The sequence below is a fragment of the Epinephelus lanceolatus genome, chromosome 2, assembly GCF_041903045.1.
Source record: "Epinephelus lanceolatus isolate andai-2023 chromosome 2, ASM4190304v1, whole genome shotgun sequence".
In the NCBI taxonomy this organism is placed as follows: Eukaryota; Metazoa; Chordata; class Actinopteri; order Perciformes; family Serranidae; genus Epinephelus; species Epinephelus lanceolatus.
Genome location: NC_135735.1, coordinates 14178746 through 14241639, shown reverse-complemented (window position 1 = coordinate 14241639; position 62894 = coordinate 14178746). Strand labels below are relative to the sequence as shown.

Genomic DNA, 62894 nt, shown 5'->3' with positions numbered 1-62894 from the left:
GACCACTGTTTGAGACAAAAAAAGCAACAAAAATGGATCACTGCTGTGTATCAAGCTGCTTTTTGGGCATAAAACTTTTTTTTTTTTTTTTTGGTAGGGACCTGTTGTTTTTCCAGCAGGGATAAAGCCACATAAAGCAGTTGTTCTTTACTGAAACATCTCTGCATTTCCTGCAGGGACAGTGGCACGTAAAGCAGTTGTTTTTTGCCATCACCATGTGTCCTGATGGGATAGGGACGTGTAAAGTAGTTGTATTATACCGAGACATTTCTGCATTTCCTGCCTGGAAAGTGGCCAAAAAATCAGTTGTCTTTTGCCAAAATATTGCAACTTTTTCTGCGGTGTAGTGGCATAAAAATTTTTTGTTTTTTTCCTGAGACAGCTGATTTTCTAGCAATAATAGCGACACCAACACTGGTTATTTTAAGCCAAACCATGATCTTTTAGTGGCTTTTGTGCCTGCCCCAAACCACACCTTAACCACAGCGTTGTTGAAACATAAAGTTTCATCTGCTTACAAATGTAACGTATTGGCTGTTTGCAGAAACCGACAATGCCAACTTTTTTTCTGGCAATTGTGTTGCCAGAGGAGAAAGAGGAGAGAGGTGTGACATGGAGGGAATATTGCTCATGTTAACGGCACCCTGTCTCATGTTATCCACCACTTGGTTAGACTTTAGTGGCTTTTGATGCCATTGCTGCTGGTATTATTACATAGTTTATGCTTTTTGTTTAACCACAAGACAATGTGACGAATAGATTAAGAAGTTAAATTTTTTTAACTTAATTTTTTCCTTGCTTGCCTTGTGTGAGTGTGAGTTTTTGAGAAGACTCACTGTGTTGTTAAGCACTAAATAGGAGGTTATCATCAGTATTATCGCATATCAGATATTTATCAGATAGTTTTTTTTCCTTCTGTGTTAATTTACAAAAAACTATGAAAATTAGAAATCAATGCTCGCAAGCCTGAGATCTGTTTGTAAAAAGATACTGTATATGGTCATATAGTGTTTTAAAGATCAATAAATCATGTTTCCCGAGGCCGTGAGTCTCAGTGGTGTTTATGTAGCCACTGAAACATTCAACTGGAGACGAAGCTCTTCCAAAACACTTCCCTCTCTGCATCTCTGCATCTGATTGAGTTACACAGGGGAACACATTTTGAACAGGTGCCCAGTGAACCCCTCTGAAGCCACACACACATATGCACACACACCACACACACACACACACACACACACACACACTGCTCTCCTCTTCTTCCTCGACTCTGTCTTTCTGTCATTGTAACTTGAGTCCGACATCTTCAGCCAGCCCTGTCGTCCCTCACATACCCCAGCAGAGTTTGGGCACACTGGTCCTGATATACACACACACACACACTGTAACTGGACATGCCACTGATATGCAGGGTGAACTCTTCTGATATGAGGTGTGAATGGTCACCCACCAGGAACACTGTGCTAATCCTACAGTCGTAACATCCACTTGAACCAACGCTTGTAAAGTTGTTAAAATGTCAGTGTCGAGCAGTGGTGGAGGCGGTCATGTTGGCACAGTGACGGGTGGTGGGAGGACTGGCACCGTGCCACCGAGGGATACCCTAACCCCCTGTTTACCCCAGTTTACCCCCAGTGCTCTTTGCTACTGGTGTTCCATACTAAACTGTGTGTACAGATTATATTTTGGAGGTTTGTTTGTATTTAACCCTTATCTGTAAATGGCTCCATTTATGTATCCCAAGTGCTTTATAAGTTGCCTCTCATTTACCCATTCACCCGCACACACCATGCAAGGTGTTGTCCTGACCACTAGGAGCACTTCAGTCAGTATGTTTACTTGGACAGTTAGGTCGAGCTACAGTTATCGCTCAACTAGGTCATTTAATTGGACTACTGTCCTTGTTCCAGTATACAAGCACGGGAGAGGAATCGATTTATTGACCAAAGTCGGTCCGACTCAACTGCGATAGATAGATAGATAGATAGATAGATAGATAGATGGCAATATCCCCCCTTTCAACTTGTTAGTATTGGACCTTTTTCCAGTTGACCTATTACATCACAGACCAAACAATAGCCAAACAAGTTAGCAATGGTTAGCTAGCAGCAAACTGGTACCATGTTGGACAACTTCACAATTCTGTACATTTCATCAGTCCAAAAATGCATGGCTCTGGGTGCAGATTTCGCCATGTTGTTACCGGCTTCTTCTTCTGTTACGCATTTAATGCTTTCAGCTTCCGTGGTGAACACTGTGGAGCATGCGCCAAATGCCTTGGCCAGTTTGGGTCCGATCGACTGTGTACACGCAACAGTAATTCGACTCCCAATCTCATTATCTGGGTGTGTTAGTCCAACTTTGAGAAACTCGTCTTAGTACAATTTCAGTTGGACTAACATGTTTACATGTATTTTAAAAGTCCGACTTGATTTGGACTAACACAATAAATTTTTTGTCTCTTCGGTGTCTTGCCCAAGGACACTTAGACATGTGGACAGGAGGAGCCAGGGATCGAACCTCCAGCTCTGTGGTCAAGGCCACAACCTCTGAAGATGATGTATACAGTACATTTAGCAATGCATGGAACTAGTGTTCCAGAAAAATACCTTTATTTGTGTTTTCTCACACTTCCACTATTAGAAATGATCTTCAAATTCCTGATTAAGACACTAATATCATAGTAATGGTGTAATTTATTAATACACCTTTAGTGCCAAAGTCTTTCACAATTCTCTTGTATAAAAGTAAAGATTTGCAATAAAACATCAAACAAAATGTGACTTTGTTGAATCCGAACTAACCCTTTCAAACACCAAAGTCACACAATGACATAAACTAACTGACTGGGGCAGTGGTGGACCAGCAGCTCCTGTGTTCATCTCTGCAACATTACTGTTTTTGTCAATGGAGTCTGAGTTTCACTTTTAGTTTAGTTCCCCATTGGAAGGGACTGTCTGTTCGAAAAGTACTGAGCATATGGCAGGAGTTGTTTGAGAGTTTGTACACGGATGTTCTGATGTAGTGTGGCTGTTGTTAAACACAGCCCCCTTTTATTTCAATTTATCAAAAATTTCATCTGGTTTCAGACTGTTCTTTCACCAGAGGCATGCGAGAAAAACAGAAAAACTGGGGGTGAAGTATTCCTTTATCAATGAAAATTAGAAGCACTTATTGTGATCAATGATAACATTAAAAATGTCATGTTTTAACTTCTGTTAAATATTGTAAAGTACAGTTAAGATATAAATACTCTATATTTATGCAACACTTTATACTTGGCAAAGGAGCTAATAACTCCATTCAGTGGAGTAAATAGTGTGATATTGTAAAGTAAAATTGTCTTACAAAGTTTGAGTAAATGTACAGTACTTAGTTACTTCACACCTATTTTATTTTACAGCTGTACTTGGTAGTTATTCTACTTAAAATCAAGATTTTACATATCAAAAACAACATCAGACTATAAAATATGATAGTTTAAACTATTCAGTAGTATATAAATTAGTTAAAATTTGCTTCAACAGCTAAAACAAGTTAACGGCATCACATCATCAAATACTATAACAACAACATATTTATTCATATCAATTTAAATGGCTCACATTGCATGATTAATACATTTTTGATAGGTTAACTTAAGTATTTTTCTTCCACTTATGAAAATGGAAGAAGGAGACCATACACCCACTTTTAATGACGGTAGGGCAATACAGTGAATGAAAGTATTAACAGGGATTTCATTATCTAGCAATCCTGCACAGCTCAGAATAATAATAATCCAAGAGATTTTATATATAAATATCGTTATTAATATTTAGTTTTGGGGAGATTTACTACATACTTTGTGTTGCATTGCATGTGTACATTTTTTATTTATGTATCTATAATCATCTATTCAGTCGTGATCAGTGTGATTTTGAGTGTGATCACCTCTGAGCTGCAAGACGTCTGCAGTTTGAGCAGAGCAAAGCAGGATGTTGCGTCTTTAAGAGTTAAGAAACTTGAAACCGAACCGTGTTTGCGCAACAATCAGTGCGGCTCCCAGCAGCCGCCAAAGTGTCTAGACTGGCACATGATGGCGGGAATCAACCAATGGCTCCAGAGCTTTCCTCTGGGGCCCCGAGAGAGAGCGAGAGAGACAGAGACAGAGAGACAGAGGGAGAAACGGAGAGGGAGACTTTATACAGACTTACAGAGGAAGCCCAGCATTAGGGGTTTCAAAATAAAAGCATTATGTTTGGAAAAAGTTAACTTTGCTGTCAGTAGTCTCTGTGCAGTTAAACAGATCCATATGTCCCCAGAAAAACTCTGTGAAATTTCAATTATGCAACTAAATAAAGAGAAATAGGCCAATTCATTGCCATCTTATTCTACCAAGTCTTTTAGTCGTTACCGTAGGTCAGTTAAACATGAAAAAAGAATAGGAAATTGTCCACATGCAGGGAAACAAACATATTTGATGATGAAAGTTTCCAGTACTGAATGATTAATTAAGCTGATCTTATCAGACTTTTTGTTACAATCCCATAGAATAATCAGCACTTGCCTGGTGTCTTGAGTGGGAGAGGGCTGATCACTTCCACTGGGGTCATCAGGTGAGCACCCTCTTTCATTGGTGTTTCACTGATAGGCCGATGACACCTCCAGAGGGCTCAACGGCGATACCTGGCATCCCAGGTGTGCCTCCGTCTGCTTTTACCTCTCATGTTGGACATCTTGCATACCAGTTGGTGTCCTTCCTCCTCAACCAAAGCCATAGCAACTTCATGGCTCATCGGAAGGCCTGTCGTTTAACCCCCATACTCTTCAGAAGCCTAACCCTAACCTAACCTTTACAAAGAGCTAACCTTTACAAAGAGCACATGAGTACACCAGCCACGTCGTTCTGCCTCAGCTGCTAGGTCTGTGTACTTCAGGCCTTTGTGATAGTAAGCTTCCCCAACTGCAGCCTCCCATGGTGCTGTTAGTTCCACGATGTACAAGGACTTCTGTGAGGTTGACCTCAAGATCAGTCCCAGTTTGAGATTAGTTGTAGTAATCAATATTTACTTGGGTTTAAGTTAGCTTATTATTCTATATATGGACGGCAGTAGCTCAGTCCATAGGGGCTTGGGTTGGGAATCGAAGGGTTGCCAGTTGAAGTCCCCATCCGGACCAAGTATGGAGTGTGGACTGGTGGCTGGAGAGGAGCTGGTTTGCCTCCTGGGCACTGCTGAGGTGCCCTTGAGCAAGGCACTGAACAGCCAATTGCTTGGAGCGCCCAATGGTAGCCCCCTTACTCTGATATCTCTCCATTTAATGCATGTACAGGTCCTGTTTGTGCATGTGTGTATATTTTGGGCTTGTGTGTGTATATGACAACCGACTGAAAAAAAATTTAATTTCCTCTTGGAGATTAATAATGTTTATCTTCTTCTTCTTCTTCTTCTTCTTCTTCTTCTTCTTCTTCTTCTTCAGTTACTTGCTATCGTATCCTATTGAGTCTTTCAGTCTGTTTAAAAATACTTTTTTTTAGGATAACAGTATTATAAAGCTCCTTTCAGAATCACTGCAGTTGTATTTTGCAGTTTCATATCTGCATCTTTTTATGCAATGAAGGCTTATTAGTATAGGCTTTTAGGATCACAGAAGAAAAGCGCCTTTTTTCATTCAGGTCTACCTTCGCCTAATAAACTATTCCTTATTTTAATGCCACACGTTTTTATCAACAAACAGCTGCAGATCATGTTCACCGTGTGGATTTTATTTTGAAAATCCCAGCCGAATAAGCCTGGTTTGATTCTTTCCGGCTTGACTCAGTGTGTGTGCAGGAGCGTGTGTGCGTGTGGCTGTGTGTGTTTCTGTGTGTGCGTCCGAAAGAGACTTGCAGGGGAGTGGAGAGTGGAGTAATTCCAGCTCTCTTTAAAACAACTTCTCAGCACGGAATCCGTCCTGGAGTTTGGCACCGGAGTCACCGACCATCTCTGCTCAGCCCCGGGACTCTGCAGCGGGATCACCGCTTCCACCACAGCGACACAAATCACCGGGATTTCAGTGTTGTGAGGATTTATTTCGGGGTGAAAGAAGGATTTTACGGTTCAGGGGTTTCACGAAGCTGAAGGAGAAAGTCTGGAAAAGTTTTGGATTAATGTTTCTGATGCTGTTTTTGTTGATGTAAACTGATCCCGCTCCTGGACTGGACTAACTATGGTCTGTGGATTGTGTGTGGGATCTCCAGAGTGTTGTGGAGTTGAAGGCTTTGTGAGAGGGCTGGCAAAAGTTGTGGCTTAATTGAGTTGGCGACAGCAGGTCACTGAGCAGTGACTGTGTGGAGCCTTCTCCTTCTTCAGACGTTTGGTGATGTTTAACGCAACGCATGACTGAATATCGCTTTCTAATGCTGCGGGTGAGCCTGGAAACGGTGACCACCGGCTGCGCATGTTGTGCGCACCGTGCACAAACCCCCGGTCTTGCGCGACGAGTGTAAATCGATGTGGCATCTCCCGAGTCCCGGACGGGACCGACAGGACACATCCAAAACTGTCTAGGTTGTCGTATGTTCAAGTCGAAACGCTCAGGTCTTGTACGGCGACTCTGGAGAAGCCGTCTGGTCACCGAGAGCGATGGAGGCAGGCGAGGTGAGGGAGGACGGAACGGTCCGTGTGGCAGACACTCGGGAAAGCTTCACAGACATGAGCAGCGGTCGGTGACACACACTGACCCGGCTCTGGGACTCACGGGGGAGGCTGGAGACCTGACGGAGAGCGCGGAGAGGGAGGAAGAGGAGCAGACTGACGATGACCGGGGTGCCATGTGCGCCCGGGAGCACAGAGGCTCTCGGCGAGGACAGGAGAGCGACAGTAGGACGGTGACGTGTTGTTTGTTTGGGGAATGGGATCTGAGACCTCAGAGCCCCTATTGGGCCCCGAGAAAAGACGGAGGGGGCTCTTGTCAGTGCGCACCGAGGCATGCGGGGCTGGAGGAGGAACTCGCGAGCACTGCTCATGCTTTTCTGAAAAGACTCAAGGAGAGATCTCTGGATGCCTTGGTGAAGGCTGTGGAGACCAAAGGAGGGATACCCAGCGAGTGCGTCATGGTGCCGAGCACTGAGCTGCGGCTCGGTGCTCATCACATCTCTCCACAGTATCTACTGTGTAAGGTGTACCGCTGGAGCGACCTGCCGCTCTCAGCCCGATTCAAAGTGCTGTCACACTGCCACAGCTTCGGCGCAGTGGACGGTGCAAAGGTCTGCTGCAACCCGTATCACTACAGCCGCTTATGTGGGCCAGGTAAGGACATCAGCATTGGAGGGGCGGGGTGTGGGGTTTAAACCAGAGGGCCCGGGCCCACCAGGAAAAACCTTTAATCTTGCAAATGATCAAACGTATAAGGAGATAGCAGTTAATATTCCTGTCATCCTGCCCTGTTAACACCACATTAATCTTGTGATTGTTGATCTTGAAAAGAGCCTGAGGGCCAAAAAAGAGAGGAACACGCGCGCATATGGATCCAGAGTGGGCGACACTTGTTTCCTTCCTTAAACTCTACTGTGCCTCACTACAACCCTCAGTGTGCGTTACTTCCCTACATTAAACACCACATTAAGCATCATCCTCATGGGGGCCCCTGGGACTCACCCAAGAACCCTCTGGTTGCCCAAACCCAGGTGATGGTGGGCCCTGCAGAAACTCATCTCAGTCTCATAAAAGTGAAGTGCGTCATTAATGTAATTAGATTTTACGCAGCCTAAAGATTGATGGTCCATATGCAGAGATAGCGTGAAATTAAAGAGAGCCGTCAGTCAGTCAGAGTTGTTTGCCTGCAGCTGAAGAAGAATGTTGTTATTGTTGATTAAAGTGTCCAACAACGCACTCATATATGTATTTTTCTCTCCAGATGAAGCCATTTTGAAGTTGTAATTATATTAAAGCACAAAATGCAACACTTAAACCTCAGAGAATAAATGCCTCTTATGCTCCTCTCATGATTTACTGTCTGCTCCGCAGTCTTATAGCATTTCCATAACTGCAGCTTTTACTCTTGTCAGCCTTTACTTTGATTTCCTCTCGACATTCCAAACACATTACACATTTATTTAAATTAGCGCAAAAAACTTTGCAGCTTCCCACATCATCCAACTGAAGGTCTCTCTCAAGTTGCACTTAGGCTCTTTTTTCTCTGACAAGGAGGTCCTCCTCTTGTTATTTAGGTGAAGGAGTGCCGATAATATACAGTTTGCATAGTGCTGGCGCCAGACTGACTCGCTGGGTATCTGACTGACTGAGGACTCCGGCAATTACTGGCTCTGCTCTTAAAGGGGCCGCAGCCACAAACCCATGTCCACTTTGGACTGAAGGGACTATCCCAGCAGCAGCAGGAGCATTGCTTATAGTTCACAGAGCTGTTTCCACACAAAAGTCATCAACTAAAAAAGCTAAAGATGTAAATCAGAATCAGAAATATAACCAAGTAGGTTTTCTCTTATCCTGCAAGGGATTTGCCTTGGTGTTTGGTGCATATATTAAACATCTGGGGAAATAAAGATAAAGGCAAAGTACCACAAAAGCCAAGAACACAAATATCGAATTGAAATTTGCTATAATACATGGAATATAAAGTAAAATACAATAAATATGTGTAGTATAGTTGTTTTAAGCTTGAAAAACACAGTGCACAGTGTCAAATTTTCCCCATGGTATAAAAAATTATGTTGAATATCGATATTTTTCAAGGCATAGTATTGAAGTTATAAATTCCAGTATCATGATAACCCTAGCTAACACTATATATGAATAATATACTTCTTCTCAGTTGATAATTTAGCATTAAAACCACACTGCCTTTAAATTAACCTTAACTTTTGTTGTATTTCCAGAATCACCTCCTCCCCCGTACTCTCTGTCCCGTTCAGACGAACACAAGCCACTGGGTGAGTTTGGAAAAATGGCGGCCACATTGCAAACCAGTAAATGACATAGAGGATTTCGTCACCATCATATTTTCAGACTGGAAACACAGATTATATTTTAAAAGCTGCTTGTGGAGCTGGTCGAGTTTTACCTGTGCTCGTCTTCGCTTTGGATGAGCCAGTGGTTCATAATAGGGAGGCTCTGTTTGAGGGACTGTATTAAGCCTGCGAACAATGCTTATTTTCATTTTTCATTCTGTAAGATGTCATAAGACTCAAAGCTGTACAATGTGGTCTTTACATATTTCTACCAATAACCCAAAACCTCAAAGATATTTACAATCAGGGCCGCCCACAGAAATGTCTGGGCCCCTGAAAGAAGGTCCAGTGAACAGTTTATATCAGTAAATTTCTCAGGTCATGTGGCCGACCACCCAAAAACAAGTCTCATACCATTTTCATTCAGACACAGGCTACATTTTTACTAATGCAACAATAAATACCACATTTATTTAGTTGTTTTTATACGTAATGGTGGATATTTTGGTTCAAAATTGAATACAATTATCATTAGTTATATTTAGGATGAACATGATTGTTGCAGGCCTCTGTGGGCCGGTCTTTTCAGCTGGGCCCCAGAAAGCTTTCCCCTGTTTCCCCCCTAATGGGCGGCCCTGTTTATAATAATAGAAAACATAAAAATGCAGCTCACATTTCAGAAGCAATAATCGAAGAATGTTTGGCATTTTTGTTTCATAAATGATTTAAATGATCAATTAATCACCAAAAACTCACTTCTAATCCAGATCTCACTCTTCTGCTTTATGTCTGTGCTTTTCTCTACCTTCACCAGACTCAACTCTGTCTTACACTGAAATTGTGCCCCCCCTCTCCGCCAATCCGCCTCACATTACGCCAAGAGACTACACAGGTGAGTAACTTGCATTTCTGCTGCAGAGGAGCATGAGCACTGTGACCAGGACGATGTTTGTGTCAGCAGGGTTGATGCTGAAAGTTCTTTTGCAAGACTTTTCCCACAAATAAGTTTGGAAGCACAAATGGAAAAAGTTTTGGAGTTGCACGAGTGTGTGTGTGTGTGTGTAGATGCAGACACACGTAGCATGCATCCTCTCTGAATGTTTACATAAAAGGGTAAATTACATTTACTGGTGTTATTATGTTGTGCTTTCCTTCCTTTTTTTCAAAGGCTGTTAAGACAAGCAAAAACTCCACCGCATAAAGCTCCTATTGTCAGAGAGGCATGGGGGGCTCTGTGGGGGTCTGGGGTCTCTCACTATCTAGATGCCACAGCAGTGTAGCCTTTCTGTCTCCCTCTCTCCCTGCGCTTTCTCCACAGCAAAATATTTCACTGGGATGAAGCTGCAATAAGATCCCCATGCATACTCCCAATCCCCTTTGCCTCTCGAACCACCCATCCCCCTCTTTCCCTCTTTCTTCCCTCAAATCCCTCCATTCCTCTCAGCAATTGAGCAGTGGAAAGAGGCTGGCATTTTGGGGGCGGGGGAGCCGAGCGGCTCTGATGAGGCGGAGGTGTAGAGTTTTGTGTGCGTGTATATGTGGAAAGAGGTGGGGGCTGAGGGCTGCGTTTGGACAGGAAACAGCCCCCTCTAGATGATGAAACTGGAGCTTTATTTGTTTACGTGCTGGGGTCGGGTGGAGAGGTCCTTGTAGCATTAGAAGAAACCCACAAACCCACTCGATCAAGCCTCCCCGCGCTCACTTTTGGACGGTGTTGAAGGGTGAATGGGGACCTCTGAAGTCTGTGTAGTGTAGTCACGACATCACAGACCTGTCTGAAGAATCAGCAGTGCCACAGCGAGACTCTCCTGGGTTTGTTTGTCTGTTGTGTCCAGGAATTAGCTTTTTGTTAAAGTTGATCTGTAGAACTGAAATTATTTAGTGAGTTGTTGTGTGTGTTCTCCATGTTTAGGGACATCATGTTAGAAAACCTGAAGTCCTCCCAATGCACAGCTCACCACTCTCAAGAGATTTTGATCAGAAATAAGAAAATAAGATACTTTGATTGCCTGACTGCACTTTAAAGGGACAGTTCACCCAAAATTTAGAAAACTTTCTTACCTGTAGTGCTGTTAATCAATATACATTATTTTGGTTTTAGTTGCCAAGTGTTGGAGATATCGGCCTGAGAGATTTCTGCCTTCTCTCATATAGAACAAGATGGCACTTGGCCTGTGGTGCTTGAGGTGCCAAAATATAATAGCTCACATAGTTACACTGAGTTAGCTAACGTCAGCTGAGGAGGACGGCATTGATGTGTACAATTTGCGCTGTCGCAAGCACAAACCTCTCGTATATGAGTAGATGCACACTTTCTTCCGCATGGTGATACATTTGGTGTTTTAGTACAGTAGAAAGAAAACAGTTCCTGCATGAAACTGCTCACAACAAGGACTGTGGATTATCTTGATTAACCAGGTCATGATTTCTGGAAAGAGACATTGCTGTTGAGCTTTTCAAATGTATGTTTTTGCTGCTTTGAGCACCACGAACCAAGTGCCATCTAGTTCCATTATATTCGAGAGAAGGTACTTTTGATTTGGGGATAAAGTGTGGCTTTGAGGGTGTTTTATTCCCCAACATGAAAGTCTAAATGTTGTTTGAAAGCCTTTTCCACACTGTCAGGATAAAGTTTTGTAGAATAAATGCTGAAGCCTTTATTCATTTTTTAATTTTGTTGGCATAAAAGTTGTCAAATTCAGTGCTTCATAAAGGCCATGTTTAGAGTGTTTTTGTATCAACAAGAGGGTTGAGATTAATAATCCGCATGTATTTTTAATACAAAAAGCCTAATCATGCTAATTCAACCTTTGTTTGTATCCCCCATTGCACACTTTTCAGCACGTTTTAAAGCACTTTCAAGTTGATTTACATGGACAAAGTGTTGTTAGTGAAATTTGTTTTTGATTGATTGATTTCATCAATGGCACATTAAAAAAGAACATAAAAAAACAACAACAAAAATAATAGAAATATCCAACACCTTAAAGACTTATCACAGGTCTCCTTTAACTTTGATCACAACATTCAAGTAAAAAAAAAATGAATGCAATTTTAAATATATTTCATATACTCATTATTCTTAAACTAAAGTCACATACCGATATGAAGTAATAGGAACTTAAATAAGTATGAAACAAAATAAGTAACACAAGAACGTTAGCTAAGATTGTATATGACCTAAATGCCAGTTCTAGGATTATTTAAAAAAATATTTTTTTCCATTTTTAAATGCTAACAGGGTCTGACCTGGGTTGTGCTGAAGGTGGGTTCAAGTTATATTCAAAAATCATCCAAAGTCTGTTCAGTCAAGGTCACGAGTCAAACAAGAGTTAAGTTTTAGGTTGTGATTTTGAGGCTGCGTCGTGAGAAAGGATACCTCCTATTGTCTCCTGGTGAAATGAGTGGAAATAGATCAGTTCTCTGTCAAGATGTGGTGTGTTTAGGTGTGTGTGTGTGTGTGTGTGTGTGTGTGGTCTCTGATCCCCTGCCCCCCACACCAGAATGCTGGAGCCGAGCGCTGGAGCTCAGGCCAAGAGCACGAGTAGGAAAGAAACTGAACAGACTTAGCCAAGAAATCTGCATGTAGCTTTTGTCTTTAACTCTGACAGGTTATAGGACTCCTCATTTGTGCTACATCTGGTATAATAACAGGAAATAAGCTGAACATTAAGCGTGCACCAGAGAATTGAATGTACAGTAGCTTTAACAAAAGACCCTTGATGTTGGTTAGATCTTTCAAGAGTGTAAATGAATGTTTTTTTGTGCAGGTGATCCTCATGTAAAGCCTGTGGTGTTTTCTTTGGAACAAATACAAGCATTGAACATGTACTCCGGCACTTCAGCATCTTTTTTTTTTTTTTTAATTCCTTTAAAAGCAGCTATGTAGCCGAGCTTTAAGGGGAAAAAGGCTGCAGCAGGGTGTGGTCCATACATACCTTTGCCCTGGCCTCTTTTATCATTCGATCAGTTAACGTTCCCTTTAAACCGCAGCAAACACAGATGCTTTGAAAAGGGAAATGTCTACTGGAAGTTTAGTAGGCTTATATCTACTTCGTCCCTCTGTGACTCCAACAAAACGTGTTATTCAGCTGCTTATAGCCAGTGTGTGTGTGTGTGTGTGTGGGGCTGTGTGTGACAGGGAGGGAGTGAGGGAGGAATTTCTGTCTGACTCAGTGATAAGATCGTCTCAGAGTACTCACATAGGGGTCCTATCAGGACAAACACACACACATGCACACTCACATGTATAAACACATTCACCAATCACGCGATTAGCTGAGTTCTGCTTTTTTTAACCTTGATGTATAACTTAAGCTACATGTTTGCTGTTTTTGTATTTGACAAAGCTTGTGTTGCATTCCTCTCCATTATTTGGACTGTTCACACTATTTTTTTTACTGTCTGTGATGATTCACAAATTACTAAAAGTTGGAATTAGATTTGCCAACATCACATAAACCTAAAATCAAGACCAGTGTTTGGCATAACACAAACAGTGTGGCTGTACTGGCACTGTTGGTTGTTTGGTTTTGGTTATTAACATTGATGCTGATATTCATGAGTCTAATGATTATTGTGACTTTTCTTTTTTTTGTGTGCAACCAGCAGGTCAAAACTTAAACTTAACACAAAAACGTCTCCACAAGTCATTCCTGTCAGATGCAGCTGCTGACATGAAGGGCATTGCTCCAGACATCTGAGTCTATGCCCACATCTCTGATTCATCTGTACAGGTTCTTGTAAGTCGACTTACGCAAGAACAACTTGTAAATCTGTTTTTTGAGAAAAGCAATAAGATAAAGGGAAATTTTGGTTTCGGTCTCCTATCGTCCTAAATTTGTGTCAAGTGACTAGTGACATAAAAATAATAGTTAGCATGTTAGCTGTTAGCCTAGATACAGCCGGGGCGCATAGTAGCATCAGACCTGTTAAAACGTAAGTGAACGGGCAACCTTCAAGTGCAAAGTTAGTCCACTAAACAAGCTTTTTTTCCACAAAGACCGCCTCATATTGTTAGGATAAATGTCAGAGAACATGTAGAAAACGACATGTAAACGTGTTGTCTTACCTTACCGGTGTGCTGCCATGTTTGTTTACCATTTAGCTCTGCTTTCCAAAGCGCGGCCGAAATATATCTTGCGAGCTCTAGATAAAGCCCAGCTGGATACTACTCCAGGTGGAGGTGTCTCATCCTCGGTCACATCCAGACCTTGAAAATAAGGCTGAAACCGGTCCCATTCCTTGCAACAGAAGCATTCCTCTTCTGTGGGCATTGGGGCACAGCATTCACAGGTACACCACCAATCTCCAGAGCTACGCAGCCTTGCAGCAGCCTCACAGAGTTTTTGGTCAGTGTATTCTGGCTCAAATAAATAAAGGTGGCCATCAAACTCTGCAAAATCAAATTCCTCCTCCACAAAGTCGAAGTCTGGCAAAAAGTCAGCCATTATTCTATAAATCTTTCATAAAATAAATGAAGGAACCTTTCAGGCTACTGTCTGGGTCTGCCTTCCAGCTGTTGCTGCTTGTTCTCGCGAGATTTCAGGCACTGTATGAGATCGCTATGGACGTAATGACAGAGTGAATATGTCAAAACAGCAATATGTCATCCAGAGTAGGCAAACAATCCAGTGCTCTGCGTAGAAGGCAACAGCGTATGTATGTCTCCAAATTTCACTGGACTTCCCTCTGGCACACTCTCAGGCCAAATGTTAAATTTTTGGTTAGGATCTAAGAATAATAAACTCGTCTCTCTGTTTTTGTTTTCTGGTGTGTAATGAGCATTACAGCCTCATGGCGCTGCTCGCCTGGCTGTTGACTTTTAGTCTTGTTTTCGCCAGTATTTCACCGTGCAACTTTTATGTTTTTGACAGAATTGTTATATAGCATCATCTTTGTCATTTTAAGGGACAGAGATTTTTGAAGGGCAATGCACAAAGAGTTAGTGGTTTCCTTTCCTTGTCAGCTTTTACATCATGTGACATCATTGTATTCGTCAAACATTCGTCCACCATGTTGTCATTAGGCTCGGGCTTTTGAACATGTGGAAACAAGTAAAGCAATGATACTTAGTGGACATTGGTGTGGCCTGGATGCACTGAAGTAAGACAAGAAGACTGCTCCCTCTCTGTCCTCAGTAATCATATTTTGGTGGCTTGTTTGCTTAAGCAGAGCAAGGTATCAGCCAAACATCCTGTCTCAAAGCCCTGTCTGCACTCGCTGCAACATTAACCCCATGAATTGGCCCTTTGACTGATGGGGCACGGCCCAGGAATGTTGGGAAATTGGGAAGGTGAGGGGGAGTAGGGTCTCGGAGTGAAAGAGGTGGGAGGGGGATAAGGGGGTCTGACTCTGGAGAGTGACATCTGATACATGTTTGAACATATCGCCGTTAATACTTAAGAAACAGAGAGCTGAGCCGACATTCTTGGAAGCTTGGAAGACAGTTTTAAGAGTTTGACTGCACCGTGCTGTTTTAGTGAGTGGAGCTCAGAAAGTGTGAAGCTTTCCAGGTCAGCCCAGGTTGACACAGTTGGACACGGTTTTGTAAATCATCTACTGAGGTGCTCGAGTGAAGATTTGACTCGCAGAAGCATGAATATGAAATGAGAGAGAAGTAGAATTCATTTAGACGGTGTGTCAAAGATGTAAAAATAGTGCAAAGAAAAACAGTAAACACCCACGATACGTTGCAGCCAGTGAGAATCTATCTGTCTAAGTCTGGACGGGTCCTCTCAGTGACCTGAACCTCCAGCCTGTTTGCTGGCACGCGTACAACACTTGCTCTTATGCCTCACTGAGACACATTAGACTATGGAATTCAACATCAAGTGCTGGCCCATTAACCATTTGCCATTTCCTCAAATATTTTCCATCACGGCTCTTTTTCACTACACAAGCAGGGTACGCAGCTGAGGACGCAGGGCACTACTCACTCAGAGTTCTTTTATGTCAGTTCGGTCATTTTTTCCTGAGGTCCTTTAGTTGGTTTCTGAATTTTTTCACATTTTAGGCTGAATGCCAGAATGTTAACACTGTTATTAAAACCCCATCTCCTATAAATTACGTTTAAATACAACTAATGTGCAACAGCAAATACTTTTTGTAAGAAACGATCAGTCATTAGTTCAAGGTCAACACAGTTTAATATATTCAGTGTCAGGTTGTTGAGCTAGTTTGCTGTCTCTGTGAAGTAGCTGTCTGTCATTCATTCACTCTACAAACTCAACATGTTCCCGAGTCACTTGCGGTCCATTCAGAATGGAACCACGACCCACTTTTGGACCCCAACCCACCAGTTGGAAACCACTGGGCTAGGTTACATCTATGTCAATATGAGAGTAAAGGAACCACATACTGATATAAAAGTCCCTCCAGGATTTCTTGGCCTTTTTTTAGGGATTGCTGTGGCCTTAAAATCCCTGATTTCACAGCTCTTTTTTTTTAAACAACTTGCTTGTAGCGATGTTTTTGGTTTAATGTGTTATGCATATACATGTGTTAGATGGGTCATTGTTCTTCAAACAGTCAGGTTGTCCTTTTCTTTAAATAGATGAATATACAGCTTAAATTTGAAGGAGTACATTGATTGTAAGGAAAAAAACATACACTGGAAACAAGCGTACTCAAGTTAAAAGACACCACACAGAGGGCTCCAAATATTCTCAATTATTTGTGGGGCAACAGACGTATCAGGGTGGCCCTGCCCCCCTCTGGCCACCTCTTGGCAGCACTACTGTATCTGGTACGTCGCAAAAATGTTGAAATGTTCATTGACAACATATTTCATTTGTTTCCCGCACAAATATTTGATCTAGTAGTGCACAATCCATTAACAGTGACTACAGCATTATTAAAGCTTTTATGGTTATGTTTAGGCGATGCCAACACATGGTTGAGCTTAGGGACAGATTGTGGTTTTGGTTTAATACAGAAAATGTCCGCAGGGATTCAAATCACGAAACACAACATGATTATCGACATTTAACCAAAACCACGATCTTTTCTTGACCTTAACCAAAGTGCTTTTGTTGCCTAAATCTAACCACAGACGGGACTCAGGATGTAAACTCTGTTTTCTGGTGTCAAAGTCTTGCTGTTTGTACGTCCATCACCCCCCCACCCAACCATCTCCCTGTGACTCCAGTGGCAGCTAAATGTAGCACGTTTGTCACCACAACACGGCTGGGAAAACACTTTAGTTCCATATAAATGTAGCTTCTCGGAAATGGAGCTTGTTAATATCTGAAATATCAGCAACAAGAGCATAAAAGTTAGATTCCTGATTTTCTAAAATCACAAACAAACTATTGCCTCCAGGCAAGTGGTTTTACCAGAAAATGAGGGGTGTACCACGAAGCAAGTTCAACAGAGCAAGGCAAATAATATTTAACAGTAGGCCTATTCTTGCTCGGATTTTCCTCATCGCCAACTGAGTGCAAGAACTTTCCCATGGCAGTGCGATCCATACAGTTTGCTGTGCTGTAACTGCACAGCTTTGTTCAGTGGCATAACGTAATCCTTCAGCTGAGAATCTGTATTGCTCATAGGTTGACTATTGACTATATAATGACATTATTTCCAAAGAAGATGATTAGTGAAAGGATTTTTCAGCTGATTACAAGCTAAAACTCTAATCCCAACCAGGTTAGCTGTCTTTGCCTTCAATTAATACAAATGATATGGGAAGCTAAACTTTAATAAGGTAGCACAGACTGAAGGTAAAAGTACTTTGCATCTCTGATAGATGAACTCGTCACCTTTGCGCTCAAAAAAACATTTGAATTCGATGCATCATGTGGCTGATCAATGTCTCCCAACCCAGCTTAAATCTGACTTAAAAAACAATTTTATTGGTCCTCGTTTACTCTGCTGTTTGACATCACATTTACAAGACATAAGTATTTACATTAGTGTTGTCATTCTCCCGTCTCACGCATCTGTATTTAATCATTACACGTATAAATAAGCTGTCATGTCACCTCCCAGGCTTCAATGCTGAAATGTCTGTCAGCGAAGATATGTATAAATGTCATTGCTTGGATGCACAGACACAGTCAACATGCATACCTCAAAAATGCTTGCGCTCCAAGCACTTGAGGTTATCTGAGGCTGAGCAGGAAAGGAAATCCGATATTATCGTGGTTCATCCGACGCGGAACTGAAGGAAAGAACCAAAACCACAAATGTATTTATTTATTCCTATTTTTTCAACATTTTCTTGGTGCATTCTGTCTTAGTTGTTGCAACACTGCTGCATCACTGTGTGCAGACTTTTTTACATCTTTATGTTTCTGGCAATTACGTCGACTCTTGACATCTCCAAGTTCATGGATTTTGGAAGTGTTACACATCAGAAACAATCCTGATTATCAAGTAAACTCTGTCTTACACTGTTAGAATCACAATGTTTTTATAAGCCGTGCCCTCCCCTCGTCTTTTATCTCTCAAGTTTTCGCCCACTGTGAGTGTGCTTTGTCTTTAGTGTTAATTCTACTTCTGTTTGTTGTACACACATTTTTGCTCTCTCCTCTTTCTCTCTGTCTTTGTGACTCTTATTCTCGCCCCCTCTCTTTCAGTCCATGTTGTCAGGCCATCACAATTTAAAATAAGGTTTAAATTACAGGACTGGCTGTGGCTTTCCGTTGTTCCCTCAGAGTTTTTGCCAACCCACAATTTGGCTTTTAATGGAATCCTGCCATGCTGCTGAACCTAAAGATTCTTTGCAGATGTCGACAGGCTCTCTGACTCTACAAAATGTAGGAAACTGTCGCCTGTGCTGTGAGCTCTGAGTGGAACGCTGAGTTAAGGCTGAAGTGTGTGTGAGGGAAGCAACATTTTCAGGAGTTTTCAGGTAATGTAGATGCCTGTTGTTAGGGGGAACAATTGTGTGTGTGTGTTTGTGCCAAGCATTCACCCATGATAAAGGAAACCACACTGATAGACAAACACCTGCAGTACTGTGTTTAACTTCACTACCTAACTATGAAAAGGAATGTAAGGCACATATATTTGTATATACATTTACACAGACACACTCATCTTTCACACACAGAGCTTTGGGTAACCACTGATTATTGTGCATTGTCATGTTTGCAACACAGTAAAGTTTTAGTCTTTTAATTTAATCCCTTAAAGGGAAGTTAAATGCAACTTATTTTGCTCCAAATGTCTCTTTGTCTCTGTAAACGTACAGCAGTTCTCTGGTTCTTGCTGAATACCAGATGACGAGAAGATAGAATTGAAAGAACGTTTTGGGCAAAAATGATTTTGTTTCATAGTGAATTTATGTTCATAGTGGTTGAATTAAACAAGGCTTCATTTAAATCAAATGATAATTTACTGGTTATTAGAAACAAACAATCCTGCTTGTCACGTGATTCTTGGACCAGTCTCAGTTCAAAGCACAGTTTATAAATGCCATATGAACAAAACAACAATCATCACGAGAGATCTTTAAACACACAAAAAAATCTGTTCAGCGTCAATTTGCAGTCATGCATAAACATTTGCTCATGTAGGAACTATTTACTTTCTACCAGGCTATATACGCTAACCGAATCACCACACAAAAGGAAGCGTGCATCTCCTCATGGATGAGAGTCTCATGCTTCTGACAGCACGTGATGCAAAGATTTTTTATGTCCTCATCTGTTAGCTCAGTGTTGCTAGGTGAGCTAGCAGTAGATGCACGTTTCCCTCTGTGTGGTCATACGGCTGGTGGGTGTAGTTTGGTATAAAAAAAAAAGTTCCTATGAACCTGCTCACAACAAGGTCTGTGGATTATCTTAAGTAACCGGGTCATTATTTCTGGAAAGAGACGTTGCTGTGGAATTTTTGGTGTATGTTTTTGGCACTTTGAGCACCACAAGCTGAGTTTTATGTAGTTAATCAGGTGGACACAACCATGACTGCAAATTAATGTCCCCCATATAAATGTGTAAATAAGTAAGTGTTTGCCAACACGCTGACTGTATCAACTTAATGAGATGATAGTACATTCGATTTTGTTGCTTCACATGCATATTAAAGCCGGTTTAATATATTTGGAAAATGTGGAGAATATACTCATGCAAAATGGACTGTTATTATACCAACGTATGTTTCTACCTCTGCAAACAACCTTCAGGAGAGTGTCTGAAATTAAAGCCCCTATTAAAGGATGACAGAATAGCTCTTATGTGACTGTTAACGGGCACATGTGGATAGCTTTGGGAAACAGTAGTTGCATCAAATTTATGTGGTTAGGTTTAGGCAACCAAACTCCTTGGTTAGGTGTCAAAAACAGATCATGGTTTGGCTTAAAATAATTGAAATAATTAGGCTATGTTCCATACCTCTTGGATTTTTATTTAATTTCTATTAGGAATTTAAAAGCACCATGACTCAAAGGAGTATCATGACATAAAAATGTGTGCTTAATTGTGTGTGTGTGGAGGGAAGCAGCTCTCGGGGTGTCATGATGAAGACGTCAGGTGGCAAAGAGTGATGATAGCCAGCAGAATTGGGTGTCGGTGTTGGATAAGCTCAGGGCTACTGTTAAACCCCATGAGATGGCCATGTTCACTGTTTTGTTGTGAAGACTGCAATGTAGCCATTGTTGTGAACGGCACCCGAACGCCTCGCCATCCTTCCTTCTGCAGGGTTGTATGCTAGGAGCTAATTACCAGCTATTAACAAGCCAAGCAACAATAAAGTTAATAAGCCAGCGTGTTCCTACCTATGGTTTGCAGCCAGTAAGCTGTCACTGAGAGAGAGGTAAGAGTAGGCTATGTTTGTTACTAAGGTTTTGTTAACGAGACATATCTCTTGTGACATTTGGCACATACGTCTTTTATTTTATTTGATTTAATTTCTAGTAGGAATTTAAAAGCAACACTCCTCAGAAGAGTATCATGACATAAAAAACGTTATTACAGTTTAACACTGGACACACACTCGTCTCCTGGATGAAAGTCTTGTGTTAGTTTGACCCATCCATCTCCCTATCCTCCTAAAACATAAATACGGGTATAATTTCAGCCTGTAAAATCAACGTATGTGGTTGTATTTTGGACAGTCTCTATTATACACAATTATAGCTTTACTGAGCTACTGCAGGTCTCTCAGTCCTTGTGTCACCCCCTGACTGTGTGAGTCATGTACACTGATTGTCCATTGTATTGTCTGTCCACAGTCTTGTGTTTATACAGCAGTGTCTTTCACATCGGAGTTTCACGTTCAGATAATTCTCCCAAATTAAGTTTTAGTAGGAATTTCATAATTCTGTCTCCATAGTGGAACAAATGGATCTATTCCACCAATAATGATGTTGTGAGGAGTGAAGGCCGTATAGTGGAGCCGCATGAGGCTCAATGAGAGACTTGTCAACTTGACCCCTGTGACTGGCTGAGCGGGGGGAGGAAGTGTCGAGGAAGAGGGCCTGTCCAGGAATGTGTTGGGAGGGGAGGCTTGTCAACTGCAGAGCGCTGCCTCTCTGTGCCTGCTTTTGTGTCTCTGTTCAGGTGAATTTCTTTTTTTTTGGTTTTTAACTCGCATGTGTAAAACTGAAGACCAGTTATTCTTGAAGCTGTAATATGGCATCTTTCTTCACGAGGCTGTGAAGTGTCTTAGTCCAGCCTGATTTATGTCTCTGTCGCAATGTCGTGATACCTGTATGTGTCTCTGGTGTGTCCGTAGGTAGCTCTTGTAAGTATAACCACATGTATAGGGGCTACACGAGCTATACACACACACACACACACACACACACCTCATGACCTGTGATTGAGCTGCTGTGTTTGTTGATAGCATGGGAGCAGACTGAAGAAATGTTCTCCCTATCAAAAATGGTCAACAGATTAGCTCATGCTCATCTAGCAAAGTCATTTCCAGCGCACACTTTGGCTTTGATGTGATTGTTTTCACCACTGTGTATGAATGGACACGATTACATCAGGTGTAGCAGGAATGCACAGCCATCGATCAAACGGTCTCCTTAAATACTGGTGCAACAACAGTGAGGAGAGTCTGTGCAGGAGAATAAATCACCTCATGCTGTAGCTGCTGTGACACCTTAATGTACTCTCGAAGTATAATTTAGGATTCAGTCCCACCCGCCTCCTGCTCAGCTGGTTAAGTTGCACTAGAAACGGTTGCAAATGTTTCGCTGAAACTAAACCTGCTTCAGGGAAGTAAGAATCAGCAACAGTGCAATCACAATTAGTTGTGTTTAACTAATTGAGCCTCAGAACATTCTTTGTCCAACTTTAGAAATCAAAGAAGTAGCCTTTGTTTTAGCTGCTCATTGAGCTAACAAAGCCTTCTGCTCAGGGTTCAGATTATACCATGGCAAATCCTTGCAGTGCATTGTTATAGATTGTAGCCTCTTATTGCTTATTTATCGCGGATCTTTTCTTTTGAGAGATATTTTACGACTTTATACCACAGTTACCTGGCTAGGTTCAACTCTCACATTCTCTGTTTGCTGCAGTTTTTTTGTTAAGTCTGATAAAAGCAAGTTTGATTGGAACATATTCACAATTGTTATTGATTATATAGTGTTTTTGGCTTTATTTGATACGACAACACCAATGTTATATAGAGAGAAAAGGGGTGATAACATGCAATAAGGGCTGGGCAACACGGCCTATACAAAATACTGCAGTTTTTTTTTTAGGCTGTATCACGACACACAATATTTATCTTGATATTTTGAAATCTCCTCTGAACTACTGTAGACCACTAAAATACTGAACTGCTGTTATAATTAAGTTGAATAAAGTAGCCTTCTGTTATAATAAAGTTATAGTGCTGTGATAATAAGGTTTAATAAAGTAGTGTTATAAAAAAAAGTTTCATTAGGATAAGTACTGTTAAAACAAAGTTAAATATAGCACTGATATAATAAAGTTAAAAAACATACTGTTATAATAAAGTTAAATAAAGTACTCTTTTATGAAGTTTCATGGTGTAGTGTTATAATAATGTTAAAGTACTGTGATGATAAAGTTAAATAAAGTACTATTATAGAATAATTACATTTATAACAGTACTTTATTATAAAGTTTAATAAAGTACTGTTATAAAAATTAAATGAAGTAGCCTGCTGTTATAAGAAAGTTAAATAGCTCTCCAGTTATTAATAAATAAACTTCTGAAAACAACTTCTGATCAACACGTCAATTTCAGGCTTAAACTGCTAACTTCCTGTTCAAACCCCACCTACTCACGGTTCATGCCCTGCCCCCTCTGAGTAAGGATACAGATACAGATAATTTAGTTAACAGATACAGATACAGATAATGGTGTACTCACACATCCCTACAAGGCACCATCTATATACTGGTATCATGTTGTTTCTAAAAGTGTGTGAAAGTTCTGCCAGTGTCAAATGCAAATTTTCATAAAACAACAGAGGATCAAATGTCAACAATAGTGCATAATCAACACAGTATATTATCTAAAACTACCTTTTATTTCCAAATTGTCAGCCTTCATTTCACAAGAGTTTGGAGAATTTCTCCAACTGCAGTCATGAAACTGAAAAAGATCTGGCTTTTCTGTGTTTTTTACATCAACAGTGACATCATGAACTTGGTGTCTCGGTGGATGATATAAGACATGACAGCAGAGGCCGTCCAGGATGCAATGATGTATGCAAAACCTGAGACATTCCTTGGCGTAACTCGTCTGGCACTTTGAAGTAGCAGCAGAAATGCAGGAAACTGGTTACTTTCTCTCTTCCTCTTGGAGCGGCTTTCTAAACTGCCTCCAAACACGTCTTCCCAGGAATTTTACAGGGACACACAGTTACTTTCCTGTGGCTCCGCTGACCTGCAGGTTCAAGGAATGCGCTTGTGTGTTTGTATGAAATAATGGATTGGTGTTTCATTTCTCGTACAGAGGCAGCAGAGAACGATATGCAGTTGCACACTGCAGCAGGCTACATCATAACATCCACTTTACAATGGAAAAAGAAGGAGAAGGAAGGCGTGTGTGTGCGTGCAAGAATGTGTGTGTGTGTTTGTATGTGTTTGGGAGCCCCGTTGTGTTGGACTGTAAATGTCTGGCGATAACGCAGCCCTCTGATGGCAGAGATAGTCGAGACGCCAGCTTAAATGTGGCTTGCTGGATTGAAGTTGCCCTGTAATGATAGTTGTCTCAAACAACACAGAACCTACCATTTGTAGCCAGGGAGGGGTGTTTTCTTTTCCCCCCCATATTTTATTTTATTTCTACTTTTTTAGAGCTCTGGGAGGAAATTTGAGGAAGTCGAATCAAAACAAAGCATCTTAGAGGCGGCTGACAGTGGTCAGTAGCTGAATTCTATCCTCCCTTCTCGTCCCTCTGTCTCCCCCCTGTACTCCCACCGCTCCTCCCTCCCCCTCTCCCCAACCCACCCACTTCTTTCAGCACAGTGGAAGAGTCTAATAACTGGAGGGGAATCTAATCCTTGGCACTGGATGAAAGACAAGGGTCTCCCTCCCTCCCTCTCTTTCTCACAGTCTCTTTCTCTCTCTTCATTTTTTCCGTGGATGCTGGTTATGCTTGGCAGGTTCTCTCTCGCTCTCTCCCTCTCATTTTCCCGCTCCCTCTTTCACCCAGTCCCTCTTTTTTTTTTACTCCTCTACTTCCCCTTTTACTCCCCCAAACTTTCTTCCTCTCTGTGCAGGTTAGCAGGAGGAAGCATCTGCAGCTCAGACTGGAGTTTAAAGGAATATTTTGACAGTTTGGGAAATGTAGTTTTTGTTTTCTAGCTGAGACTTAGATGAGACGATCCATCCAACTTTCATCTTTGTCCAAACTACAGCAAGCGGTCGGTTAGCTTAGCTTAGCATCAAGACTGGAAACAGGGGGAAACGAGCTCGGTCTCACTCTGAAGGCGTCGAAATCCGGCACTTGAGCAGTGACTTGCGGCATCAGAAACTAACAAAAAAAGACATCCTTAAATGTCTGCATGATACGCAGCCAGTTGCCGTTATAGTTTAATGGCTTCCGGCAGTGTCGGGGAAACGTGGCAGGACAAGGATGAAAGTTAAGGCCGCAAAAGTCCAAGTGGGGCAGGCGGGAGGGGTAGTGGATGGGTCCAACAGACACTTACTTGTACCTGAAAGGGCAGTGTTCGCATTGCATACAATTCTAAAGCCAAACCCTGTTCTTTTTCCCTAAACCTAACCACGTGTGTTTATTGTTGATGGAAAAGAATCGTCAATTTGTGGTGTTGAAGTGCATTTATTCTGAAAGAGACTGTATGTAAACGTTAAATTTCCTGTGAAAACGGACGTGTCCCAGAACGTTCACAATCAACGCACCCAAGGTATCTTGCACGTCGTATGTAGACGTGGAAAGTCCATGAACAAAACGTCAATATGTGACAAGGTTGGAGTGAGAATGCGTTGGGGAAACAGCTAGCGTTCATCCAGGTAAAAATCCACTTAGCACCTCTAGAGCTCACGTATAAACATGTAGTACCCAATGACCATAAAGGTGGACAACGCGTCTTCACATCCTCCCACTGTACACTTTAAGGATGCCTTACACTGTGCACCAAAATTACTTGGTTAGGTTATGGAAAGAGATCGTGGTTTAGGTTAAAATAAGTACATTTGTAAGTAACTTAACTTGCGTATATACATAGCATTTACACAGGACACAAACAACAGTCCTCTAAGTGGAAGTCCTGTGTTTGTTTGACCAGTCCATCCACCCTGTCCTCCTTCTTGTGCGGACTTTGTCACTTTTTATACTATGTCACCTGACTTCCCTCATTGCTCCCATCATTATAACAATGGCCACTAGTGCCAGTAACAATAAACACAATACAAACACAGCAAGCTGCCTGTACAAACAAACTATGTGGTCATATTTTGTGCGGAGGACAGTCTCAAAAGAGTGTGAAGATGACATTTATGATTGTATGGGGGGTTAGTAACCTCCTGGAGTTTTGTCGTCACAGTAAGGTTGTCAGTCAGCAACAAATAATTTGGCACATAATCTCCTATTAAACCACAAGTTGTTTTTTACAATTGTTTCTTGTACAAATTAAATAAATGAGACATAATGGCCTAATGAGTGAGCTTATAAACCATTGTGGCTGGTTTTGGCAGATTTTGAACCAGTCTAGCTGTTTCCTCCAGTTCCCAGTCTTTATCCTAAACTAATATTAGTTTAGTTTAAGTTTATTTTCTATGGACATCACTGTAACATTAGAACTGTACATTTATGCACTAGAACCAGATGCGCTGTGTTTAGTGTTTGTGGCGACACGCTAGATAACCATCTGCTGGCTGTAGCTTCATATTTATCGTACAGACTCGGGAATGTTATCAATCTTCTCATCTAACTCTCAGCAAGAAAACAAATACAGGTATTTCCCAGAACTACTCCTGTAATATCTATTCAGTTGTGATGGGGGGGGAGAAAAGAAAGAAAGAAAGAAAGAGAAAAGAAAGAGGAGGAAAGAAAGGAAAGATGAGTGTTGCTGTCATTGTTTGAAGTCCAGGTTCAACAGTCTGTGGGGAGCCGACAGGAAGCTGCCTGTCTGACTGCTTTTTATCAGCCCCAAAAGAAAGCTAGTCTACAGATTTAACTTGTGGATTACTGGGATTTAATTACAACAAGTTATTTGTTTTATGTTCCACCTTTCTTTCTACTGTTGTTTAGGCTTTGGATAAAAACTGTGAAGTGTACCGGGGCGTTTCCATGAGATTGGCACTAAGAGACAGTGATTTTGAAATGAAATAACAAAGGCTACTTATCTAATTGGTAAACAGAGCTGTTAAATGGTGGTTGGCGTAAATGCTTGCAGGACGCTGTAATTGCTGCCAGCCCTCACATACAGATGTAGGCACGCAGGTTCACGCAGTCACACACTAACACACGTTTTTCTGACTTCCTCCGCTCGAACATAAACATGCTGATAACCTCCAGTCTGAACCCGTCTTTTAAAATTCCATTGAAGAAGTTTGGTTGCCCACCCGCTCCTTCCCCCTCCTCCCTCCCTGCCCGCTCTCCCTCGACAGTCTCACACAAGCTCATTATACCTTTTAGTTGGATGATAGCCAGGCTGAGTATGATGACACTAAGGACTGTGCCAGAAACATTAAACATGACATGCTGTACCACTCGCACTGTCAAACACTGGTTGAAATCGTGATGGAGTGGTTTTGACTTCACAGCAGATTCACCCCTCAGTGCCCCCCAATAAGATATATGGACAGTTTAACATGGCAGAAAACAAGGAAATAGAAATAAAACAAGTTGCCAGTAATACTTTTAACCCAGTAATTTGAAATTAAACTCAAATGCAATACAATGAATAAGGTAAATAGTATTATACAGTCATAGTAAATGATAAAGTAAATACACAAATGACCAACAACAATTAAATTCAGGTTAATGCTGAATAGTAAATTAAAGGAGCAGTGTGTATGATTCAGGGGGATTTAGTGGCATCTAGTGGTGAGGATTGTAGATTGCAACCAACTGAAACTTCTCCTGGTTAGAATTCCTTCAGTGTTCATTGTTCAGGAGGTTTTTCCAGGAAGTAGAATTATCAGCAGAGGTCTCGTCCTCTCCAAAAGAGACGGAACAGGGAGTCTCATTTATAAACATTGTGTACGCATAAAACGAGGCTCGAAAGAGGTGTACACCACTTACACTCATGCAAAAGGTGTGATCTATAAAAACAGACTTGATGACAACCAACATTTTGCGTATATGCATGGTAAAATACTGAATAAAGCAATTTCATGTTACAAATCAGTGTTTCTCTGACGCTGTTTGGCAGTATGAAGACCCTAGCCCAGCTCCTGCTAATGGAGCCCAGTCTCACTCCTAAGTTGTCAAAATCTGGTGTTTGGACAGTGACTTGGGGCATCAGAAAGCAACGAAAAAAAGTCAGCATGACACACGGCCATTTGCCATTATAGTTAAGCGCAGCCTGGCGGTGTCAGGGGGAAACACGGTGGGGCAGTGGGTCTGAGGCTGGTGGGAGGGGAAAAAAACCATCAATTTTGCCATATTGTACCGATATAGTGCGTTTATTTTGAAAGAGACTGTATGTGAATGTTAAATTTCCTGTGAAGACGGAAGTGTATTTTGAAAGAAGTGCATGCACAATGCATATAACAGGCATCACTGGATGCAGTCCCAGAACGTCAACAACCAACGCACCCAGGGTACCTTGCACGTCGTATGTAGACGTGTTATGTAGACATGGAAAGTCCAGAACCAAACGTCAATATGTGACAAGGTCGGAGTGAGAATGTGTTGGCTAACGTTGGGGAGTTTTCCTTATCCGCTGCGAGGGTCCTAAGGACAGAGGGATGTTGTATGCTGTAAAGCCCTGTGAGGCAAATTGTGATTTGTGATACTGGGCTTTATAAATAAAATTGATTGATTGATTGAAATTGATCTTTTTTTTCTGATAACTTAAGATCCAGATATTCAGGAGGTTTTTACCCAGAGCCGAATTATCATTCTCATGTTATAAATCGATGTTTTTCCAATGCTGCTAGTTGCAGCGGGACTGCTAACCACAGTGGCCAATGCGAAAATGTGAATGGTCCTATCTAGAGCCAGTGGTTGGTTTGTCTGTTCCGGGCTACTGTAAAAACTTGGCGGTGCATTATGGTGAACTCTGTGGACGAGGACCCGCTACTTATGTAGATATTAACAGCTCATTCTAAGGTGAAAACATAACGATTCTTACTTTAAGGTGATTATACACTGAAGAAAACACACCTATTTTATTATATTTTATTTGTGCCAGTTATCCCACTGAAACCTCCACACTGGACCTTCAAAAGTATGAATATGAAGTATTAAAGCTTTTTTGGCAAGGCAAGTTATTTGTAAAGCACATTTCAGCAACAAGGAAATTCGAAGTGCTTAAATAAGACATGAAAGGCATTAAGACAAAGTGTAAAAGAAACACAAAACAATATAAAAAGATGAATAGATAGGTTTGAAAAACAGTAAAATGAAATAGAAGATACAAACAAAATTAAGTAGAATAAAACAGATTAAACAGGAGTTATAAGAGCTTCTTTCGGATATATGGTGCATAAAAACTGAATCATATTCCTGAATTTAGGTTTCTATAGGGTTTAGGTTTCATTTGAAACTTAAAAGCCAGGATTTAATACTATACCCTCTGCAGCATCATTCATTATATGGTGGAAATTAAAGTGTACTATGTCTAAAAAACCCTAAAAAGTCCCAGTTTGTTTTATGTCTTCTTTGGGAATTAATTTGATCGTGAGCTCATAAAGTCTCCCTGTGTTTCCCCAGACATGTTTGTGTTTGCCTTATTACAGGGAAGAGCATGGCTTGTAAAAGTGTGTGTGTTTGTGTGTGTGTGTGTCTGTGTGTGTCTGTGTGTGTCTGTGTGTGTCTGTGTGTGTGTCTGTGTGTAAGAGGGAGTCAGAAAGAGATAGAGTGAGAGAAAGAGAGAGATCCTGCTAGCTGAGCAGCCTGCTCTCTTATTGGAGAGCTGTAAAAACTCCAGACCGCAGGAGTTGCCAGCCTGGAATTCACTAATGACACACGTGGGCCTCAGATGAGAAGTGCAATTGTGTGTGTGTGTGTGTGTGTGTGTGTGTGATAGTCATACTGTTTGGATCAGAAGTTCCAATTTGTGTGTGTACGTGTGCATGTGTGAGGCCCTATCTCATCATCTAGTGTGTGTGTGTGCGCTTGTATTTGCGTACAAACACTCACATACACATCCTCCTCTTCCTCCTCCTTCCAGCTCCCCATACTACCACAGCCTCTTCTACCCCCCCGCCCCGAAACAAAAATGGCCGCTGTGCAAACATAACACACCTAGCCTAATCTAGGTCCTGGTTTCACCCTAAAAGCAGCTTGTTAATGGGAGAAGGGCCGCAGCCATTCCGGCCCCTGGTGGATGAAGAGGGGGTGCCCGCGGGAATATGAAAGGAATGGGGCCACAGGCACATGGGTCTTTAAATCCTCTGTGTCAATAGAGTCTCTGGAGCAAAATAATGGCATCACTCTGTGTGGGAGTTAATGTGAGCTGATAGCATGAGGGCTGGGGGGTCAAGGGTTCACGGGCATGCGCTAGGTTGACAGAGAGCTGAATGCTTCCCGCCCCCCCTGCTCCCCTCTCTGCTGCTCCTCTTTAACTCCGGACCTGAAGGAGTGTTTTGGACGTGAGATGATGAGGGATGTCAGAGGAGGAAGTGGGCTGTTTAGTGTTGGCAGTTTAAGCACCTTTTCAAAATATACAGGTGAGTGACAAATTAAAGGAAAAACATGAACAAATGAGTGAAGAAAAAGAGCGAATGCAGACGCTTCCATACAGAGTACAAGAGGTCACACAGTGGTCTGATGAGTGTGGAGATGTTGTTTTTAATTCAAGTCAGTTTTATTATAAAACCTTATAACACAAATCACAACTTTACCTCAAGGGGCCTTACAATCTGTACAGCATACGCAACATATCCTCATTCAACAGTTCTTATGATAACTTACAAAAATGCACACACAACAGTTTGCATGGAATCTTATTTGTTTGCTCCACAACAACATTATATATTTAGTGTAACGCTATATAGATTTAGTTTAGGCAAGTAAAGTTACATAGGTTAGGTTTAGGAAAAGAAATGTGGTGACGATGTACCGTAAAATAACTCAGTTTGGTTCCTCCCAGTGAAAGTCCTGTGTTTTTTGACCCATCCACCACCCCAACTAATCCCCTTACATGGGCTACTTTACTCCCATTAGTGCATTGTTCATGTGATCATACCCTTCTTGATTACATGGTTTGTACATGAATTACTGGTTCATGATTATGTGGGTTATATACGAATTGTGGTGCATTAGTTTTTATAGGTATACGTATGAACTGTGCACGAGAGCAGCCTGGCAGACAACACCTCTGTCCTTAGACCAACATAAAAACACAGAAAAATAACCACTCACTGCTGTTTAGCTCCCAGTTCTTCTTTTATTCTATATTCCTCATTTGACTATTTCTAAATGCAACATTTGAATTCGGCCCCTCCTCTCTAAACTGTTTGTACGTACACTGCGAGCTACTATTGTAGGTCTGGGACAGTTTTTGTAACAGGAAAAACTATACTTTCACAAGCTATGTGAGCTGAACAGGGGCACTTGCGTGTCCTACAGAAAACAGGCCAACTCCACATAAGTCTTCATCCCCATCCTCTCCTTCAGTGCCAGTGAAAATGAAATTGAACCTCAGATTCACTCTCTTTTTGAAACAAGCTTTGTCCGCTTGGCGTTTCACCTGGCTTTATTTTTTTGGTGCTGAGTCCACAACTTTTACAGCTTCCTCTTGGATGCATGCTGCTACTACCTGGTTGCTACCTTTTTAGAAAGTCCCCACCTCACCTGACACTGTTTTTGTAAGGGGGCTACACTCTCAGAAACATCCCGAACACAGTAAATTAAGAAAGAAATACAATACAATTTTTTTTAGAATGATTTAGCATAGTATACCTTTAACAGGGACTATAGAACATAAGGATAAGCAATGCAACAGATGTAATTTACAGCCCTAGTCTGAATAAAGTAAGAAGTGAAGTAAGGAGTGAAATAATGCTGTGCATGTATTGTTTCATCTACCAGTTTTATCCTATAGCCTTTGCAGCCATCAGATTGCAACCCAGTTTAGTACCTCTGGGAGTTAGACTGTGCTCTCCACCACCAAATGAGGGATTATCTTTTGGAAGAACAGTGTTTCAGCCCACCAGTAGAGCTCAGAGATTTGGAGAATCTATGACAAGGAGAATGAAGTACTTCTGAAGCACTTCTTTTATTTTGTTACTCGTCTGTGGATCTAAAGGTTATGGTTGTTATGAATTTTGCTCATCAAGCAGAGGGAGAAATCCTCTCTTTTGCTGTATGAAATGGAAATAAAAGCCTTCTACAACTTGCTGCTGTTGTGACTTAAAATATTTCAGTGGTATGATGGATGCATGTGTTCAGTCTCAGTTTGAAAACTAGGGGTTGTCTTGTAAGTCTTGTTTGAGTATTGATTAGCATCAACAGGATTGAGATTAAGAAGGTTAGATCACATTCTGGCCACATGAACACTTGTCTTACTGCACACACTCTTTGTCACCAATGCAAACATTAACTCTTTCTCCTCTCCTCTTCCCCTCAGACACTGGTACCTCCCTCGGCTCCTCGACTTCCGGCGGACATCGCTCTCACTGGTGCAGTGTTGCCTACTGGGAGCAGCGCACACGCGTGGGTCGCCTTTATCCAGCCTACGAGCCCTCGCTCAACATCTTCTATGACCTACCTCAGGGCACAGGCCTCTGCCTGGGCCAGCTCCACGCTAACGCCTACCACAGTCGCCGTGATGACCCAGGCAGCCACAGCATATCTGGTCTTCACGGACACCCCAGCCATGGAAGCGGAGGGAACAGCAGCAGCAGCAGCAGCAGTGTGCAACAGATACGCAGTAAAATCGGCTACGGCATCGTGCTGAGCCGGGAGCCGGACGGAGTGTGGATGTACAACCGCAGCCAGCACCCGGTGTTTGTCCACTCCCCCACTCTGGACCCACCCAGGGCTCGAGGGCTGAGTGTGAAGAGGGTGATGCCGGGCTTCTCCCTCAAGGTGTTTGACTGTGAGCGCTCCAGTTGGATGACGGAGCACGGCGTGAAGCCCGAGTGCCAGGAGGGGCCCTGGGACCCACACAGTGTTCGCATCAGTTTTGCTAAAGGATGGGGCCCCTGCTACTCCAGACAGTTCATCACTTCCTGTCCGTGCTGGCTGGAAGTGCTACTCAACAACCACAGATAGCACACAAACACACAGACTCACATGAGGTTTCCCGACCCAGTATCCTAATTGTAATCTACCTAGATTTAATATAAAATTTATATATTATATAAAATATATTATACATGTAAATACTTGAGTCATTTTTACAATGCAATTATTTATGTATAGTGTAATGTGTATATGGACAAAATAAAAAAGGAAAAAGAATATGCACTTTTGATTCTATATATGCATTACAGTCTCTCAGTGTCATTTTGCAAATATAAACTGTAAAAATAAAACAAACCTGGTTTATGTTCTCATGATTTAGCAACTCCATCAAACAGTATGCCATACACACATTGTCAATAAAGTATTTGTATTAAATGAAGGTTTCTGTGGTGGTCTCAAGTGCTCTTACCTGTAGATTAGTTTTTACTATTTGACTTGTCATTGACGTGCAGGGTTGACTTTGACAAACATTTGGCCTGTTTTCTCACAAAATAAAGAAACAGATGCTCTTTTCAGTGTTTACAGGAATGTTTCGAGGTGCTGGTTTACCTTTGGACAGACTCAGGCTACCTGTTCCCAGAAGTTATGCTAAGCTAAGCTAAGTTAATTGTCTTTTAATTTTAATTCCAAAATATTTTTACTAAGATTTTCAAAAAGAAGAACAGAAAAAAATGCCAGCGTTTGGGCAGACACATTCCATAGCACCACACAGTACACATCAGTGTGCAGAACAAACAAAAGTAGACATGACCCTGAGGCGACTGCAGCAATACCTTATATGATACAACAGCCCTTCCCCACCCATCATCCTGGCCCTAATTATTTTCTTCCTTTAGATATTTCTGAAGGCACAATATCTAGAACCTCCATTGAGTCAGATTTTACTCTTTTTTCAAATTGTCTTTTGGCTGTAGCTTCACGTTTAGTGGACAGATAGAAGTGGTAGTTGTTTATCAGACTTGCTGTCTGATAAACAGCAAGTGAAGTGAAAGGAGCGGAGCTAACTTTTTTAATTTTAATGTTTTTTTTTAAATTTTATATACTTTATTAATCCCCGAAGGGAAATTCAGTTTTTCACTCTGTTTGTCAATTACACACAGGTCCGAACACACACATGCACAAACTGGACCTATACATGCACTAAGTGGAGAGATGGGCAGAGTGGGCTGCCCGTGACAGGCGCTCTGAGCGGTTGGGGGGTTCGGTGCCTTGCTCAGGGGCACCTCGGCAGGTGAACTGGCACCTCTCCAGCTACCAGTCTACGTTCCATATTTTGGTCCGGACGGGGACTTGAACAGGTGACCCTCTGGTTCCCAACCCAAGTCCCTATGGACTGAGCTACTAACGTCCATTTATTAGCGCTTTTTGGGGACAAATATCATTTGATTAAAACTAAATACCCACCACTAAAGCAAAATAATGTTCAGATATTTGTTTATTTCCATTTTACTGCTTGTTAAATGACACAATTCCAACATCAATGATGGTAAAATGTATATTTTAAGGTCAAAGGTCCATTTTGTAGTTTTTTGGATTTTTCAACTACGTCTCAAAAGTTTCCAACTGGAGATTGTTGACTGTGAAAACGAGATATTAAGGGAGTTGAAGAATCCTTTTCAGTATCACGTATCTAACACAGCAATCTCCGCTGCAACACTGCCATCGTCACTCTGTCATAGTGAAGGAAACACAGCAACTGCAAGTCTTATTTTCAGTAGTGAGACAAAGCAAAATGGAGGTTATCTGGTGTAACTCCTGGTCAGTGGCTAAGGAAGTTAATAATAATAATAATAATAATGATAATAATAATAATAATAATAATAATAATAACCTTTATTTATATAGCACTTTTCAAAATATATGTTACAAAGTGCTTTACAGAACAACTAAAACATAAAGTATACAATTCCAATGCATGAAAACAATAAATGACACAACTCAGATAAAATCAAAAAAGGCTTTTCGGTAAAAATGTGTTTTTAGAAGAGATTTAAAAGAGATCACTGAATCAGACGACCTTATCTACTCAGACGGGCCCCAGTGCATGCTGTTGTGCATGTATTGTCTTGACGCAAATAGAGACTTGACATTGGTCAACATCACTAAATGTATCACCCAGCAGTCATAATTGCATATCTGCTCTCTTGGTGTCTGTCCACATCATCAGTGCAGCCAGGGAAGGCCTGTAACAGATTATAGCAGCACTTTCTACTGTGAAGAAATTACCAAATAAAGATTCTAAATCTGAATCTTCACAACTAGACGTGTCAGCAGGTAAATGACAACATCAGCAACCAGCGTTACATGGTTCCTTGACGTTAGCATGTAGCTTCATGTAGCAGAGTAGGCTACATAATAACAGCAGTGTTCCTGCAGCAGATTACCATATGAAGAAATCTGTCATGATCTGACGTAATCTTGTCGTCAGTATTCGGAAGTGTCTGAAGCCTGAGGTTTTTGCTCACATGGATTATTTTTACATACTTAACCTTTATTATTATTATTTGAAACTCTGGCCAGGTTTGATATGAACATCCTTCATTGTAACACTACATATATATGACAAAAAATAAGGACATGTATTATAGGTCCCCTTTAAAGTATGTGCACAGCTCACAATCACTCCTATCACAAAGTAAATAAAAGAATGTAATTAAATATTACATTATAATATATTTAAAGCACAACTCAGCCTCACACATCTAGTGTTGTGGTGATATTATCAAAACACCTCTTTTGTCAAGTAAAACCTTGCAATGGGTCATGTAATAACCCCTGAGCCATTGCAATTAAAAGTTCTGAAAAGCAAGTAAGTGGACCTTTGAGTGTAGATTAATTTTGATTGCATTGTTCCCGAAGGTCAAAAATGAATGTTCATGTCCAAATGTTTTGTCATTTGTGTCTGCAAAATGTTTCATTACACATGCAGTACATGCTTTTTTAAATGTGTTCAAACTGCATAAATCATCATCAAGTTTTAACTGTCTCCCTGGCATTAAAAAAGGGACCAGTGGCGATGGAAAACACTGAAAGGCGTCACAGTGCCAGTGGTAAGAAAATAAAGTGCATAACTGAGAGATTACACAACAAACCACAGCAGGGCACTCAGGCCCAAACCCACTCTGGTAGGAGAAAGTTCTGTGTTTATAGCGTAATGGCATCCTGTTTGACTCTCTCAACAACACAATTATTTATGGAAACTCATATTTGGGCTGAAGAGCAAGAACAGTGAGATGAAAAAGCGATAACCTTTCTAGAAACGAGTGCTCAAGAAGTGGCGGCAGCACCTCGCTCAGCTCAGGCATTTTTGTTTTGACCCTGAACCTCTGCAGGCTGCTTGCTGAAACCTGTAATTAACTTTAGCTGTAAAAGTAAAGAGGGGTTGATTACAAAGTCGCAGCACTCCTGAGGAAAAATGAAGCACTGCAGCATTCAAAAATCTCTCTGGTGTTGCAGTATGCACACAAAAAGTACAGTTTCTTGCTTTTAAACTCTTGTTTATATATAACAACATCCAGAACTGGATAAAACATTTCATAAAAGCTCATTCCCATACACCCCCCCAAAAAATTCCAATGTATATTTCAGTCAAGTCTCCTGTCTGCTTTTCCAGGCAAAGTGTGGGATTTGTGGTTAGGATACAATGGAAGGATTCAGAGGAGCGATCAGGGTGGGAGAGTTGCTGCTGGCAAGACTTGTCCAAAAAACTTACCATGTTTCTCTTCCATCTCTTTTTTGGTTTTCTCATCTGAAAACACCCCTGCCCAGTCTCCTGTCTTAATTGTTTTCCTTTGTCAGGATTCAGAGTCATGGAGACGATGAAACGGATCCCAGGCAGCGAGCGAGGAGCGAGGAGGGTTTTTGGCCCTTGTCTTCAGGGCTGCGGTGTGCGCTGACCTCACTGTGAACTGAAGAAAAAACGAGCTAATTCTGCCGCTGGCTCTCCAGCTCCACCCCTTCACCGTATAATTATCCCTGTCCAGATTATGATGTTATAATTATGTTAATGAATACATCAGGGATGGGTAATTAATGGAAGACGTTTTCTGTTTTTGCAACAAACAAGATGACTGATCATTTGAAGAGTGTTTACAAGTTTTAGCTCCTTGAGTGCAGATCATTTATGCTTTATATTTTTACTGACCATTCTTAACTGCATGTTTTAAAGCAGTGGTTCCCAACCTGTGGGTTGAGGGCGCTGGAAAGGGTTAGAACTTGAATCTGAGGGGTCAAAACATTAACAACATAGGAAAACAAATATGTTTTTCAGGCCATTTGAACATGACTCAAGGTTGAAAGTTTAATGATTAACTATGCAGGATTTTCCTTAAAAAAACAAGACTCATACTGAATTAAATTTTCCCAATCATCACTTATGACCCACTAGAAGTGAATTTTTCTGCAGAGACTCTGCCCTCTGCCTGTAGTTTCTTATTTTTCTTCTTATTTTCTGTGTTTGGTACGTTTATGGGCGTGTACTACCACAGCACTCAGGTGCCAGAGCTTATAAAAAGGTAGCGACCAGGTGCCAGACAGCAAACAACACCCAAGAGTTACAGCAATGAAAAACAGAAATATAACGAGGCAAAACGCCAAATGAGAGTGAATCTGTGGTTGGCTTTTACTTTCCCTTTTGCTGGTGAGCGTGTTAACATATTTAACTGACAATTCTGCATAATTTATCTTTAATGCCTGTTTGCAAAGACAACTACTTGAAGTCAGCAAACAGGGTGTTAAGTTGTTCTTTCAGAAATATTAGGAAACTGACTGCCAACAAAAAGGTAAGTAAATATCAGTTTGAAGGTATGTTTACTTTGTATCTGGATCCTTGTTAAGTTTACTTAATATGTAATTGTAATTACTTAATTTTGTCTGGTATGTAGGCACAGTGGTGCCGTGATTAGCATTGTCCATGGAAATCATCCTGTTGCACCACCATGTTCTTTGACAGAAGCCCAGAACGGACAAACCAAACTCTGGCTCTAAAAGGGCCATTCACATTTTAGCTTTTTTTTTATTCTTTCCTCCTCTTCATTTGGTGCCGCCAGCAGACTGTTGTTTTTGTCATCACTGCTGCTAATGTTAGAAACACTTTGCAGTATCAGCCTCGGGTACATTTTTCTTTTTGTCTCCGACCTTATCTGCTCCACCTTTTCCTTTTTTTGTTCCTTTGTGCATCTAGTTTGTATTTTCATTCCACTTACTCACGCTCATTATGTCTTGATTTCAATTATTTCCCATGTGACCTCTCCTGCTTAACCTCTGACACTACATAACGATCCACTTGAAGGGGTGAGGAAGATGATGACGGCTGGTACCACTGCACCTATCTTACAGGTAGGCTACTGACAATTTTGGGAGTGTGTAACCCTTTATCAGATGGGCTGTTCCAACACCAAGTGGTTCGCAGGTGGCAGGTCTTTCTTTTCTCTATTTTTTCCACTACAGTTATTCTTCCAACATTGTCAGTGGTAGTCTTGCGGCCTGCAAGGTGGGCCGGCCCATCTGGCATTTGAAAGAATTGCCCAATGGCCAGTCTGAGCCTGCTCACACGCTGGGTACACGGGAGAAGTTTCATTTGGTTGCAATCTACAAAATCAGCTGCTATATGCCACTAAATCCTACACACTAGACCTTTAACTTCTTAAAACATATTAATGACAAGTAATTTCTTTTACCAGTGTTACCAACTCATCAATTCTGTTTATTCAGTGTTATTAAAAAAAGACTGCCTTATAGTTAACACAACAACTAACAATAAATCAATAGTGTTCTTTTAAATTTTGAGTAAAGCACCTTAAGTAAAACAAGACAACAATTAAAACACTTAACAAAATAAATCAATCCATTAATAATAAGAAATGTTTTAAGGTGATAATTCAGCTCTGATTTTTCCCCCAAGAGCAGACATCTGAAGCAGCACAAGTGAAAACACTCCAACCTCAAAATCCACACTCATCTCCCCTCATCGCACCATCATCATCATCTTGACGGTGTTTTGTCACTTTGCTGCTCAGAGTGCATGTGGATCGATAGCTCCGCTGTTAGCGAGGCCTCTTGTGTGAAACCGCAGACAGCTCAGACATCTCCTCACTGTCTTGTTGCTGATTGCACATCAGTGTTTATTAATGTCATCCTCACTACCAAAGAAAGACGGTGACAGATAGCTCCTAAGTAGTCAATAAACATATAAATAAACAACTGGCACCTACTGTGTAACCTAGTGTTTAATAAATGACGACATCCACACATATTACTGATGTTTGTTACATACAGTCAGGTCCATAATTATTTGGACAATGATACAGTTGTCGTCATTTTGGCTCTGTACACCACCACAATGGGTTTTAAATGAAACAATGAATACCTGCTTAAAGTGCAGACTCTCAGCTTTCATTTAAGGCTTTTTTCAAAAATGTAGTATGAACCGTGTAGGAATTACAACCATTTCTTCACACAGTCCCCCGCCTTTAAGGGCTCATAAGTATTTGGACAAACTAACATAATCATCAATTAAACAGTCAGTTTTAATACTTGGTTGCAAATCCTTTACAGTCAATGACTGCCTGAAGTGTTGGACACATAGGCATCATCAGATGCTGGGTTTCTTCCCTGGTGATGCTCTGCCAGCCCTTTACTGCAGCCGTCTGCACTTCCTGCTTGTGTTTTGGGTGTTTTGCCCTCAGTTTTGGCAGTCAAGGATTTGCAACCAAGTATTAAAACTGACTGTTTAATTGATGATTATGTTAGTTTGTCCAAATACTTATGAGCCCTTAAAGGCGGGGGACTGTGTGAAGAAATGGTTGTCATTCCTACACGGTTCATACTACATTTTTGAAAAAAGCCTTAAATGAAAGCTGAGAGTCTGCACTTTAAGCAGGTATTCATTGTTTCATTTAAAACCCATTGTGGTGGTGTACAGAGCCAAAATGACAACAACTGTATCATTGTCCAAATAATTATGGACCTGACTGTATAGTCCAGGATTGTTGAAGTGGAAAATGCTGAAATTTAATCATATCTAAGCAACAAACAAATTTGTCAAGGGTCAACTCACAGTTTTAAGTAATTGTCCTGTAAATATGGAGGGTGTTTGCAGAACCATCAGTGAGTGAAGAGTTAACATCCCGTGACACAGAGGTCAGAGCTGTTAAAGACACCTCAATTCAATCGGATCAGTCATTTTAATATTGATAAACACATCAAAATAAATTTATCTTAGAGTGATACAGGTGCAAACTTATTGTAGCCTCAGTTCAGTTCCTTAATAAGGTTATAGGTTTTCAGTTACTTCACTCTTAGAAGCATTTCTTCTGTGCCCAGTTTAAATATTAAAATTATATTTTCCATGAAATCAATGTGCCTGTCTGCTCTTTTCTCTGTATGACAGAAATGGTTTGTGTAAATGGTAAATGGTTTAGTTTGTGTTAGGCTCTATTGTCCAGTCCTTCTGCACTGGGTTTACTTTTATCTTTCATAGTTTGATCCAACCTTAGGAAAAGGTAAGTGTCATTTTGGCTGGCAAGAAGATTATAATTTAAAGAATTTAAGTAACTCGGGTCCTTTCAATAAAACAAAGACAAGACAAATGATGAAAAGGCTGCGGTGATGCCATGCTGGTTAGCCAGAAACATGATCAAGTCTGGTTCAGATAATAATTATTGGAATAAAGTTGATTTTGTGGCGTTTTTCATCAGAAAATTGTTCATCGTCTTGATAACTGAGCTTGCTAAATGTTATGTGAAGCTGCAGTCAAAATTTGGGATTTTGGAATAAGACTTTATTCTGGATTTTTTTTTTTTTTTTTATCACAACAGGCATTTTAAGTGTCACAGCAGACAAAACAGGTGTTACTATTAACATTATTGATGGTTCAGTTGCATGCACAACACCAGGAACCTGAAACAGAAGCAGCTGAACTGATCTAGCCATCCTTAATTGTATTAATTACATCTGTGATTTTTCTACTGCCTGTATCCTGTCTCCATTTTCCCAGAGTTTTTGAAAAAAGAGGTTTGGACCTTTGGTACATCACCATCTGTATACAGCACAAATCACACTCACACTGTCAGGGCTCAAACTAAGAGATAGTTTAACTTTGATTTCTCTGCTGATTTGTTTGATTGCTTTACTGCAAGAATATATATGCCTGCCTGCATCACCTGACCATCTCTGCCCACTTCCTCACCTGCTCCTCATTTCCTTGATGAATCTAGCAGCATATATATATATATACTGGTCCATCTCCATTCTGTCTTTGCCAGATTATCTACCTGTCTGTGAGTTGTGCTTTTGGGTTCAAGCTTTCAGATGTTTTGAGCCAGTCTGCTTTAAATGTAAAGAAATGAATCGCAAATGCCCGCTAAACTTTGCCAGATCTTTAATCTTTATCAGATCAGCAGCTAAAAATCTACTTTTTATTTTTTGTTGCTATGAGAGTGAATGGTCAAATAAATCTGGGGCTGTAACCAGCAAACACAGTGCTGCAGGAACAAGTATTAAAACCCAGAATTGAGTTAGTGTTTTAGCACTCCCAGTTCCCTCGACTTAAAGTCAGTGGGTTTTTTGAATGAGTTTTTGGTTAGATGCCTGAAATAAGGTCTGTAGTTAACACAAGCTAAAGAGACTTTAACATTTTGTTCTTTGACATAAAACACATCACAAAATACCTATACCTGAAATAGAATTTGAAAATATACATAATCATTGCTGAGCACTGATCATATTTAAATTGTCAGGTATAATAAGATGACAGTGAGTTTCCATTTAGTGCCAGAGACAAGGGCGTAGCTATAGACAGTGCAGACAGTGTGGTAGCACAGGCCTGTGGGGTGGAGGGGCCCGATTGCCACCTGGAAATATACATGCCCTCAAAAAGGCAAACCCATCTCCATCTTTGTATTCTGTTTTTGTAAAATAGTATCAATCTATAAAGTCTAAGCTTCTTCTACATAAACTACAAAAAACTATTAAACTATTAATTTCACATTTTCTTTTGTAGTTTTTGTCATATACAGATATGTAATGATGATTGAGGGGTTATATGTATGTTGATGGTGTCCGATATTAAATCTGTCTTTAATCACATAACGAAACAATACGATTTACAGCAGCTAGTTTAGGTGAAAAATCTCTCTAGACTGACAAGCTGCGCACATCTGCAAGTGGGTATAACATAAAAGCAGCAGTAAGACGTGATGTGCGTGCGTCATAACTAGTAACTAGGGCGCACCAGGGCCCATCATAATAGCATGCACTTGGGCTCATCATAACTACCTCACACCACTGGCCAGAGACTTTTTTTTCCACCATAGCTACATTTTCAATTTCAAAATATGTGTCAAAAAATGTCAGGTTGCACTCCCTCCATCTCTCTAATTCTTTGTTTTTTTCTGCCCCTTTCTCAACCCCATCCAAACACAAACAAACTTGTATACATCTGTTTGCAAACACACACATACACACACACACACACACAGTTTTGTTTTTGAAATTTAAGCATGAAATCACTGTAAAGTGCAAATTAAAAAGACATGACTCACTGGTGTCACTGCAAATGAAACGATAATACCAGCTGTGGTCGAGCTTCTTGTTGCCTCATTAATTTATGGAAATGAGTAACAGGATGTCTGACTGTCACCTTTATGGTTTCCAAGGACTTCGCTTTGCTTTCACTGTAAACTATTTCCCCTCTCCGCTAAACTATTAGTATAAAACTCAGCAATGTACACATTTCAGGCTCGCCCTTCCACTGAATGACTGAGGTGCTGTTTATTTTCCAGCCCGTCTTTGTTTTGTTACTTTAAGCACCATGTCTGTCAGCCATAGTGTAATTATATGGAGACAGAGACACAGGAGGGGGGGAGGCGTTGGAGACAGCCTTCTCTTTCAGCTGCTGTGAGCCGCGACCAGCACCGCCTGAAGCTGCTCGCCTCTTGAATAGCAGCCAAGAGACTCTTCGACTCCTGTTTAACCCCTTAGATCACCCAAAGAGCTCTTTCTTCCAACTCACCTGATGGTTTCCTCAAAATAGTTCTCGTCTTGAAACTGGGAAAGGTCATGGAAAGTGACTGACGTGCAGCTTGTGGAATGGTTTATGAACTAAGCAATCATAATTATTGCCTGTCATGTTTCACAATGTCCATCTCTGAACTTTTTAATTAGTCATGAAACATTTACACACACTGCGTGCAGTTGAAACACACCATTAGTTAATGTTTTTGCTGCTTGTAGCCAAGCTGACAGTTAAATGGACTTATTTCTACTCTTAACAGTCACTCCCATAACCACTCACGCTGGAGCTGATACAAGTTCACTATATAAACAAAGCATTACTGAGCTTCTTGAACGCCATTAGAGTCGTTTTATTAGAAATATATAGCTTTAAAACCATCTTATTACAGCTTTAAGATAATACTCTCTGATTTTGTAGAGTGTCTCCCTCAAATCCCCAAATTTCCCCGAGGGTTTTGCCAAAATATGACATTTATATAACTTAATCTTACACAGCACATTGAAGTCTTTAATGTTAGCTATGTTTAATTATTACTCATTTGCTTTGCCAAATACCAAGACTACGATCCTATTCTAACCTTAATCTAATGTTGAGTTGCTTTAACGTGACCATAAAAATGTGAATCCTGCTTTGGTTGCCGGGAGTGAAAATATTGTACGTTGAATGTTGTGCAGATACATTCAACATAAATGTTTCCTTATTATGTTAATTAAATAAAAACATAATGCATTTGTTTCTTACAAAAATATTTGCTATAGCAAAATAGTTGTTAAGAACATAATTTTACAGGTCAGGGTATGCAACAATGCATTTGTCTATACTACATTACAGTACTTACATATGAGATTGGAGAGAAAACTTAAGCACAAAGAAAGGATTAAAACAATAACAATATAACCTGAAATTGTTGCAAACACCCAAGTAAACTTACATGGATACCTAAGAATAATTGTAATAAAACATGTGTCACGTAAATTAAGTGTTTATATAATTTAATGTCATAATTCTCATAATTTAAAAAAAATAAGAACATATGAAAAGACAAACATATGAAAAGACAAACTTCCCTGTTTTACAGGGAAGTTTACAGTAATTCAGAGACCATGTCTTTACTAATGACAACCCTGTCTCTTAGAGATTATGTTTATATACATATAATTTGAAACAGCAAATACTTTCTGAGGGATACGTAACGCCAAGTGAATTACAATTCCTTTTAACATAATAAGGAAATGTTGCTAATTAATGTACATAGGTCGCAAAAATGTTGATACTGAACAAATCAGCAAAATGTTCACTGACAATAAATTTTAGTTTAATTTCCACCAAAATAGGTAAACTGTCAATAAAGTATTCACTCCAATTGATGCCAACATTTTTGTAATTACTTTTTATTAACATTTAACCAAAATCACAGTCTTTCCTGAACCAAAATACTTTTGTTACTTAAAGGGCCAGTGTGTAATATTTGGCATGGTTTATTGTCAAATCTGAATCTGAATCTGAATATTCTACCCATTCATATGTTTATATAAGTGTATAATCACTATAAAATAAAATTCGTTTGGTTTTCGTAGCCTTATAATTATACTTTTATATATATACAGTACAGGCCAAAAGTTTGGACACACCTTCTCATTCAATGCGTTTTCTTTATTTTCATGACTATTTACATTGTAGATTCTCACTGAAGGCATCAAAACTATGAATGAACACATGTGGAGTTATGTACTTAACAAAAAAAGGTGAAATAACTGAAAACATGTTTTATATTCTAGTTTCTTCAAAATAGCCACCCTTTGCTCTGATTACTGCTTTGCACACTCTTGGCATTCTCTCCATGAGCTTCAAGAGGTAGTCACCTGAAATGGTTTCCACTTCACAGGTGTGCCTTATCAGGGTTAATTAGTGGAATTTCTTGCTTTATCAATGGGGTTGGGACCATCAGTTGTGTTGTGCAGAAGTCAGGTTAATACACAGCCGACAGCCCTATTGGACAACTGTTAAAATTCATATTATGGCAAGAACCAATCAGCTAACTAAAGAAAAACGAGTGGCCATCATTACTTTAAGAAATGAAGGTCAGTCAGTCCGGAAAATTGCAAAAACTTTAAATGTGTCCCCAAGTGGAGTCGCAAAAACCATCAAGCGCTACAACGAAACTGGCACACATGAGGACCGACCCAGGAAAGGAAGACCAAGAGTCACCTCTGCTTCTGAGGATAAGTTCATCCAAGTCACCAGCCTCAGAAATCGCAAGTTAACAGCAGCTCAGATCAGAGACCAGATGAATGCCACACAGAGTTCTAGCAGCAGACCCATCTCTAGAACAACTGTTAAGAGGAGACTGCGCCAATCAGGCCTTCATGGTCAAATAGCTGCTAGGAAACCACTGCTAAGGAGAGGCAACAAGCAGAAGAGATTTGTTTGGGCCAAGAAACACAAGGAATGGACATTAGACCAGTGGAAATCTGTGCTTTGGTCTGATGAGTCCAAATTTGAGATCTTTGGTTCCAACCGCCGTGTCTTTGTGAGACGCAGAAAAGGTGAACGGATGGATTCCACATGCCTGGTTCCCACTGTGAAGCATGGAGGAGGAGGTGTGATGGTGTGGGGGTGTTTTGCTGGTGACACTGTTGGGGATTTATTCAAAATTGAAGGCACACTGAACCAGCATGGCTACCACAGCATCCTGCAGCGACATGCCATCCCATCCGGTTTGCGTTTAGTTGGACGGTCATTTATTTTTCAACAGGACAATGACCCCAAACACACCTCCAGGCTGTGTAAGGGCTATTTGACCAAGAAGGAGAGTGATGGAGTGCTGCGGCAGATGACCTGGCCTCCACAGTCACCGGACCTGAACCCAATCGAGATGGTTTGGGGTGAGCTGGACCGCAGAGTGAAGGCAAAGGGGCCAACAAGTGCTAAACACCTCTGGGAACTCCTTCAAGACTGTTGGGAAACCATTTCAGGTGACTACCTCTTGAAGCTCATGGAGAGAATGCCAAGAGTGTGCAAAGCAGTAATCAGAGCAAAGGGTGGCTATTTTGAAGAAACTAGAATATAAAACATGTTTTCAGTTATTTCACCTTTTTTTGTTAAGTACATAACTCCACAAGTGTTCATTCATAGTTTTGATGCCTTCAGTGAGAATCTACAATGTAAATAGTCATGAAAATAAAGAAAACGCATTGAATGAGAAGGTGTGTCCAAACTTTTGGCCTGTACTGTATATATATATATATATATATATATATATATATAGCAAGGGCCTTGCTTTAGAGAGGTCGCCATCTTGCGCCGCCATGTACGTACGGCAGACCGAGCGGACAATCCAGCCAGCCAGAGAACGCGTTTTGCGTGTATAAATAAACCAACAAAGACAGCGGAAGGAAGAAAGAAGGAGGAGGAAACAGCAGAGAGTGTTAGTAGTTCGTCGATAGAGTAGTGAAAAGTTTCTTTAGTTATAAAGTTTGCGAATGGACCACACTTACCACGCAACAGGAGAGAATGAACCCGAACCGTCATCTGCGAGGAAAAGAAGACGCAACTTCACTCCTTGTGATGCACTCTCTGTGGCGCTTTTCCTCCTGATGATATATCTCCCCAATGATGGTAGCACCGAATCCCATTCTGTGCAGCAAAATGGGAGCGGAGGATTCAGCTTCTCTTCTCGCCCGCTGAGCATCCAACACATGGAGTTCGTCATCTGTGTGCTCCGGCTCAAACAGGTATGGCTCTGGGTCTGTGTCCGCTACAAGAAACTCTTCAAAATCGCGTTCAAAGTCGTCCATTGCAGCTACTATAGTCCGGAGATATTGCTAGGCTAAATAAACAGCTGAGCTCTGTTTACAGGCTACGCTGTCAGTCAGTGTGTGGGCTGGAGATTGGTGGAGCAGAGAGGGGAGGGCTGCCCCACTGGGTACTGTAAGTGAGTATGTGTGTATGGAGTGTGTGTGTTACGCTAGAAGAGTCAGAGTTTGGGACGGAGTCTTTTACCCCCTGGAGTGTTACCGGAGTTTTTGGAGTGCTCAAATAAACGGGCCTTTTTCCCTAACGCTCCTCTGGTCTCCTGCTCGTGAGTGATTCATTACAATATCGTAACATGGTTTAGATTTCTAAATAAACATTCACGACGTTGCTAGATAGACCTACTCCTGAAAAACTCGTGCGCAAGGCTTTTTGTCCCTACGAGGCCACCGTCATTTACCCGACGGGAGAGGTGAGCAAGTGAGCCCTGCAATCTAGAATTTGACCACTGATGTCACTGTTTTCAACCCATTTTACACACTGGCCCTTTAAACACAGATAGGAGTCTGGACACAATCTGGTGTCAAGGTCCTGCACTTTCAAAGCCTGCGCAGCTCATGAATATAATGTTTTGTTACCTGTAAGAAACATTGTCTCTGAACATAATCCAGGCAGTGATTACATTGCCACAACAACCTAATTAAGAAAGCCATTAAGTAAAACATAAACCTAATTTGTCTGCTTAAATTTTTTGACCACCGAAAATGTAGCATGTCAACTATGGTCCCCATGTGATAAGCGTTTGATAAAAATGGCCGACATATGCCAACAACAAACATGGTTACTGCTGTTAGTATTTCATGTTTCAATCAACACATTCTCACTGTGACTTTGTCACATATTGCCACTTGGTCGTGGACTTTCCATGTGTACACACAACGTGCAAGGTAGCCTAGGTGTGTATGTTGTTGACATTCTGGGAAGCCGTGTCAACTTCAGCATATTACATGTCTTTTCAAAATACACTTCCTTTCTCACAGGAAATGTAAGTGGACTGCACTTATATAGCGCCTTTCCGACCAGTCAAAGTGTTTTTTAAACTACATGTCACGCTGACTTGTTCACACACATTCACACAATGGTGGCCAAGGCTACCATACATGGTGCCACCAGCTACTCAGTAAGCATTTGCACGCATTCACACACCCATGGAAGTTCTTGCCCAAGGATACATCAACATGTGGACTGGAAGAATCGGGATGGAACTGACGATCTTACGATAAGTGGACAACCCGCTCTGCCTCTGAGCCACAGTCATCCCATACAATTTCTTTTCGCCCCCTTTGCTTACATTTTTGTCCGGCTGTGTTTCCCCCTGATGCCATCAGGCATCACATCATGCAGACGTGAAAGGATGGCTTTTTTCATTTGTGTCTGACGTGGAAGTTGCCACCCAAGCACCGGTATTCAACAACTTCGAAATGAGACCGGGTTGTTTCAGTAGCGTTGTTCAGTGCATGAGACATTTTTCTTTTTCTCATGTCAGAGAAACAAGAAATGGTGATTCAACTGATGATCTCATGGGATCCATCGAGTGAATGAAAACCAGAGTTTGACGTAGGGACTGATTTTTGGATCGAGGTGAATGAGGTGGACAGAAAACATGTAAATAAGATTTGCATGCATAAAAATGTGCATGTGGCCTCTGACAGGTTTTGCTGAACCTCATTTGGCAAAAGTTTAAAATTTATTAATGCTGACTGGGTTGTCTCATACTCACACAGTGTCCCTACATATTAAGAAAACATGATTCAGGAATGATTAATGTTAAATCACAGACAGGAAACTTTCCTCTCTGGGTTCAAGACTAACATGTCATTTTCCCTGCATGCTTGAAATGGATGCAGTTACATTTTTTAAACAGTGAAAACATATACAACACATGGTGGTTAAATAGTGGTCCAATAGTGGTTAGTGTAAATATCATGCCTGGTTATCCTGGCACACAGCCACACCACCCAGACAATAGCTGCAGCACATTTCCAGAGACAAAGAGGATGTTTAAGTATTCTCATAGAAATTTTGATATAATTCATTTTACAAATCCATAACAAAGAGCGATTCTGCTCCAAGACCACACAATCAAGTATCAAACCAACTCCCCTTCTGTTTCCAATTTGTTATTGTTCACAGATAAAAGGTTTCCTTTACAAAACTCGCATTTACTCAAAAAAACAATCACAACCAATCTATGACATGACTTTTCTTCTTTAAGAGGTCTAAATGTTTTCCATATTGTGGGACTCTAAATGGATGCAGGAAATGCTGTCACTCCACTCTGCTTTCCAAACTTCCAGAATGAGGTTTTGGCTCTGGCAGATGCCAGTGCGGTAGATTCCAGCGCCGTACCGACCCTGCTCAGGTTTCCTCTCGCTGGGAGAGAGACTTCAGGAGTCTCCGCCCTCTCTTGATTCAGATGAACACAGTCATCTCCCCCCTCGCTGTCCATTCAACTCATTTCACATCTCGTGGAAATGTGTTTGCTAGACTTGAGGTCAGGCTTGATATTTCCTTCTGGGCACTGCATCCTACTAAACTGACCCAAAGGCATCTAAGTGTTGTTGACCAAACCCATATTTCCTATTGCAAACAGATCTTCCGTCTGCTCAGCACCAACATGCACATAACCGAAGCAGTTGACGATGTTTGAGCTGAAAGATGAACTGAAGCTGTGAGGAAGGAACAACTGGAAAACACAAATACATGCACTGACACTGTAAAGAGAAACAGAAAACAGATGAGAGATGTGAACATAATAAAATGAAGAAGGAAAACAAATTGTGCAGATTTTACATGTTACATCCAGACTGGTGACATTGTTCTGCAGTCTGGGAGCGTGTGGAGTTCTGGGTTGGGCCCGTCAGAGGTGTTGGAGATCGTATAAACAGCATTTAAAAGTGACAGGAATCAGTGTAAAGAATGAGCCTCTGGCTACACCCTAACGAACCCAGCAACGTCATAAGTCGTTAAACTCGTCTCTGTTCATTTAGAGACTGCGGGTGTATCTATTCCTGAAAACACTGGAAGGGAAAAACAAGGGGAACATTACCTAAGAGGGAATTCTACCAAAAAACATGAACAAAAATGAAAGAAGAAATGGTAACATTTAAATGTTAAAGACAAATATGTTTTAAAATATATTCTCCGATACAGATGTGAGTGCATTTTAGAGCGTTATTTTTTGTATCCAAACTAACAGTGATGGATGACAACACAATATACAGCATACTGTATATTACACTACAGGATCAACTAGTAAGGACACACTGGTCTCTTCAGTTTCACTTGCTGATGGTTGTGCCAGTTGCCAATATAGCCAATGCCTTTGCCAGTGTCAAGAAAATATTCAGCTTGTTTTTCCATTAATGTAAGCTACATATTTATTAGCCTATTTTTATTATTGATTGTGGTAGTAATATTAAATTATTATTAAATTTAACTTGCCCCATCATAGTTTCACGTTGGCATCCCCTTGCATACAACCAACACATGTGACACCAACCAAGAGACAGACCAGGACAGGATGCTTTTCAAGGTGTGTGTGTGTGTGTGTGTGTGTGTGTGTGTGTGTGTGTGTGTGTGTGGGTGTGGGCGGGTGTGTGTGTGTGTGTGTGTGCCAGCAGCTCTGTGAGACTGTACTCTCAGTTTGAGCTAAATGCTAACATCAGCATGCTAACAGGCTCACAGTGACAGTGACCATCTTTAGTTTAGCCTCTCACCATGCTAACATGCTAATTATAGACTGTATAAATAGTGGATGTAGCTTCTGTGACGTCACGCTTTGGTTTGTGGACTGTCGTTTTGAAGCCTCGAGTTCAGCATTTCGGCCGTCGCCATCTTTTTTTTTTTTTTGGAGCAAGAAGTGAACATATTTGAACTAGAGCTGTGGAGGAGCAAGAGGTGGATCTGACTCACAAACTGTAGCGATGCCTCGCAGCCTGCCTGTCACTCAAGCCGCCCCACCCTTAAATATACATAGCTTTGGGCCTTAATGAAATGTAAACAGGTAAGTTATTAAAAACAATTTCACCCCTTGCACAGTTGTCATGAATATTGAAATAAGCTGCAGAGACCAAAACTGTTTTTGTACCAGGCTGTAAACATGTTTATTTATGCTGTTAAGTTGAGCATTTTAAGATGGAGGTCAGTGGGGATTGACTCAGTTTTGGAGCCAGCCTCAAGTGGCCATTCAATGAACTGCAGTTTTTGGCACTGCTGCTTTGGCTTCATTTTTCAGCCTCAGAGGTTGCTGCTTGATTGGCACTGAACACAAAGTAAAGCTGAAGCTGATGGGAATATCATTAGTCCTACAGGTATTTGGGCATAAACTGAAGTATTGGATGAATTAAAGATGAAAGGTCAGGGGGTCATTGAAGTTATCACAACTTATCCTTAGGGGGGCATGAATGTTTGTACAAAATTTATTGGCAAGCCATCCAATAGTTGTTGAAATATTTTACTTAAAATCACACATGTGTACCTGCTGGTGGTGCTAGATAAAAAATAATCAGGTTATCACCAAAGCCATTAGGATCCATCGTCTGTGGAACATGTCTGTTCAAAAATTTGTAGCAACTCATCCAATGTATCTTTAAATATTTTAGTCTGGTCTGAAGTGGTGGACTGACTCAAAGACAGTCATTGCCATCCCTTAACATTAAGTGTGGCTAGAAACAGAAAAAGGTGTTTGCTCTATAACACATGTTTTTCCTTCTACTTGCAGAAAACACCTTAATAAACATCAATTAGTTTTAAGTTGTTCCAGAGCTTTTGTTCCACAAGGCTGTTTTCCCACATTTGATCCTTTTGTGTTTGTGTTATACAGCTGTTCAGATCACACTCATCATAGTTAACCTAAACTAAACTAATAACTAAAACCAGATTTGAAGAAACATTTTAGCTGACTAAAAAAAAAAACAAATTAGACTTCAAAGAAAACCAAAAACTAATTGAAACAATAATGTATGCTTACAAAACTAAATAGAATAATAATTAAAAATACAGGAAATGTCTTTAGTTTTAGGTTTTGCCAATTTGGTCAAATCTGTCAACACAACAAACATGAGGAGGTAGTGGTGTGTATGTTAGTAGAGACTGAGATGGCTACATGACTGTGAGTCAACTGCCTTCACAAAGGGTTGTGTTTGTATTGTAATACCTAATTTGAACTTTTTAAATCTTGCTCCTGACAAATACCCCCATGTTACATAAAAAGCCTAAAACTAACAGTCTACTCAAAGAAATAAAACTAAAATAAAACTAAATATTTTTAAACAACTGAAACGAGCAGAACAGTGCCCTCAGCAGAGTGCAGATCTCCACCAGGCGGCCATGTTCAAGCTGCCCAAGTGGATCATGGTCACTCGAGACTATTCTTGTAGTTCCAACAGACAGTGCAGCAAGCTTCAGAAGATATGATATAATTATGATGATGAATGTATCTTTAATAACTATAATACAGCCGTATCTCTTTGACCAGTTTTGTTTATGATTGTACTTTTAACAGTATTAACTTTGTCTGTAGGCGACAGCACAACAAAGTAGGAAACAGCAACAATAAACTGACCTAAACGGAAACCATTTAACTACGTACCCTGCTTACCAACTTATGGCAGAAGCACAAATATCAAGACCAAGACCAAATCAACAAAATTTGCAAGTCTGCAAAATCGGGCCGGCAAAGCAGTCCTCTTCTGAATCAGTGTTGTATGACACTGTTTGGAGGACGGAACAAAATCTCACCACCACCGGAATGGAGAGATCATCTGGTTTTGTCCGTCCTGACTCTTTTACAGTCAAGATGGTGGTGATGATAACAAAAATGTTGATTTATTCATCGTGTATCATGCCTAACTATAACGGATCATAACATATCGGGTATGGAATTGATCTACAGATGCAGAGTCAAAATGAGACCAACATTTTTTAAGGGTGTCAGTTATGAGCCAGAATGAAGGCCAAAATGTGGCCTGCAACAGACACTGAGGCTGTTGTCTGTAGGTGAGAAGATTTCCTGATGAGAGGAGTGACGATTCAGCAGCTAATGACTGTAGAACAGTCAATAAAGCCCCTTTTCTACTGCACGAAAAACCCACTAACACCCGCTAACATCTGGCTGTTTACCGCAATGGGAACAGTTTCACACCCGGGTCAAACAACTCTGCATTAGACACGGGTATTTATTGCCTCTGGCTCCAATTGGCACTGATGGAAACACTGGGTTGAACTCGGTAATTTAAGCTCCTTTACCGGCGAGATGCAATGACATGCCACTACGAAATTCTGTCTATCTCCGTCCAAGCAGCACTCAAACATTGATCCAAATTAGTCTGCAGAGAGTTTGAAAGAGAGACTTAATAACTAGGAAATATATAAAAAGAAGTAACCACCATAACGTTTTCAAAGGCCTCCATGCTCCTTTCTACTGTTTACCTGTTCTCCAGCCTGTCCGTGACGTTGAACGTGACAAACCAAAAAACAAAAAGGAAACACGTACACAGAAAGACATGTTTGTCTGTTGCAGAGCCACTCTCATCCACTGGCAATAGGATAGGAGTTGTTAGCCTATGTTTTGTGGGTTTATCTGTGTTTAAAAACTTTGCATTCACACACTAATTTTGGTAGAAAAGGGATACAACTCTTAAAGGGACATTGTGTAACATTTTCAGTTGTTTATTGGCAAAAATTGATGTCTGCATTCATAAATATGTCATCACTGGTGTACTATTACCTCCACCAATAATCTGACTTATTCTCGTAAAAGGAGAATTTCGGATTTGTTTGTACATTGTGTGGGTAAGTCGTCTGTGGGGTTCCATTACGTTTCGCCATCTTGAGAATACACCCGCCAGCAAGGGACATACAGCACCGCCTTCGGCGTTTTTGTTGAGAGCCAGGCCAGCACTGCGTGACTGAGGAGCCGAAGGAGAGGAGCAAGAGGCGCTTTGCTACTACCCTGGCAAATTTGAAACAAAGTCCCACTCTTTGAGCATAATGCAGGATCATGCATATGCAGCATCATGGGAGACGGAATCCTTGTCGCCAAGAAAGCGCAAAAGGGAATAGAAAAGGCAGCGTGACCGGCGAATTAAAAAAATTAAGGCCCACATCGGGGTTGCCTTTCCCAGGTAGAGAGAGCTGCTGAGGGAGAATGGTAATGCAATAACAGGCCAGCGCTAACAGCGGCTAACAGCGGCTAACAGCGGCGCAGTGATGCGAGGAGAGGGATGAGGCTGTTAGCCGCTGTTAGCGATTGGCCGCTAACAGCCAACAGCGGCGCTTACCTGTGATTGCATTACCATTCTCCCTCAGCAGCTCTCTCTACCTGGGAAAGGCTACCCTGATGTGGGCCTTCGTTTTTTTAATTCGCCGGTTGCTAACAGCCTCATCCCTCTCCTCACATCACTGCGCCGCTGTTAGCTGTTAGCCGCTGTTAGCGCTGGCCTGTGATTGTATTACCTTTCTCCTTCAGCAGCTCTCTCCACCTGGGAAAGGCAACCCCAATGCTGACCCTTGTTTTTTTAATTCGCCGGTCACGCTGCCTTTTTGATTCCCTTTTGCACTTTCTTGGCGACGAGGATTCCGTCTCCCGTGATGCTGCATAATACATGATCCTGCATTATACTCAAAGAGTGGGACTTTGTTATGCAGCAGTAGTGCCGCTGGCCACTAACAGCTGTTAGCGGCGCAGTAATGCGAGGAGAGGGATGAGGTGTGTGAGGTTGAGCCACTTGTCAGTTGTCAAAGGACAAGACGTGATCGGTTTGTTTCAATTTACATCCGCCCCAACAGTCCTACGTTGTAAACACAGCCAGCATGGTGAGGAGGGGGTTTGTCAACTCGCGTCGCGTGTGTCTGTGTAGGAGCCTGAATGAATACTCCATGTAGTATCGGATGACATGGTTTCATCAGTGTTATCATAGCTTTTTGGTACACAGCGGCTACAGTTGTTGCAATACGTGTTTGAAACAGTGAGGCGCTAGAGTGCGCCATCTGTTTGAATACAATATATGATTTCAGCGTTAGATGGGAGAAATTCCTACACACTGTGGCTTTAAAAATGCCAAATGACCTTCACAAATCAACTCAAAAACAAAGAAATTAAAAATTCTGCCATGACAAAAGATCTAAATAACAGTTTCTCCATGCTAACAGATGGTGTTTATATGTGTCCACATTATTGTTTTCAGCATTCAAGTTATTGTTCAGACGATTTCACTAAATTGATCTACATGTATATAAGACAGGTTTTTCAACAACTGTGAATCACCACAACCAAAAGAGATCCCTGAGCACACGCTCATAAATGTGCACATAGAATATTACGCTGAGTTGGCTTCATTTTTAGCCCTGGAGGTTGCTGCCTGACGGATAAACACACTGACGCACTCACATGACCAAAGGACAGAAAAAAGGAAATAAGAAAAAATTAAAAATTAAAGGGAAGTATAAGATCTCTGGTCCAGAAGCATTCAGATTTTTAATAAGATAAAATCCAACTAAATTCTGATTAATTGCAATTTTTGAACTGCTCCTTTAAAGTGCCCTCACTGTAATCGGCCTATATTCATAAAATCATTACAAATCATTAATTACACATTGGAAAAGTAATGGACCAGCTTCAAGCCTTTCATCTTTGTAAGTATAATTACCAGCGCTCTAACCAGCTGTGTACGCACGTCATCTATAAACTGTGGCATCAGCGTTATTTGTGACCGAGACTTAACTGTACTTTAACATAAAAAAGTGCAAGTCTACATCAGACAACCCCAAACTGTTGGAGACATTAAACGTGACTCTTTCATCTCTTTCCCTTTCTTCTTCCCTTTCTCTCTTTGACACACACAGACATTATTCCTCATATCAAAGCATTTTATTGAACCGTGGCGGCTAGCTGAAGCCACAAAGGCTCATTGTGTGACCTCCTCTTGAACCAGTCAGACGTTATACAGCCATTTTTCATCTTGCGCCCTTTGTCTCAAGCAAGGTGTTAAAAACAGAAATAAAAGGGGGAGAACGGAGAGGTCTCACTTTCAGAGAACTCACTCTCAGCTCGTCGTATTGACAAGAGGAGATAAAACTGCCTTGTTTTCCTGCAGCAGTAACCAGATAGTCTTTCAAAGGGAGAGTTTGGATGTCGAACAAGAGATGCAGTGAGTGAAGCATCAGATCGAATCAAAGCTCGTGTTCAGGTCTGCGCCGCCGAAGTGTATTAATGGGGATTCTCTCGGGTTTTTGTGCAAAGCCGTCAATCAAACCAAGGCGGAGGTGAGAAAGCTATGTCGGCCTGTCAGTGCGCTGGTGTTGCAGGTACTAGCCTGAGCCCTGGAGGCAACATTACCACAACTACTGATGTTCTTAAGATTGTCGGAGGAGTTGTCAACACATGCCCTGCAGTGCTACAGTTGGCCTTCGCTGCTGCATCAAAATCTGATATCTCTTTGCTTAGTGTTTTGTTCTTTTCATTTCTATTGTGGTATGCTGGAAAGTCCTGAACATCAAGACTTCCTCAAGGCCTCAAAAAGCACCAATGTTCTTACAGAAATGAGGAGGAAACCACAGAAATGTTGGTGTAACATTGCACTCAGGTTTGCTTTGTGCTCCAAGATCAAATCTTCAAATGAAATACTCCTCATATGAGAGATGAGACGTGCTAGTTATCCTTTACATGTGCATTGTCGGACTGACACAGGAGACACATTCACACTTGACTCAAAGAATCTGAGGAAGTTTTTTTTAAAGGTATTTTCCAAATACACATCTTTGTTCTTACACTGTATCCAGACTCTTAATTCAAGCATTTACAGAAGAATAACTGTCTCATATTTTCTGTTACACACCCAGTTACTGGAAAGATCAAACCAGTGTGTTTGAGTTATTCGGTCAATTTAGAGTTAGAACTTGAATGGACTGTCTTTTTCCAAACCTCCAGGCAGACTTTGGTTTCTATTTGTTTCATTACAATAAAGAAATCCATTTGTCCAGAAATCACCACAGCATGTACTGGAAAACTGATGTTTGTCATTTAAAGGACCAGTGTGTGAGATTTAGGGAGATTTAGGGTGCTGTCAGACCTAGAGTTGTCTTGCTTTGGTCTGAATCCGGGACTAATTTTTTTACAAAGTTGTATAATTGCCTAGAGTTGGTTCGTGTTCGGTTCAGCATTTGCAAGCGGACCAGATAAAATGCCTTGCGTGAGAAACCTGCTCTTGATTGGTCAGAATTTCCATGATCCAGAAAGTAAACAGCACGTTGAAGAAGAGTACACGTGCAAGATTAATGTGACACTCTCTAATGTCCAAATTAACCGAACTTATGGGGGCAAACAAACTTGAGTTTGATTGAACCCAACCAAACAGGGCAGGTGTGAAAGCACCCTTAGTGGCACCTAGTGGTCAGGATTGCAGATTGCAACCAGCTGAAACTTCTCCCAGTTAGAATTGCTTCAGTGTTCATTGTTCAGGAGAACAAATTATCAGCAGAGGTCTCTTGCTCTCCAAAACAAATGTACTATGTGATTTAACTCAGAATAAAGCAGTTTCACGTTAAAGAAAAAGATGTTTTTCTGATGCTCTTGTCGCAGGAGGGCTTCTAAATACGGTGGCTGACACGAAAACAAATTTGGAGCAACATGACGGACACCGTGGATGAGGACCTGCTCCCTATGCAGATATAAACAATTCATTCTAAGACAGAGGTCAGCAGCCTTTAATATCAGACGAGCGATTTTGGGCTTTCTTTAAAATTTGTCTAGAGCTGCAATACATATTTGTTCTTTGAAATAAAGGTAACACAGTCTATTAAGTCTTTAGCCTATCATCATTACTAATAGTTCTCAATGAGCATACATGTATATGTTTTACCACAAAGTTGTTACTCTCCAGTAGACTATTTATAATTATTTGGTACTTTTAATGTTGCAGCTTTGGTTGCGAAAGCAAACAAATCTGTCCAAGCAGTATACAATTCCTGATTTTTCTCTTAGACATTTTTTTTTCTGGATTTTGAATCCATAGCTAGACTCAAACCCAGCCCCACTACTGAGGTTCACCATATTTTTAGGGGAAAGTGCCAGGCTGATGATGTATTACACTATTACTTTTTTTTTTTTTTTTTTTTTGAGTGTATAGGCTACACATACTTACAACTGGAAAATGTGAGAATCACTTTCAGCTTACAATAATGATAAAATGTTGTTATTCAATTCCATAGAATTTTTGTCAAAGCCACATAGAGCCACATAGAGCCCCCTGAGAAGGGCTAAAGAGCTGCATACAGCTCCAGAGCATACCTCTGTTCCAAGGTGTATAATTATTTTAAGATAATTATACACTAAAGAAAAAATACCTGTTAAGATTGTATACAATTTCTGCCAATAGATGTCCCTATTTCCCAGTGTATACAAGTTTTACAGTAAACCCTTAACTCAGACAGTAACAGTATGTTGGCACAGTAAATGTCCATGAATGGGAGTATATTTAGAAACACCAGTGCCATAGACAATAGCCTCTATACTGAGGATAGTCAGATAATAATATAACAATCAAACTGTGTGTTGTATACAATGAAAGGTCTTTGCAAACATGTGACTTTTAAACCAGAATCTTTTAAGTTGTGACTGAGACAATAGGATGACAGATCCAGGTGTTTCAAGAATACTGATTTCTTTCTCAGTTGAAAGTTCTAATATCTCACTTAGTAATTAATGTTCATTTATTAGGTTAACAGGGTTTGTTAGGTAGGCATACATTACTATTGAATGTTTAGGTTAACGCTGCTTTCTTGTAGTGTCATAATAATCAGAAAAATGAGTTCCCAACAGAGAAAATTCACATGAACACTTCCGCAAGTCAGAACAACAATTCAGAAAGTCAGCGAAAATTTTAGTACAAGCTGACGTCATATATGCAAAACATGGTGGATGAAAGTAAATGTTTGGTTGATGGTAATAAACTTTTTTAACAAGGTGCATGTCAATGTTTTGCTCACATGTAATTTGTAATATGGTGTTAGGTTGTAACCGTCAGCTACTGTCCATGTAGAGTGACCTAGAATAGTTAGAAAGGTTATTTATCAGCATTATTCATGTAATGCATCATTTTAGTAGTTTGGATGTACTGCTGCAACAAGTCTGGGACAAAATCACTCTGTAATATAAAGCTTCAAACTGTCATCAATGTGTTCTTTAAATGCTCTAAGCGATAAAATGCAACATATCTTTGTTGTAGCATCCATGTTGTTTCCACATAACGACTCAAAGCTTATCAACACACCAAAGTTGGAAGAACGACTTCCCAACTCAGGAAAAGGGACATTCCGAGAGGCCCATGAATGCAGCATAATTCTATGAAAACAGAACTCTTTTTGATATAAAATACAGTTTTAATACACAAAATATTATATTCTGAATAATTCACAGCCGACTTTCCAGGAAAAACGCCTACAAATGAATCATAGCAACAGTAACATCAGAAACTCTGCCGGCTGTTTTTCTTTGTCCCGACTGTTGCTGAATATTCTCTGTGAGTGTATCTGAGTGTTCCATAATTGGGCTGCTGAAATCTCTGCAGGGCATCAAGTACCTGGCATGTCTTCAGATTAAATCATCTCTGGCAGCATGTTGATGTTCACACCTTGCTTTTATCAAAAGATGTTTTGTACCTGTCTGGCACAGATACGTTGCCTAAAACCATCCTGACTGATGGCGAATGCAAATCAGTTACCAGTCAGTTACCAGCTGGTACCCACATGGATCTGAGCCAGAGACACACCACAGGGCAAAAACACTCACCTAAACCTTACGTACAATTTTAGGCTGACAAAAGGCTGTGTATCATCATAATACGCAGTAAAACTACGTTTCATATATACTGAAAACATGTTGCAGTGATTTAAATAAGACCACATACTTATTTAAAAGTAGGATTTTAAAAGAGAAATCTTTTTATATAAGAGACATAACAAGGTTAAGATTAGTGGGGTTAGATTTCATTCTTGTTCAAGCACATGACAAAAGATTTATCATTACATCTCATCACAAAAGCAGCCTGCACCAAAGTTAAAATAAGGTCAGTATACTGGATTAACATTACACACTAAAAAAAACCCTTTTGCTTAACAAACAAACACACCAACTCCCCTCCCTTCTGGTTTCCATCCTTTTACACAACCATAAAATGGATTTGATTGTGTTTTAACATAATGTAAACAGCTGTTAAACAAAACAACAACACGCCAGACATGGGGAATTACACTGTGCATCTGACTCTTCCTGTTGTGATGCAGATATGAAGCACTGTTGACCACACACTCAGACAGACAGACAGATAGTAACACAGATGGACAGATACATGGACAGGCTGGCTGGCAGGCAGACAGGCAGACTGTCTGGCTCCAAAGGACGCTTGGACACACACACAGTCAGACTTTGTACCATGTCTTTACTTTCTCTTCAGAAACTCAATCCTCTGCTGAGAGTGCTGCGGAGTAAATCATTGTCTTCATCTCTTTAGTGTTTCGTGTGGTGGGCATAGGCGTAGATTTCGTGGGGGTGCACAGGGGACACTTTGATATTTAGAACATGTGCCCCCAATAAAACAAAACAAAATGATAAATAAAATAAATTGATGCTGAAAAAGGCTTGAATCGGTGCATAAAAGACATCATATTGCAGGAAATTAAATGTTTGACGCTGAAAATTTTCTCACAAAGGAACCCCAAGCCCTGTTTCCTCCCCACAATACTGAAACAAAACCTACACCCTTGATGGTAGTGATGTTTATGAATGGGCTTTGGATTTCTAAACTTTACTGTCAACACAGTGGGTTTTTGCTGCCATCTTCTGGCATAAAGTCATACAATGTTTTCTGAGCTCCATTCATGAAATAATGAGAGTAGCTTGTCTTGCACGCATACTATAACACACAGTAACATAAAGACACAGAAATAGATGAGTAATAAGTAGAAATTAAATACAAAAAAAATGAGAAGAGCTTGAGAGAACAAGAGAGAGGACCTTTTTATTGCTCTCAGACTGTCTCACAACACTTCTAAGAGTATGTATTATGGCCCTTACCATTTACAGTAACTGATATATCCATAACACAATCCTTAATCACCGGGTCATATTACAAACCTTAATCCTAAAACAACATCTTAACCCTAAAATAACTAAGACTAAGGAGTATCTAGTTAGAGCTGTAGTTCCAAAGCTGGCGGTCAGGACTTATGTTTTATGATATAACCATACTGACAGTAACCGTGAAATGTTAAAATGAAATATTGATATGATGTTAATATTACACATATGATAATATTGTGTAAATAAATTAAATTAAATAATTTCTGTTTCTTTCTGTCCTCGCATTGTCTCCCTCTCCAACACAATCTGCTTGCCATTTCACTATCCTTTAGATGTAATTGCACTTCTAGTATGATTTTATTGTTACAGACTCTCGCTCCTCCTCCCTACACTTGAATTCTGAGTGTAAATTATTAGCCAAAAAATGAAACAAAGCACACAATGAACAAAGTTAAAGATGCATTTGACTGATGGCATGATTATTATTATTTTTTATTTTCAAATTTTCCATAGATATTGCAATAATATCGTTACTATGACTGCTGTTGGCCATGATAATCATGTAGTGAAAATCTGACATCATGCCAGCCCTATTCAGGATCCATGAGGTGTCCAAAGATAAATGTGAGGGCTCACATTAGGGTTTTTTTCTGATGTTGATCTGATTTTTGCGAAACACTGGCTACTTTTTCCCTCTCAAATGGACAATGCAAGAAGTAAAAATCATCCTTTGGTTGAACTACTCACAGCCTGTGTTCAGACTGCGGCTGGAACTTTTGATGAGGGGGAGACATTGTTTAATCTGAAGGCATCAGAAGTCAAAAACATTGCAATCACCTGTGTTAAAGCATCCCAAAACATCAATCAGCTTGCATATTGTTACAAAAAAAGATGACACCGTACAGTAAGTTTGGTGAAATTATATTATATGACAATATGAGGCAGCTGTGGCTCAGAGGTAGAGGTCCACTAATCAGAAGATCAGCGATTCAATCCCTGGCTCCTCCAGTCTGCATGTTGAAGTATTCTTGAGTAAGACACTGAACCCCAAATTGCTCCTGATGACTGTTCCATCGGTGTGTGTGAGTGTGTTAAAAACTGAGTAGCAGGTGGCACCATGTATGGTCGCCTCAGCCACCAGTGTGTGAATGTGTATGCTCAGATGACGAGAAAGGTGCTACACAAGTGCAGGGCCATTTACCATTTATTAGTTATGATATTAGTTATATGATATTAGTTACATACAGCCAGCTGGCAAGAACTGGTCCGCCAAAGGGTCCAGTCCAGCTCACAGGATGACTTTGCACACCCAATATTGCTGCCAGGTTTTAGGAGCAAGTTACACAGTGAGTAGCTTAATTCACGCAAAATGCTGCTTCAGAGAATTTTCCACCCTGAGCAAAATACATTTCTCTGAAGAAAAGGATGACTTATTATGGTCATATCAAAGATATTGTGCAAAATATTGTAATCAGCAGCTTCAGCACACAAGAATCTGTATCAGACTTCTATCTTAAAACAATATTGTTGGACCTGTATTGCTAAGGCTCTGCCAAAACTTATGATTTGTGATTCGATTTCTAAATGGTTTGTAAGGCAGGGAATAACTTAACATGCTTTCTCAATAGCTTACACTTTAGTTTGGTGTGGTGATGTCAGCATTTCTACACAGGAGTGAAAGTGTGTAGAAAAATCCACATTTATTGACAGTGAGTTGAAGACTGACTGAACATGGAAAATCTGAGATATGTTGTTGAAACTGCACTTATTTTTCTTAAGACATCTCAGGCCGTTCATCATCTGTTCGTAAGTTGATGACATTTTCAGGGATTTCTTTTCAATAATCAATGTGTGTTTATTGCTTTTTCAGAGCATAGATAAAACATAGGGAAAAAACAAAGCCAACAGGCAAAGCACATTATATGTAACAGTGGCCACAGTCAGAGTGATTAGTACAAAGTAGTAGAGGTAAAAATTACATAAACAGAAAAGGAAAAATATTCACAGTAAGGTGCTTCATCTAAAAAATATGATTACATTAGCCTTCGCTCTGAAAGAATTTCAGTACAGGATCCCAGATCTCTCCCAAATCTGGCAAACTGTGTTTGCCATTTCATTTAATCATAAATCATATGTAGGAACAGAGTCCATCTTCCACACTTGTAAAATAAACTTCTTTGCAATCACCATTCCAAATAAAACAGCCATTTTTAATATTTGCTAGCAGAGGATAAGGAGCCAGTCACTCTAATGATAGCTATGAGTGGATCAGGTTCCCAAGATTTCCCAAAAGCCTCAGA

General features: G+C 40.7%; 1 protein-coding gene across 1 annotated transcript; it reads left to right on the top strand.

Moving 5' to 3' along the window:
- Positions 1 to 5795: 5795 nt before the first annotated feature.
- LOC117252100 (mothers against decapentaplegic homolog 6-like) lies at positions 5796 to 33065 on the top strand. The gene is made up of 4 exons (XM_033618824.2): positions 5796 to 7271; positions 8858 to 8911; positions 9744 to 9821; positions 32067 to 33065. The coding sequence occupies exons 1-4, from the start codon at positions 6539 to 6541 to the stop codon at positions 32711 to 32713; spliced, it is 1512 nt and encodes a 503-aa protein (XP_033474715.1). The 5' UTR covers positions 5796 to 6538; the 3' UTR covers positions 32714 to 33065.
- Positions 33066 to 62894: the final 29829 nt, after the last annotated feature.

Bases quoted from the DNA above. Each gene is read 5' to 3' on its own strand.
- LOC117252100 (XM_033618824.2), top strand. From the start codon at position 6,539: ATGTTCAAGTCGAAACGCTCAGGTCTTGTACGGCGACTCTGGAGAAGC. The intron at 7,272-8,857 runs GTAAGGACATCA...TTGTATTTCCAG, and splicing joins CAGCCGCTTATGTGGGCCAG to AATCACCTCCTCCCCCGTAC. The intron at 9,822-32,066 runs GTGAGTAACTTG...TCTTCCCCTCAG, and splicing joins TACGCCAAGAGACTACACAG to ACACTGGTACCTCCCTCGGC.